Here is a 72089-nt window from a genome sequence, read left to right as displayed (position 1 = left end):
CGCATTTATACATTTTAGTCTGATACCCAGGTGCAAAATTTTTTTACTTTTAGCACCACAGTCATAGAGCTTTTGGATGACATTGCCGTGATATGTTGACAGAATATTGGTATTCACAGAATATTGGTATTCACAGAATATTTGTCTTGAGACATTCAGTAGGCCAATCACAGATAAAATGCTTAAATATACACTGAACAAAAATATACACACAACATGTTAAGTGCTGGTTCCATGTCTCATGAACAAAAAAAATCCCAGAAATGTTCCATCCGCACAAAAAGCTAATTTCTCTCAAATTTTGTGCACACATTTGTTTACATCCTTATTTGTGAGCATTTCTCCTTTGCCAAGATAATCCATCCACCTGACAGGTGTAGCATATCAAAAAGCGGATTTAACAGCATGATCATTACACAGGTGCACCTTGTGCTCAGAACAATAAAAGGCCACTTTAAAATGTGCCCTTTTGTCACACAACACAATGCCACAGATGTCTCAAGTTTTAAGGAAGTGTGCAACTGGCATGTTGATGCAGGAATGTCTACCAGAGCTGTTGCCAGAGAATTACATCTTAATTTCTCTACCATAAGCAGCCTCCAATGTCATTGTAGAGAATTTGGCAGTACTTCCAACCAGCCTCACAACCGCAAACCACATGTAACCACGCCAGCCCGGCTTCTTCACCTACGGGACATCTGATTTGGGGGTGGGGGAGTGATAAAGCCCTTTTGTGGGAAAAAACTCATTCTGATTGGCTGGGCCTGGCTCCCCAGTCGGTGGACCCCTGCCCAGTTGTGTGAAATCCATGGATTAGGGCCTAATGAATTTATTTCAATTGACTCATTTCCTTATATAAACTGTAAAAACTTTGAAATTGTTTAATGTTGTTGTTCAGTATATTTAGTGATAAAACATCATCCTTTTTACATTGTACATACATTGACATCAGATTATATTATCAATAAAAAGTTGTTATTTATTTAGTACATTTTTAAGTACAGTACCATAGCAGTCGTGCCTTGTTTTTTTGCCTCATTTGAGTTCACTGTCATCACAGTCAGGCCAAAGCATTAAGATCTGAGAAAATCTTTTGTGAATTCAGTATCACACATGCACACGCCCACACAGATGCATGCTGCACTCACGCATACACACTGTAAACAGATTCCAACATACATGTAATATTTACCTTAGTCAACTGATTCAAGGGCATGGCACTGGCTTTAAAGGGATAATACACCCCCAGTAATACAAATCATGAAGCTCCTGTCAATTTGGTGAAAGCCTATGTTCTATCAGTGGGTTTAATAACAATTTTCCCCATGATTTAACTTCTAAGTGGCCTGTCTGTGAAATGAGGAAATTGTGTAGGAACGCGTCATAGCTACATGATTCTCATCACTGGAGAAGGGGGATAACACGTTATCACATTTCCTAACATTTTTAAATCGATGACCTTCACTCCAGATCATCAAATCAGCCAATAGATGGTATGGGCATACTGGTCTAAAACACATTCATCCGTTTATATCATCAGGACAAAGTCTATATACTTTGCTTAGAGGTGCTCAATCTAGACAGTGTACCAAATTATTCAACTCAGTTTCTCCTTCAAGTACCATCTTGCAATGTGCCCTGTGTGTCTGTGGGAAACATGGAAAAGGACATTGTTGCCATAGCAACATACTCTGCACTCGCTCTGGGCAGAGGATAATTGCAAGTTGAACTCTGTGTTTAGGCAATTTAACAGCTAGCTAGCTACTTCACATGATGATGTTGACCTTGGTATTATTGTGTGTAGCTATGTTTGCTAGCTAGCTAGATAGCCAGCCAGCCCAGAGAGAGCATTGCATTGTGGGTTTTGTAGTCGACTTGAGCTACGACAGATTTCCACAACGATTTTCAAGTTGCTACCAACCTTGTTATAACAACAAAATGAAGCATTTGTTTACCTTTTTTTTATTCACATAAAAGTGTTATTTAACACTGTTAAACAATGTTAATCATAGGAATTAGTGTTTTGGGGTGGATTATCCCTTTAAGCAGCGACTGTATATTCACCGACTCTTGGTGGTTTCAGTACTCATGAGAATGCATTCTCAGTAGGCTGTATGTATAACTCAATCATATTTTTATCAGACATACATAACCTTTATTTTCATTACAAATGATTGTTACTGATTAAAGAGCCTATGTCTAGAACACGTTTGAGTGAAGGGGGGAATCAACTTGGATATAAGAGTGTTGTTATTCTTTGCTAAAGCTTCAATAATTACCCCAGCAATGTCTAAGGGAATCATTGTGGTTCGGGTAAGCAATTAGTCTGAGAGGAGAGACTAATGGAGAGAGAATCACTATGACCTTCTCCATTAGCTTCCACTTCTCCAGGAAGCTCACCCGAAGCCAATTCTTCCTATCCATTTTTTTCTTCCTCCGTCTTCAAGTCTATTCTCTTGCCCTTTTACATCTTGCACCTCCACAGACTTTTCATCAAAACTTCACTTATTTTTTGTCTCTGCCACTCTTTCTCTCTGCATCAACCCTTTCCCCTTCGCTACCCAGTTTTTCTTTCTTCTCTCATTTTCCTTTTCTCTCTCCTCTGGCAATTATATTGAAAGTGAATAGAGTGAAGTGGGAAGAGAATGTTATTTTGAACTATTGAGGTATTCTGATTGGACAGCTAACCTTTAACTGGCACATGTTGGAAGTCACTTGAGGTAGATCTCTTTTAGTCACATCGATGGTGTTAAGTGTAAAGGTAAAGATGGCTTTCGTCATAAATTCTTGATTCCTTTTTAAAATAAGAAAAAAATAAACATTTGAAGAATGCGAAAGCTTCTTCTGAAATCTGATATAAGGTCCCATTAGAATTGTGAGCTGGCAGAGGAGACAGGGAAAGTTTCAAATCAATCCCTCAATCTATCAGGGCCGTCTGTGGCAGCCTCCTGACAACTTTGACAATTACAAATTACCATATCAGCCATATCTCTGACCCAGGGATGAGGACAATCCTGAGAGCACAGGTGTTCATGATTAGCTCTCTCCTCCTAAACAGGCCATGGTGATGGCAGCCCTAGTGAGAGGGCTCTTGGCTGGAAGAGTCCTGCATGAACAGGGATCTGATAGATAGCTCACTCCTTTCTCTGGGGACTCCCATCACTCCCATATAGTCAACCAGTGAGCTGCATGCCTGGATCAGCCTCTGACCTGTAGGAGCTGTGATCTGCATCTATCTCCAAACAGCACCAACACTGGGATGGGCTGCCCTACTGGATCCTGGGAGGACTCAAAAACAGCTCATCGTGTTCAAGAGAAATAGAAGACCTGGGGGGGGGAGTGATTTGAACAGCTCTGTGTTAGAGGGATGAGTGATAAATGCTTTATAGACAATCAATCAAGCTTAGGCTGTGTGACCATCCCCACCATGAAATGTTCTTTGGCCTTCGATTCTTTTGGGATATCCATACAAAGCTTCAAGTAAATTGTTACTTTTGCCAAAGGGATTTTTGTTGTTTTTGTTGTTGATTTGACTACATAAAGGTAGACTAAGCAATATAATGTAGATGCAGAAAGTAAACAGCATAGTGGGTCAATTTCCACAACAACTAAGAGTGTTGACACGTGAGGCTCAACTTCTTTGCTGTTCCATGGCTACCACATTGAATAAGCATAAGGTGAACCCGTTCACATGCGCAGATACTGGGTGTTAACTTGCATCTTGATCATCTCAATATCTGCGGTGCTGCTCGTGGCAACGTCATTTCGCTGAATCTACCTTTAACTTGTTGGAAGTTTAAATAAACACTTTTCAATTGCCATGCTCAAAATGAGTTAACATTGTCGAAAGTTTTAACTGTGGCAGATGGTTGGGGGGTAATTGTGGGTTTGTTCTTGTGGCACTTGTTTCTTGTTCTTATGTTTTAGCACAGATAATTAAAACAGAACTATCTGCAGGTGGTTTTGGGGAGGTTGTTAAAATGGGTTCTTTGGTTGGTTCCTCTGTTGTCTGTGGATGGTCCACTAACCAGTTGTCTATTATCAGAATGGATTTGACTCCCCTCTGCTCTAAACGTAGTTGACATAAAAGTCACAGTACATTGTGTGATATGCAGTGACATATACTGACAAGTGAGAAAAAAACTTGTTAATAAAATCTTTTCATCCCAAAGGTTTTGAAATTAATGAGCGCTATACAGTATGCAAATTAGTAACACAGATTTACATTTTGTGAAATGTTTATACAAAGGATGTTTACTTCTGTTGAAATACAAATTGATTGAATCTATTCTGCAGTTATGCAGTGCTGACAATATCGAAGGGGTATGTTTTAACGGATAGGATAATTATACATAATTACAGGTTGGTTGAGGCTTTTTGTCTTCTGTATGACAAACATTTAAATGGCCTTTAGTGAACCTGTCATTCCGAACAGATGCATTTAAATGTATTTACTGTATTCTTTATCCTATTTTTATTAATTTTGCTCTAAATCAGAGGGTCATATAATAAAGGGAACAATTTATGTTGAGCAAAATTAAAGTTTGTCCCACTTGCCAAGCAAATATGTTGTGTTTAGCCCATCAAAGGTAAACTGTTTCACACTCTCATCACTCTATTATTTTTAAAATAGTATTAACCCAAGCAACAGCAATGAGTACACCTGTTAGCGAAAAAATTGTGATTGGGAAAATCATTAATTATTACTATATAGATACATGTATAATGTTTTGAATATAAAATTACTTTACTTAGTGCGCTCTAGGTTTAGGTTTTCAAAAAGATTACTGTCAGCAGAGGAGTCACTGTCAGCAGAGGAGTCATGTCCATCAAGGGCACAGGGGGAGTGCCCCCTCAGATTTGTCCCCCCCAAAATAAAATAATAATAATTATTATTATATATTTTTTCTCTGTAATGCTACTAGCCACTTGGCAATTTTATGAAGTTGGGTTTATCTAGCCCAGATAGGTTCCCAATTTCTCAACCCTATCCAGTGCATTCGGAAAGTATTCACACTCCTTCCCTTTTTCTACATTTTGTTACGTTACAGCCGTGTTCTAAAATAGATTTTTTTTAAATCATATCTACAAACAATACCCCATAATGAGAAAAACTAAAACAGGTTTTTAGAAGAAGAAAAAAAACACCCTGTTTGCTTAAGTATTCAGACCTTTTGCTATGAGACTTGAAATTGAGCTCAGATGCATCCTGTTCCCATTGATCATCCTTGAGCTATTTCTACAACTTCATTGGAGTCCACCTGAGGTAAATTCAATTGACTGTACATGATTTGGAAAGGCACACACCTGTCTATATAAGGTCCCACAGTTGAAAGTGCATGTCAGAGCAATAACCAAGCCATGATGTCAAAGAATTGTCCAAAGAGCTCCAAGACAGGATTGTGTCGAGGCACGGATCTAGGGAAGGGTACCAAAAATGTTCTGCTGCATTGAAGGTCCCCAAGAACACAGTGGCCTCAATAATTCTTAAATGGAAGAAGTTTAGAAACACCAGGACTCTTCCTAGAGCTATCCACCCAGGCAAACTGAGCAATTGGGGGAGAAGGGCCTTGATCAGGGAGGTGACCAAGAACCCGATGGTCACTCAAAGGTCCAGAGTTCCGCTGTGGAGATGGGAGAACCTTCCAGAAGGACAACCATCTCTGTAGCACTCCACCAATCAGGCATTTATGGTAGAGTGTCCAGACAGAAGCCACTCCTCAGTAAAAGGCACATGACAGCCCACTTGGAGTGTGCCAAAAGGCACCTAAAAGACTCTCAGACCATGAGAAACTAGATTCTCAGGTCTGATGAAACCAAGAGTGAACACTTTGGCCTGAATGCCAAGCATCACGTCTGGAGGAAACCTGGCACCATCCCTAAGGTGAAGCATGGTGGGGTCAGTATCATGCGGTGGGGATGTTTTTCAGCGGCAGGGACTGGGAGACTAGTCAGGATTGAGGGAAATATGAACAGATCAAAGTACAGAGTGATTCTTGATGAAAACCTGCTCCAGAGGACTCAGGACATCAGACTGGTGCAAATGTTTACCTTCCAACAGGACAACGACCCTAAGCACACAGCCAAGACAACACAGGAATGGCTTCGGGACATGTCTCTGAATGTCCTTGAGTGGCCCAGCCAGAGGCTGAAAATAGCTGTGCAGCGACGCTCCCCATCCAACCTGACAGAGCTTGAGAGGATCTGCAGAGAAGAATGGGAGCAACTCCCCAAATACAGGTGTGCCAAGCTTGCCAAGCTTGTAGCATCATACCCAAGAAGACTGGAGGCTGCCAAAGGTGTTTCAACAAAGTACTGAGTAGACGGTCTGAATAATTATGTTTTTTTTATATACTTTTGCAAAAAAAATGAAATAAATGTTTTTGCTTTGTCATTATGGGATATTGTGTGTAGTTTGATGTGGGGAAAAACTTTTTAATCAATTTTAGAATAAGGCTGTAATTTAACAAAATGTGGAATAAGTCAAGGGGTGTGAATACTTTCCGAATGCACTGTAACTACAGTAGCTACCAAGAAGCCATTTCAGGCTATCAAGTTAGAGTAGCTATTTTGTCTAACGATCTTAACTGGCATACCTGCTGGCAAGGTTAGTAGACTTTAGAAAAGCAAGCAGTAATTAATTGTACTGAATAAGACTCACATTCTTTCTTTTCAATCTTTTAACCAAATTTTTGCAGACATGCAGAGAAGCATATTTTGTTTCTTGAAAAAAGGAGGTCAGGAGGATACAGACAGCTCAAGAGGTATGCTTATATATGCAGAAAAATATACATTTTTACATAGAATTAAACATAATGATTATAGCTCTAGTTTTACCGGTACCCCCTGTATATAGCCTCATTGTTGTTATTTTATTAACTTTTTGTAACTTTTTAGTATTTTTTACTTTAGTTTATTTGGTGAATATTTTATTAACTTTTTCTTGAACTGCACTGGTGGTTATTTGCTTGGAAGTAAGCATTTCACGGTAAGGTCTACACATGTTGTATTTGGCGCATGTGACAAATACAGTTTGACTTGATATGATTTGATTTGAGATTGCATTATGTGAAGAAACCCTTGTTTTTGTGGTCTGACAGTTTTCTGAGTTACCTGGAAGGGCAAAGACACATTTTCTGAGTTTGTATGCAAGGATTAATCCACAATCACATCCCTTTACAGAGGTTTGTTCCCTATAGCTTTAGCACAAAAACACACACAGGTAGGCGTGCGCGCACACACACACACACACACACACACACACACACACACACATACACACACACACACACACACACACAGACAGTTGTATTGACTGAGAGGAGTGTTATCACTCCATTTTGTGTTATTAAAGAAAGGGCAGTGGTTTGTTGTCTTGTTCGTCATTTTCTCCTGTCACTTTGGATGTGTCCAGACATCTGTTTTAATGTATTTTTGCAGCGGCAACCGCATGTTCACAAACACACACCCTTCCAGGCATCTTTCATAGTAAACAAAGCTCCCCAAAGACTTCCTCTTGGCCTCAGGGACATGAAGTACATGTTGATAATGTGCATGTGAAAAAGAAAATAAAGATGCAATCAATAAATTTCAATAGCAATGGGAAAAGAACAGTAGTCAGTGTTTCTGCGATATGTCTTCTCTGAGCCTTACAGACAATAAACAAGAATTGCATGTGTTTCCATGGCAACACTCATCAGCAATAATTTGCCTCTGGTTTTATAAGACAACATACTGCACCCAGCATACTGTTCCTTGTTTCGGTTGCAATTGATCATTTCTATAACAACATGAGCATTACATATTATGCCATCATTTGAACAATATGAAAATGCTATTGCATTTTTGCTCATGGATCTGTTCTATTTTGATTCATGACACAAGATCAAGAAGATGTAACTTGAGGCAGGTTTCCTTCCTACGCAAAAGGATATTCTGAGACGAAAGCACTACCCTCACACCAATAACCAATATTGTAAACACTCTTTAGGATCCGCCCCTTTTTTTAAAATGTTGCCTAAAAAATGACATACCCAAATCTAACTACCTGTAGCTCAGGACCTGAAGCAAGGACAAGAATATTATTGATACAATTTGAAAGGAAACACTTTGAAGTTTGTGAAATGTGAAATTAATTTAGGAGAATAACACATTAGATCAGGTAAAAGATAATACAAAGAAAAAAAAGTGTTTTTATTTTTTTTGGCACCATCATCTTTGAAATAAAAGAGAAAGGGTCATAATGTATTGTTCCAGCCCAGAAGCACTACATGGCAGCTGTGCATGTGAACAGTGTTAGACTGATCCAATGAACCATTGCATATATTTTCAAAATTTGGCCCAGATGTGCCTAATTGGTTTATTAATAACTTTTCAAGTTCGTAACTGTGCACTCTCCTCAAACAATAGCATGGTATTATTTCACTGTAATAGTTACTGTAAATTGGACAGTGTAGTTACATTAACAAGAATTTAAGCTTTCTGCCGATATCAGATACAGTTGAACTCGGAAGTTGACATACACCTACGCCAAACACAATTAAACTCAGTTTTTCCCAATTCCTGACATTTAATCCTAGTAAAACTTCCCTGTTTTAGGACAGTTAGGCTCACCACTTTATTTTAAGAATGTGAAATGTCAGAATAATAGTAGAGAGAATGATTTATTTCAGCGTTTAATTCTTTCATCACATTGGCAGTGGGTCAGAAGTTTACATACACTCAATTAGTATTTGGTAGATCAAAGCCTTTAAATTGTTTAACTTGGGTCAAATGTTTCGGGTAGCCTTCCACAAGCTTCCCACAATAGGTTTGGTGAATTTTGGCCCATTCCTCCTGACAGAGCTGGTGTAACTGAGTCAGGTTTGTAGGCCTCCTTGCTCACACACGCTTTTTCAGTTCTACCCACAAATTTCCAATGGGATTGAGGTCAGGGCTTTGTGATGGCCACTCCAATACCTTGACTTTGTTGTCCTCAAGCCATTTTACCACAACCTTTGAAGTATGCTTGGGATCATTGTCCATTTGGAAGACCCATTTGCGACCAAGCTTTAACTTCCTGACTGATGTTGCTTCAATATATCCACATAATTTTCCTCCCTCATGATGCCATCTATTTTGTGAAGTGCAGCAGTCCCTCCTGCAGCAAAGCACCCCCACAACATGATGTTGCCACCCCATGCTTCTCGGTTGGGATGGTGTTTTTCGGGTTGCAAGCCTCCTCTTTTTTCCTCCAAACATAACGATGGTCATTATGGCCAAACATATCTATTTTTGTTTCATCAGACCAGAGGACATTTCTCCAAAAAGTACAATCTTTGTCCCCATGTGCAGTTGCAAACCGTAGTCTGGCTTTTTTTATGGCGGATTTGGAGCAGAGGCTTCTTCCTTGCTGAGCGGCCTTTCAAGGTTATGTTGATATAGGACTCGTTTTACTGTGGATATAGATACTTTTTACCTGTTTCCTCTGTCACGAACCGGCTCAGAGTTCGCAAACAAAACGGAGACAACGTGGAGACAAGGAATACCAATATATATATTTATTAACTAAAGTAAACTAAACAAAATGAACAATGGTGTGTGTAATCAGTAATCAGTAGTGTAAGTGAGTGTTTTGCATGCATAAAAATGTAATAATGCAGGGTGTTGAAGGGTGCCAAAGCAAACAACCAAAAGGCCACAAAATTACCATAACAGAAATCTATAAAGGTGTCTGCATGGAGAGAGTCTCACCAATCAATGTGGAAGAGGTCTATTTATCATGAGACACACCCAGGCCCAGGTATTTCCCATGTAGCTGACGACCCTCCCAACTCCGCCCACTGGCATCCAAATAAGGAAACAAGAACAAAGAGAGAATACGGCAGACAGAGTGGGAGGGTCGTCACACCTCCAGCATCTTCACAAGGACCTTTGCTGTTGTTCTGGGATTGATTTGCACTTCTCGCACCAAAGTACGTTCATCTCTAGAAGACAGAACGCGTCTCCTTCCTGAGCGGTATGACGGCTGCGTGATCCCGTGGTGTTTATACTTGCGTACTATTGTTTGTACTGATGAACGTGGTTCCTTCAGACATTTGGAAATTGCTCCCAAGGATGAACCAGACATGTGGAGGTCTACAATTTATTTTCTGAGGTCTTGGCTGATTTATTTTGATTTTCCCATGATGTCAAGCAAAGAGGCAATGAGTACACCTCCAATTGACTCAAATGATGTCAATTAGCCTATCAGAAGCTTCTAAAGCATTGACATCATTTTCTGGAATTTTCCAAGCTGTTTAAAAGCACAGTCAACTTAGTGTATGTAAATGTCTGACCCACTGGAATTGTGATACAGTTTATTATAAGTTAAATAATCTGTCTGTAACAAATTGTTGGAAAAATTACTTGTGTCATGCACAAAGTAGATGTCCTAACCGACTTGCCAAAACTATAGTTTGTTAACAAGAAATTTGTGGAGTGGTTGAAAAACGAGTTTTAATGACTCCAACCTAAGTGTATGTAAACTTACGACTTCAACTGTACGTCTATGTCCTGGGAAATGTTTCTGTTACCTACAATCTCATGCTAATCACATTAGCCTACGTTAGCTCAACCGTCCCACGGGGGGACCCACCGACCCTGTAGAGCAGTGGTTCCCAAACTTTTTATAGCCCCGTAGCCCTTCAAACATTCAACCTCCAGCTGCATACCCCTCTAGCACCAGGGTCAGCGCACTCTCAAATGTTGTTTTTTGCCATCAATGTAAGCCTGCCACACAAACGCTATGGGCTGGTTTCCCAGACAGATATTAAGCCTAGTCATGGACTAAAAAGCTTGTTCAATGATGAATCTCCATTTGAAGTGCTTCTTAGTTCAGAACAAGGTTTAATCTGTGTCTGAGAAACCGGCCCTATACGATACATTTATTAACCATAAGAATGAGTGTGAGTTTGTCACAACCCGGCTCGTGGGAAGTGACAAAGAGCTCTTATAGGACCAAGGCACACATAATATTATAATAATAATCAATAATTGTGCTCTTTATTTAGCCATCTTACATATAAAACCTTATTTGTTCATCGAAAATTGTGAATAACTCACCACAGGTTAATGAGAAGGGTGTGCTTGAAAGGATACACATTGCTCTGCAATGTTGGGTTGTATTGAGTCTCAGTCTTAAATCATTTTCCACATACAGTCTGTGCCTGTATTTAGCTTTCATGCTAGTGAGGGCTGAGAATTCACTCTCACATAGGTACGTGGTTGCAAAGGGCATCTGTGTCTTAACAGTGCGATTTGCCAGGGTAGGATACTCTGAGGGCAGCCCAATCCAGAAATCTTGCAGTAGCTTCTGATTAAATTCAATTTTCACAGAACCGCTTGTTGCAATTTTTGATGAGGCTGTCTTGTTCAGATATCGGTAAGTTGACTGGAGGCAGGGCATGAAAGGGATAACAAATTCAGTTGTTTGTGTCATCTGTTTCGGGAAAGCACCTGTGTAAATGCGCACCCAACTCACTCAGGTGCTTCGCAATATCGCATTTTACATTGTCCGTAAGTATGCATTAATTTGCACACAAAAAAAATCAATGATGGCAAGACCTGTGTGTTGTCCTTGTTAATACAGACAGAGAAGCGCTCCAACTTCTTAATCATAGCCTCAATTTTGTCACGCACATTAAGTATAGTTGCGGACAGTCCCTGTAATCCTAGATTCAGATCATTCAGGCGAGAAGAAACATCACCCAGATTGGCCAGTTGTGTGAGAAACTCGTCATCATGCAAGCGGTCAGACAAGTGAAAATTATGGTCAGTAAAGAAAACTTTATGTTCGTCACTGTAGTGTCCAAAACGTCTTTCAAGCTGTCAGGCATTCCGTTGGCAGCAAGAGCCTCTCCAAGATGCTGCAGTGTACTCAAGTGGCGTCGGTAGCAACTGCTTGCACGCGCGTTACCACTCTACTGTGTCTCCCTGTCATGGCTTTTGATCCATCAGTACAGATATCAACACAGCTTGACCACCAAAGTCCACTGATGTCACAAAGCTGTCCAGAACTTTAAAATATCCTCTCCTGTTGTCCTGGTTTCCAATGGTTTGCAGAAGAGGATGTCTTCCTTAATTGACCCCCCATAAACGTAACGGACATATACCAGGAGCTGTGCCAGGCCCGCCACGTCTGTTGACTCATCCAGCTGTAACGCATAGAATTCACTGTGAAGCAGGAATTGTTTCAAAACATCTCCTGCCATGTCTCTGATGCGTTGTGAAACAGTGTTGTTTGATGCAGGCATTGTCTGTATAGTTTTTTTGGCCTTTTCCCCCAGCATTGTCCAGCCAAATCTGCGGCAGAAGGAAGAATTAAGTCCTCCACAATACTATGGCGCTTGCCTGTCCTAGCCACTCGGTAGCTCAACAAATAAGACGCTTTTAGCTCCTTCTTATTAATGGTATCTGTTGCTTTTATACATGTGTTACTGCTCGAAAGCCATCTTAATTCTCGCTCAAAAAACTCCTGTGGCTTATTTTTCAGATTTCCATGTTTTCTTTCTAAATGTCTGCCCAAGAGGGAAGGTTTCATCGAGTTGTGAGATAGTACTTTTGCACATATAACACACTGTGGCTGAGGAAAAGCACCACTCCAAATTAAGTGAACCCCAAATCAATGTAGTTCTCATCATATTTGTGCCTCTTCGATTGTCCAATGTCCTTGTCTGTTGTTCTGTGCTTTCCCAGGTAAGAGGGCAGTAGCTCTTCGGCTGCACCAGATTCACAACTGTCAGTGTCCATGCTAGCTTGGCTAACAACAAATGTATAATTACTGATGGTAGCATTGGATGTGCTCGTGGAAGCAGAACAAATTGTGTCGTCGACAGGTGCAGGTGTAGTATAGCTGGTAGTAGCAGTACTACCAGCAGAGCTGGTATGTGTCTCTATGGACGCTGCCTTACTTTTTTAACCATTTATAAATTTTCGAGCAAACGGAATGAGCAGCAGCTACATTTGGTTACATACGGACCGTTAGTGGAAATCCCGCAAGGGTAACAGTTCATGTGATTGGATGTTAATTATTTGACTAGGCTACCTGTATTTGACATTGTGTTGTTATTTTGCTGAACACTAGGTTAAATTTGGTTAAATTGTATTTTTGGCAGTGAAACGAGGCTACTCAGGCGAGAAAAAAACCTCACCCAAATGTATAGCCCCGTTTGAAAATCTAAATGGACTGTTTGAAAATGTGAAAAAAAAGAATGTATAATTTTTTTATTTAAAAACAAATGTGAATCACATTTTAGTTGGCGTACCCCAGACAGCATTGCGCATACCCCCGTTTGGGAATACTGTACATTTCACAGTGTTGCAGGTTAATGACATTTCACCGTGATGCAGATATTCACCTACACATTTTTTGTTGTATCAACACTTGTCATGATGACCAGTGGACAAAACATTTTTCCAAACACAACAACAATGATTTACCATCAGCTCTTCAATGTTATCCACTTTACTTAGATGTGCGTGATTGAAAATAAGAGGTTGTTGTACGGTATAAGACTTGTGAAGTGGTGATGTGGCGCTAGTTTTAGTTCTTTATGCAGGATTAGCTCAGAGGAGTGTAATGAGTAGTTGAGTGGTTGTGCTCCTCAGGTAAATCACTCAGAGAGATTATAGTGTACCTCTAATGGATTACTGCTCCAATGAGGGGCCTGAAAACCTGAAAATGATGCTTTCAAACTAATCAGCTACAATGATGTCAGAACCCTGGCTTAGTTAGAAACTTCCACAACCCACACTAGGAAAATATGAGTTGGCATCCCTGTGATATGTACTGCACTCCTACTGAGTGTGGTTGATACTGTATGTATGAGTAGTCAAAGTAGCAACAACAAAAAAATCCCTGTAGTCAAAAACATCAAATATAAAGCAGATGCTTTTTAGTCTTTGCATTACTTGATTCGCTAAAAACATGTATTATTGTGTGTATTGTTTTCCATAAAAGTATAGAGTGAATTTACATGGCGAGATTGACTGTGGATTTATGCAAACTACTAAATAACTTAAATTATTGGTTCACCGGAGTTCACAAAACTTTGAAAAAATGAAAAACAGATGAAATATTTGTGGAATAGAACAGCAAAAAATATAAATATAAAAAGTACATTCTTTGAAAAGATTCAAATGTGTTTTTCCAGCATGGAAGCCAGATGAATATTTTAAGCAGAACTGCTTTGCTTATGCTGCGGTATAGAGAGCACTTCAGAGTTTGAACATGCTGTGTTTCTGTCCGACCGGCCCGTGGGCTCAGTGCTCGGAGCACTTTGGCTGCAGCGTGGCGGTGGGAGAATGGCTTCTGTCCAGCTGAGATAATGGAATTGGTGTGTTCTCCCTGGGCTGCGCTCCTGGCTGGAGTTAATTCTGTTAATAGCAGGAGCTTCTACTGGCATATCCCTGGCTTGGGCGGCACGCGGGGAGGAGAGAGGAGCATGGAGAGCGGTCCAGGAGGCAGGTAGTACAGACAGGGCATGAATGTATAATGAAGGGGCTGGAATCTACAGCTCATAATTGCTCTTGTAGCTGCTAATGTGTAAAAATAAAAAAGAGCCAGGCCCTCCACGCTTCATTCCAAATGGCTCGCCATACAAAGCCATCAGAAAAGGTAAAGGCACATGCCTGCATTAAATTCTTGTTAAAACCTCATCAGGATCAGACCGTTTAAAAAAAATGTTTTGCCTAAAAAGAAAATACCCAAATCAAACTGCCTGTATTTCAGGACCTGAAGCAAGGATATGCATATTCTTGATACCATTTGAAAGGAAACACTTTGAGGTTTGTGTAAATGTGAAATGAATGTAGCAGAATATAACACATTCGATCTGGTAAAAGATAATACAAAGAAAAAATCATGTTTTTTTCCCCATCATCTTTGAAATGCAAGAGAAAGGCCATAATGTACTACTCCAGGTTAGGTGCAATTTAGATTTTGGCCACTAGATGGCAACCATGTATATGCAAAGTTTTAGACTGATCCAATGAACCATTGCATTTCTGTTCAAACTTTTGTATCAAGACTGCCCAAATGCGCCTAATTGGTTTATTAATACATTTTCAAGTTCATAATTGTGCACTCTCATCAAACTATAGCATGGTATTCTGTCGCAGTAATAGCTACTGTAAATTGGACAGTGCAGTTAGATTAAGCTTTCTGCCTATATCAGATATGACTATATCCTGGGAAACATTCTTGTTACTTACAACCTCATGCTAATCACATTAGCCTACATTAGCTCAACCATCCCGCAGGGGAACACCAATCCTGTAGAGGTATTAAGACATATAGCTAGCTGGCTAGCTAGCTCAACAATGAACCATAATCCCAACTCATGACGTTACTTCCCTGCATGAATCTGCAGGTAACTAACCAACCAGGTTCCATGTTGGCTAACATTAGGCTGCAACTTGCCAAGCAAATGGCTCTGAGATACGAATAATTTTTATTTCACCTTTTTTTAACCAGGTAGGCCAGTTGAGAACAAGTTCTCATTTACAACTGCGACCTGGCCAAGATAAAGCAAAGCAGTGCAACAAAAACAACAACACAGAGTTACACATGGAATAAACAAACGTACAGTCAATAACACAATAGAAAAAAATCGATATACAGTGTGTGCAAATGAAGTAAGTTTAAGGAGGTAAGGCAATATATAGGCAATAAATAGGCCGTAGTGGCGAAGTAATTACAATTCAGCATTTAAACTGGAGTGATAGATGTGCAGAAGATGAATGTGCAAGTAAAGATACTGGGGTGCAAAGGAGCAAAAAAACAAATAACAATTTGGGGATGAGGTAGTTGGATGGGCTATTTACAGATGGGCTATGTACAGGTGCAATGATCTGTGAGCTGCTCTGACAGCTGATGCTTAAAGTTAGTGATGGAGATATGAGTCTCCAGCTTCAGTGACTTTGGCAATTCGTTCCAGTCATTGGCAGCAGAGAACTGGAAGGAAAGGCGGCCAAAGGAGGAATTGGCTTTGGGGGTGACCAGTAAAATATACCTGTTGGAGCGCGTGCTATGGGTGGGTGCTGCTATGGTGACCAGTGAGCTGAGATAAGGCGGGGATTTACCTAGCAAAGACTTATAGATGACCTGGAGCCAGTGGGTTTGGTGACGAGTATGAAGTGAGGGCCAGCCAACGAGAGCATACAGGTCGCAGTGGTGGGTAGTATATGGGGCTTTGGTGACAAAATGGGTGGCACTGTGATAGACTGCATCCAATTTGCTGAGTAGAGTGTTGGAGGCTATTTTGTAAATGACATCGCCAAAGTCAAGGATCGGTAGGATAGTCAGTTTTACGAGGGTATGTTTGGCAGCATGAGTGAAGGATGCTTTGTTGTGAAATAGGAAGCCGATTCTAGATTTAATTTTGGATTGGAGATGCTTAATGTGAGTCTGGAAGGAGAGTTTACAGTCTAACCAGACACCTAGGTATTTGTAGTTGTCCACATATTCTAAATCAGAACTGTCCAGAGTAGTGATGCTAGACGGGCGGTTAGGTGCGGGCAGCGATCGGTTGAAGGACATACATTTAGTTTTACTTGCATTTAAGAGCAGTTGGAGGCCACGGAAGGAGAGTTGTATGGAGGTTAGTTAACACAGTGTCCAAAGAAGGGCCAGAAGTATACAGAATGGTGTCGTCTGAGTAGAGGTGGATAATAAGATCTTACACATAATATTAGCTAGCAAGCCAGCCAGCTAACGCTAGCTAGTTAGCGAACAGTACACTAACTTGAAATGAAAACTACTTGGTCAAAATTAGAAACGTTTAATGTCTGAAAATGCAGCTAGCTAGACTATCTTACCCGTATACATCATGGTTGGGCACTTCTCCCTGTCACAGATGCTATGGTTTCCCTTACTTTGAAGATGTAATCTGTGTTGTTTTCTCCATCTCCTTAGCTTTCATACTCTAATTCCAATGATTTAAAAACTCATTCCTTGAGAAAGTGGAGAGCAACACTTATGCAATTCTACTAAGAAATATATATTTTTTAAAGCTCAAATAGACAGAAGCGTGCTACATGGCAGACCAATCCGACCTCATCTCAACATGTCCAGCCCACTCATTATCTCAGCCTATCATGGCTAGCGGGAAGGTTGCTAACTTTTTCTGTGGCTAAACCAACTAGGCTCATAATTAAAAAAAGTGTATTTGGATTTACAGATGGCATACACATTTGTTATTATGGCACATATTAGTTTGCATGTTCCAGAAGAGATTTAGTTCATATTGCTCTCTTGTGAAGTAGTGACCCGTGACATATGTCTAGTTTCCTGACACCGGTCACATATGGACATAGGATATTCTCCATGATGGGACAATTTCTACATGCATCCAATCTGGACCTCAGAAATCTCCCTGCTACTGTATGGGTCCAGGGAGATACCTGGACTGCCATGTCTTTGTGTCCCCACTTCGCTGCTATAACAACATCCACTCTTCTGGGAAGGCTTTCCACTACATGTTGGAACATTGCTGCAAGGACTTCCTTCCATTCAGCTTCAAGAGCTTTAGTGAGGTTGGCCGCTGATGTTGGGCTATTAGGCCTGGCTCCCAGCCGGCATTCCAATTCATTCCAAAGGTGTTCGATGACGTTGAGGTCAGGGAACTGTGCATGCCAGTCAAGTTCTTCCACACCAATCTCGACAAACCATTTCTACATGGACTTTGCTTTATGTATCGGGGCATTGTCATGCTGAAACAGGAAAGGGCCTCCCCCAAACTGTTGCCACAAACATTGGTTCCAGATGCATTTTGGAGCTCGGTAGTGAGTGTTGCAATCAAGGACAGACGATTTAAATGCCGGTCCCGTTCTGTGAGCTTGTGTGGCCTACCACACAAGCTGTTGTTGCTCTTTGACGTTTCCATTTCACAATAACAGCACTTATAGTTGACCAGCTCTAGCAGGGCAGAAATGTGATGAGCTGACTTGTTGGAAAGGTGGCATCCTATGACAGTGTCACGTTGAAAGTCACTGATACCTTCAGTGAGGCCATGGTACTGTCAGTGTTTGTCTATGGAGATTGCATGGCTGTGTGCTCAATATTATACACCTGTCAGCAACAGGTGTGGCTGAAATATACAAATTAACTAATTTAAAAGGGTTTCCACATACTTTTGTATATATATATGCATAATAGTTGCCATTGCAGCATCAACTGGAAGATAAAAATATACTTGTAGATTATTTGGGTACATTTTAGGGTTAGGAAAGTAAGTATGAATCATACAAAAATTGGTTTGGAGAGCCTTTACGCACTAAGTATATTCATGAATACAGTGGTTTGATTCTTCCTGAAAGTTGTCATATTAAATTCATGAAATATTGGAAGGTGTAAAAAAGTGAACAATAGTTCGATAAATCTACCCTAATCCTCACTAATCATGGAACTGTATGACAACGGTCCAGTCGTCTTGAACCGTGACCCCAACTCCAGGTTTAATCTGCTACGTGTAGGTCTGAGTTTCTTACAGATTTAAATATTGTCCCAAATTATTGCACAACGTTAGCCTAATATGATCAACTAATGCTAGTGAGCCTCAGGAACAACTACACAGACGTGACAGAGGAAAGAAAGGTAAACAGAATGCAATGGAATGACGTAAATTGCCAGCAAAACATTTAAGAAAACTAACACTAAAGTGACAGTCATAAATGTATGTTGGTATTACTGACTGATGGTGGTCTCGATAACGGCTAATATTTCACATGATACAAATTGTAAAATGAAATGAAGAAAAGTCCAGGCATATAATTAAAGAATTCAGCTCAGCAGGTATAGCCCTAAAGAAACCTATAGTTTGGGGCTCCAAATTTCATCCACGCAAATTATGAGGGCACACAATTAAAATATGGAATAATGGTACAGCTATTTATAGCCTACCTAGCTGTGGAAAATACATGTCATGTTGATATGATTTTGAGTTTGCTTCCATATGACTGGTTTCACATTAGTTTCCAGGGATCATAAGGGAAAATCATCTAAAACAATTGCTATGTGTATTTACAATCCCCTATCAAGAATAGCATGCTATTGTTTAAGGAGAGTGCACAATTTTGAACATGAAAAGTTATTAATAAACAAATTAGGCACATTTGGGCAGTCTTGGTACAAAAATATGAACAGAAATGCAATGGTTTATTGGATAAGTCTAAAACTTTGCATATACACTGCTGCCATCTAGTGGACAAAACCTGAATTGCACATGGGCTGGAATAATACATTATGGCCTTTCTCTTGCATTTCAAAGATGATGGTAAAAAAAATGTACAAAGAACGGTTGGTTTTTTCTTTGGATTATCTTTTACCAGCTCTATTGTGTTATATTCTCCTACATTCATTTCACATTTCCACAAACTTAAAAGTGCTTCCTTTCAAATGGTACCAAGAATATGCATATCCTTGTTTCAGGGCCTGAGCTACAGGCAGTTAAATTTGGGTATGTCATTTTAGGTGAAAATTGAAAAAAGGGGCAGATCCTTAACTCGGTCGGAATCAGCTCCATAGCCTGCTTGTTTGTCTCTCTCTTTTATAACCTTGGCAGTTGCAAGAGATTTCAACCAAGGTGCTGTGCACTTAAAAATATTCCACTATGCAGGTATCCAATTCAATAGAATGTCACTGTGACAACTGTTGATAGACATAGCTGGTAAATTCGCTCTGTCTATCTACTCCAATTTCAGACCATAGGTAAGATAGTCTAGCTAGCTACATTTTCAGATATTACACATTTCTAATTTTGACATAGTTTTTTCATTTAAAGTTAAAGTGTACTGTTAGCTAATTAGCTAACGTTAGCTGGCTGGCTCGCTAGCTAACGTTATGTGTATGATCTTATTATTCATATCTCAGAGCCATTTGCTTTGCTTGTCATAGCCTGATGTTAGCTAGCTAACATTGAACCTGGTTGGTTAGCTACCTGCAGATTCATGCAGGGTAGTAATGTCATGAGTTGTGATTATGGTTAATTGTTTAGCTAACTAGCTAAATGTCTTAACAAAAGACTCCACTATACAAGTGTCCATTTTAATAGAATATCACTGCGACATTTGTTAGCGAGTTAGATTGGGTGCTTGACTGCTGTTAGGACAGAATGCTCAGATCAACCCTTAACCCTTAAAGAGATTGGTGTAGCTAAAGCTTAAGAGGGTGTGAACCATGCTGAATGAGTAGGTACCAGTAGGTGCCAAACATTCAAAGGCCATTTTCTCAAAAGTGAGATTACTTTCAAAGCAGAATTACTTTCCCATTATTCCTCAAATGCAGTGTATGATGTACTATTTTGTAGCTCTGTGTCTGCTTTTATCCAATGTAAAAAACAGAAATTCAAATGTTGCTACACAAGACTGAATGAAGGCGGTCGGTAACATATGTGACTCACCACCTGGATTCGGTCTTATGTAGCAACATTTGAATTTCTTTTTTATGTATATTGGATAAAGACTCTTGTCTATTCCTAAACAAAAGCACCAGTGCATGAACAATTGTAAAGGATGAATGGCATAAAGAAATATTTGTGGAAATATATTCATGACAAGATTTTAAAAAATTTGTTGATTGTATCGGACACTATTTTTTTCCTTATACGTATGCCTTTAGGCATGAATCAATCTTGTCTTCGGGTCCACAGTCAGCACACAGCTTTGGGGCTTTGTGTGAGCAAGCCCCACAAACAAATTGGTTGCGCTGCACAGTTTTTATGGGCCTTCTTTCGTTTGCATCTGCCACAGTTGTCGCATAATCTCTCTGAAGTGGTTGCGTGGTATGGTCTCTCTGAAAAAGTCCACCCCATTCCTATCAGACCAAAATGAGTCTACATTCATGCTCTTTCCACCGTATGCCCCACGGATATACGAGAGTGCAATAAATGCGTTGTGTTCATCTATAGACATGTCCCACGTACGGTTTCCTTTTCAGTGCACATAATTAACAATACAATCTCTGATGTGTTGCAACATCTGCATGTCACATAAACTCGTCACTCTATTCTACACAAACCGTGCCATCCCTCCCAGATTCCTGTCTAACCGTGGCAGTTGGGATAACCATCTCAGTTGGCTCTGTTCTTGTTTTTTTGCAGCGAGGCTCAGCCATTGGAGGCTCGAAGTCAACATCAGAATCAGATGAAGACTCCATCCGACTCTACACTGTAAAAAATATTGTGCCCCTTATACTTAAAAACATGTAGGTAACTATTTGCATCAGCCTTTTAAGTAAATCCAACAAGGAGCATCATTTAAGTATAACATACTTCGCTTTTAGTGCATTACAAACTCAAATATATCAAGTGCAAACAACTAACAGGATCTCAAAAATTCATGTCATTCAGCTTCATTTTATCAGTTTCAGGACATTTTTTTTGTTTGTTTGACCTGCTTAAGCCCTTCAAGTCCCAGAACTAATGTTATAAGTTTGATATACTTTTAACGTATACTTGATATACTTACTTAACGTAATCAGATACTAACTAATAGTGTAAGTTTAATTTGCTGAATTTACTCAGTATCGTAATTGATATTCTATGTTTAATCTACAAATGTTTTTGCTCAGTTACTTATGGTACTCAGGTTAGTAACATGTATTTAAATTGGGTTCCTACTACTCAAATATATACTCACAACTATACTTAAAAAGCTGATGCAAATAGTTCTCAATATACTTGGGATAATTTACAACAACAACAAAAAATTCTAAACAAGGGAATATGCAAAAAGAATCAACAGTGTTCAACTTCAAACTTCAACACCTTAATTTTGAATAAAGGTTTCTTCAAACTTCAATCTCAAATTGCCCCTTAAACCCATCTCCTTAAGTATTTGTGGAGAGCTCATTATTTTGTAATCTGTAAACATTCTGGGTATAACTCCACTTTGCCTACTTAGGTAAAGTTACATCCAGACAGCATGCACCTGACTACAAATAATTTCAGATCTTCACAACTGCATAAAGTTTAGATGATAGTTTGGGATTAGCACTTTGACCTCACATCTTGTACATTTTGGCAAGAATTCTCTGGTGGTCTGTGTGCCCCTTAACATCAAAGCGATATTTTAACAGAAACGTAAATTAATGATTTATCTTAATAGACTTTACACTTTAGCTCAAATACAACCTCATTCAAACTGTTTTAGATTAATCAAAACATGGGTTTTCAAAACATACATTGCACATATTGTTACAAAATATATGCCGAACTGTCCCTTAATAAACATGACTCCATTTGCACTAGTGAAGCCCATACGGACATATTATTTTGACAGGTATAAGCATTCTGGGTATAACTCCACCTTGCCTCCTTAGGTAAAGTTACATCCTGATAGCTTGCACCTGACTACAAATAATCTCAGAAATCCACTAGTGCATATGAAGTTTTTAAGCAAAGCTGTTTTTTTTAACCAGGAATTGACAATGTCTCTTATGACTTCACCTGAAAAAGAGCATCAAGTAAACTGTAGCTCCTATACCACCTAGCAACTAGCTTTTCAGCTTACTGAGTAGGGTTAAGACCACACTTTGTGAGTGGCCCTTTGTGAGTTCTCATAGATATCTTTAGATATCTCTGAAAACAAGTAACTTCATCTTTAGAGCTTGGACCCGTGGGGAGGCCCTGAGATCATCAAGTTCCAAGAATACCTTTTGTAATACCTCAAAGGTATATTTCAGTTCTTTGGGGTACCTTAGAGTTAAGCCATAGATGAGGCCCAAAAGCAAGGTACATGACTATAACACTGCGAATACCAGCCAGGACCTCTGCTCCTTCGAAGCAGATCCCATGCTCTATATTCTGGTGCAGATCCTTCACAGTGAACACATTCATCACATGCTGAATGAGGTCCTCACGCATGATGGTGTCGTCATCATCTTGAGTGACGAAATTAAGAAATAACAGACTAGGCTACTACATTAACTGTGCAACTTTAGGAGGAGAGGGAAACAAATGAAGATACCTCATTTAGAGATAAATAAGGATACAAAAATAAAAACCTTTACTTTGTATTCTGTAATAAGGTATTCAACCCTCTCGCCAAGGTATATGATCAGGCCACAGAACACACTGTCTCTTCTTTCCTGGATGGTGTTGCACTGTAATATGATGTTATACAAATAATTGCATTTAATACCGGCAACTAAACACATACAGTATAACCTATATACTATTGTGAAGGTGTTACTGTGCATACCCCGTACAGAACTTCAAAGATCTTCTGCATCCCCACCTTTACAGCACCTCCTTTTGACTTAAACAAGTCCAATAGTTTTGTTGTATATTCGTCCAGCTTCTGGATAAAGGTGGACTCAAGAACAACAGTTATAATTCTTCTGAACTCTTCCTTAATCTGAGAGAGCGAGAGAGAAGTGGGAGGAAACAGCCAGAATGCTATTGGGAAACCCCTCCCAAAGCATGTGCAGAGTGAGAATGTTCAGACTAATCTTTAATGCATATATAATTGTAGATTAGAATATTAGGTCAAGACAACACAAAATATTTAAATGAATATCATTTTTTGACCTACATTGACTATTTTCATTCAGCTGTATTTTGTACCTGAGTGGGCTCAAACAGGGCTGGCCATCTTTCTTTGAAGTCCTTCACAGAAAGGGCCTGAACGACATCTTGTCTTCGATATGAGAAGGTCTTTGCCATTTTGGCACTCACAATGTTGATTGTCACTGTCATGACGTTGGCCTCTTTTGGTACAGGGAGGACAGTTGACCCCTCCCTTTTGCACACAATCCACCCTGTGTGTAAAGGGTCGTAAAAACTCTAAAATTCCAGGAGAGTCTCTGGCCACATGGCCCATAGAGAGACACAGGAAATTCTTCCAACTCATAGAATTGGAGAGCCAAGCGACATTTTGTGTTCTGGAGAAGGTATGGAAGATTGGTGAAGAATCCAGCTACGAACTGATCCGCTTGGTACAATTTTGTGATACTCAGAAGAGACAATATAGCCATATTACCATAAAACTGTTTATATAATAGACTCAGTTTAAGACTTGCATCATATGGGTGTATGGAATGTATTAATAAGGATAAAGCTTTTGTAAGACATTGAGATGCTATGTACTGATGTAATGTGATAGAATTGTATTTCTGTAACCAAATCTAACTCAGTCATAGGCACGCCCCCAGGGACCCATACAGGACCAGGCGTCATTTGACAAGTGTTCTATGTGCACTATAAAACACCCCCGGATTTACATTTCTTCAGACCAGGCCTACACTCCGTGACCACATAGGTTCTACCATCTAATTCCTCTACTGAAAGTGAACCATACCACGTGGTTAACTTTTAGACTATTGATACCGACAGAATAAGAACAAGTCTTTGATATTAATTATTAGTCTGCAGCTAAGTAAATTATATAATCGAACGCGAAGACCAACGAAACAACCATTCTATGACGACATTAATGAATGTCGCTCTGAAAGATCCATTCTAACCGAGAGAGAGAGAGAGAACGCGGACAAAACTCCCCAACAGAACTACTCTCCAACAAGAATCAGAACGACACACTGAGCGTAAATATATATTGATTGCAATTGTTCCCGAATGAGTGAGCCTTCAATTGTCAATTGTTAATATTAATGAACCCTGTGTAACTTCTCAGCCGACCTTTTATGATCCATTGTTCAACAGGCCGACCTGCCTGTTTAGCCAGTAGGGCACATTCCGATACCAATCCTTTGTGACGATAATTACTGTTTGTATGTTTTTCTGTTAATTACTTAGTGTAGTAAATACATGATTTTAAGACAATTGATGTATGGATGATTTTAGTAAAGACTGGGTTCGTGCAGATACAACAATTTACGACGTTTGGAATGAGACTGGACTAGAGGTAAATACACCATTTAAACTAGAGGATAATCGGCCTATACTATAATAGAATATAATATTATAGTACAGGAAAGTTATATTAGGAAAATTATAGCTTTGTAATCTGAATATTCTCCTTGGTGCCCCGATCTCCTAGTTAATTACAATTAAACGATTAATCAGTTTAATCGCGTGATAATAATTACAGGGAGCTAATTGATAAACATATCTTCCGTTTAATGGTACCCCCAAAGACACGACATCACGTATTTGTACTTGAATGCAGCAAAACTGGAGATCTTACATTGCATGTGTCGCCTGATACCTACGGAATTAAGATAAAATCAATAAATGTTTTGTGTATACATAAGCTTTAACATTATCACTTGTGTAACTTTTATGTAACTAGGCACGTCAGTTACGAACACATTCTTATTTACAATGACAGCCTACGGGGGAACATTGGGTTAACTGCCTAGCTGCTTGTTGGCAGAACCTTGTCAGCTCGGGGATTCGATCCAGAAACCTTTTGGTTACTGGCCCAACGCTCTAACCACTAGGCTACCTGCTGCCCCCGTATGCTTTCTCATTCTAAAATAAGGAAGACACACATTGTCAGTACCTGCCTGGGCGACAACGCATTGAGTAAAACACTAATAGGGCCCTATGAAATTATTGTTATTTTTTCCCACAAATGCTGTTTTATTTTCCGAAATTCCATGTTAACTTTTTGTTGCCTAACGTGTTCAATCCATTTGGTTGATTTAAAAATACAGTATATCTAATATCTATTATTCACACTAATGTTGGGTTACTGTAATAAAAATATCCTGTGTATCCTGTCCGAGGGGTACCTATATTCTGTTTACATTTCTGGATTCCATAGGATTCCGTCTGAGTTTTCCGCATTGTGAAAACGTGAACAACAAGAAGGTTTCTGCAAGGACAGGTGTAGTTGGATAGCTAGGTGTAGTTAGCTAGCTAGCTACGTTTTGTTCCTACCTGTCTCTTCCTGGGTAGCTTGCCTAGCAGGAAAATATTACCTTGAGGGGCACATGTGTTCAGTTCTACTGTAATGTTTGCTGACGATGCATTTTTTGGTAAGCTAGGTGTTTCTAATATGTTACATAGCTATTTAGGTTCATATAAAACGTACACAAAAATGACAAAAGTTAAACAGCACTGAGGCGATTAAATGCACTGCTAACTTACTAGCTAGTAGCATGCCCACCACTAGCTAACTATACAGACATCATGGCCGTTAACTAGCTAGCTTATCAAACATGCAAATATATAACGTACTCTGGCAATATAGCTAGCTAAAGGCTTTTCGTACTTGAAGTATATTATTTAACAAATATTTTTGACATTTCGTTGAAAATATGTGTAGAGAGATCCAAACTACATTCCAAGTTATATTTTGGTTCTTTCCTGCCGCATGGCCATTCCAGAGGAGAAAGATCAAGACGACGTCCGTTGAACTGTTCCAAGCACAGTTGACGTTCATAACTAGATCTAGCATGTCAGTTCAACACAATAATGATCATTTTAATATCATATTTTTAAGTTGTTGGTTGTTACTTAGAAATATATGTTCAAATTTAGCAGACTATTACCTTGGATTTTTATTTGCAAATGCCAGTCTTTTTCAACACATATAAATGAAGTACTATATTCAAAAATGTAAGTAAAACCAGAAACCTATTATTTTAAGTAAAAATCATTGATTTTCTTTTGCAATATTTACTAACTAAGCCCGTTGGTCATTTTTTTACAGTGTAACTCATCTAAATTCTGCAGCAATGCTGTCAGTGCGTCCATTAGTTTGGTTCAGCTTGCCATTGTGAACTACACACATTGTACTGAGTGTCTGATTTGGATCTCCAAAGGGAAATTATATACCATTTCCAGCCTTTCGGTCATGTCATGAGCGGTCATGTGCTGAATGTATGGACAGCACAGATATTCTTGGAAACAGTGAAATTTGTAAATAGAGCTGCACCTCTTGAATTGTGTGAGTTATTTGACAAAGGTAAGTGTAATAGAAACTGCAGACTTTAATAATGTTACATATCTTACATTTCTCACATCGCTTATCCCATATTACATGTATATACTGAATTGAGACCCAATCACAGGACACTTTAATAAATTGATCACTAGTCACTTTAAACATAATAACGTTTACATATCTTACATTACTCATATCACATGTATATAGTGTATTTTATACCATCTACTGCACCTTGCCTATGAGCTCATCCATATATTTATATGTGCATATTCTCATTCACCCTTTTTGATTTGTGTGTATTGGGTAGTTGTTGGGTAATTGTTAGATTATTTGTTATACAGTATATTATTGCACTGTTGGAATTAGAAGCACAAGCATTTTGCTACACTCACATTAACATCTGCTAACCATGTTTATGTGACCAATAAAATTTGATGTGATTTGATTTTGATATGCTCCTTCTGATACTATGTAGAAAATACAAAGTTTTACCTGCTTGTGACTCTGAAGGATGCTTCTTTCCCTGCATCTGTCAATTACAAGATGCGCCCATCTCTCCATGTACAATTTGACAACTGATAGGCCTAATATTGTCATTCATCAGATTAATCTTGTCTATAGGCTAAATCTTATCATGTATGAATTTTTCCTTTCTTTATTATTTTCCGCTAACCCTTCTACTTCCAGTTTATACATACTATAATAGATTTTATGGATACAATATATTTTACATTAGTTATCTTGTTTTCAGTCCCACCCTTCAGCTCCACACAACACTTGCCATCTGTCTCTTATTAATACCATCCAGTTTTGATTTCTATTTGACATATATCTTTCAACTGTGCTGTGATGTTTCACCAAAGTTCTGAACCTTTCTATTCTCAGTTTCAACGGATTGTAAATAGAGGTCGACCGATTAATCGGAATGGCCGATTACTTAGGGCCGATTTCAAGTTTTCATAACAATCGGTAATCGGTATTTTTGGCCACCGATTTGCCGATTTAAAAAAAAAAGTATTATATATATATTTTTTATATAATATTTTTAACCAGGCAAGTCAGTTATTTTCAATGAAGGCCTAGGAACGGTGGGTTAACTGCCTTGTTCAGGGGCAGAACGACAGATTTTTACCTTGTCAGCTTGGGATTCAATCTTGCAACCTTACAGTTAACTAGTCCAACGTTCTAACCACCTGCTTTACATTGCACTCCACGAGGAGCCTGCCTGTAATGCGAATGCAGTAAGAAGCCAAGGTAAGTTGCTAGCTAGCATTAAACTTGTCTTATAAAAAATCAATCAATCATAATCACTAGTTAACTACACATGGTTGATGATATTACTAGTTTATCTAGCCTGTCCTGCGTTGCATATAATCGATGCGGTGCGCATTCGTGAAAAAGGACTGTCGTTGCTCCAACGTGTACCTAACCATAAACATCAATGTCTTTCTTAAAATCAATACACAAGTATATATTTTTAAATCTGCATATTTAGTTAATATTGCCTGCTAACATGAATTTCTTTTAACTAGGGAAAATGTGTCACCTCTGCAACAGAGTCAGGGTATATGCAGCAGTTTGGGCCGCCTGGCTCGTTGCGAACTGTGTGAAGACTATTTCTTCCTAACAAAGACAGCCAACTTCGCCAAACGGGGGATGATTTAACAAAAGCGCATTTGTGAAAAAATCACAATCGTTGCACGACTGTACCTAACCATAAACATCAATGCCTTTCTTAAAATCAATACACAGAAGTATATATTTTTAAACCTGCATATTTAGCTAAAAGAAATCCAGGTTAGCAGGCAGTATTAACCAGGTGAAATTGTGTCAGTTCTCTTACGTTCATTGCACACAGAGTCAGGGTGTCACGTCCTGACCAGTATAAGGGTTATTTGTTATTGTAGTTTGGTCAGGACGTGGCAGAGGGTATTTTGTTTATGTGGTTCGGGGTGGTGTTTTATGTAGTAGGGTGTTTAATTTATTATTTCCGGGTTTTTGGGGTTATGTGGTCTCTAGTCTTTTGTATTTCTTTGTCTAGTTTATTGGGGTTGGACTCTCAATTGGAGGCAGGTGTTTTCTAGTTGCCTCTGATTGAGAGTCCTATATATGGGTATGTGTTTGGTTAAGTGTTTGTGGGAGATTGTTTCTTGTTTTGCCTGTGTGAGCATGACAAGACTGTTTTGTTGTTCGTGCGTTCTTCATTTTCTTATTTTGGTGTTCGCTTTATTTAAAATAAATAATAAGATGAGCATCCACATTCCTGCTGTGTTTTGGTCCTCTATTCCCGACGACAACCGTTACAGAATCTCCCACCACAACAAGACCAAGCAGCGGAAGAAGGAGAGGAGGAACACTGAGAAAATGGACTTTGATATGGACGATCGTGAGAAGTGGACGTGGGAGAAGATTATGGCCGGAGAAGGTCCATGGAGGAAGTGGAGCGATGACAGGGAACGCTACAGGGGAACACGACTGGTGTTTAAGCCCGAGAGGCAGCCCCAATCATTTTTTTGGGGGGGGCACATGGGTAGTTTGGCTGGGCGAGGATTGAGCCCCAGGCCAAATCTCCGTACCTTTTCTGGGCAACCAGTGACTGGACACGTCCCGTGCTTCGGGGTAATGGGTACTGTGGCGAGGCCAAGTATTTTTAGGCCGGTACGCGCAATACCAGCGCCCCGCATTTGCCAGGGGGAAGTGGGCATCCAGCCAGTAAGAGTGATGCCAGTTCTGCGCTCGAGACCGCCAGTACGCCTCTACGGTCCAGTGCGTCAGCCCTGTCCGACTCGTCCTGTTCCAGCTCCCCGCACTAGCCCTGAGGTGCGTGTTCCCAGGCTGATACCTCCAGTACCAGCACCACGCATCAGGCTTCCAGTGCGTCAGCCCAGTCCGACTCGTCCTGTTCCCGCTCCCCGCACTAACCCCTAGGTGCGTGTTCCCAGGCTGATACCTCCAGTACCAGCACCACGCTTCAGGCTTCCAGTGCGTCAGCCCAGTCTGACTCGTCCTGTTCCCGCTCTCCGCACTAGCCCTGAGGTGCGTGTTCCCAGGCTGAAACCTCCAGTACCAGCACCACGCATCAGGCTTCCAGTGCGTCAGCCCAGTCCGACTCGTCCTGTTCCCGCTCCCCGCACTAACCCCTAGGTGCGTGTTCCCAGGCTGATACCTCCAGTACCAGCACCACGCTTCAGGCTTCCAGTGCGTCAGCCCAGTCTGACTCGTCCTGTTCCCGCTCTCCGCACTAGCCCTGAGGTGCGTGTTCCCAGGCTGATACCTCCAGTACCAGCACCACGCATCAGGCTTCCAGTGCGTCAACCCAGTCCGACTCGGCCTGTGCCCGCTCCCCGCACTAGCCCTGGGGTGCGTGTCCCCAGACTGGCACATCCAGTACCAGTACCACGCATCAGGCTTCCAGTGCGTCAGCCCAGCCTCGAGAGTTCGGCAACAGTGTGCAGTCCAGAGTATCCGGCAACAGTGTGCAGTCCAGAGTATCCGGCAACAGTGTCTAGTCCGGAACCGAGGGAGTCTGCCTGCGACCCGGAACCGAGGGAGTCTGCCTGCGACCCGGAACCGAGGGAGTCTGCCTGCGACCCGGAACCGAGGGGAGTCTGCCTGCGACCCGGAACCGAGGGGGTCTGCCTGCGACCCGGAACCGAGGGGGTCTATCAGCAACCCGGAACTGAGTAAGTCTGTTGACGATCCGGAACTTAATATGATTAACTATGTATCAAATGAGTCTGCCTACAGTGTGGAACGGAAGAGGTCTGCATATGATCCGGAACGATGGGAGTCTGCCTACGGCCTAAAACTGAGCAAGTCTGTCTGCATTCTGGAGGACAGTAGGCCGGAGCCAGAACCACCTCCTGTATAGGTGGGTTGGGGAGGGGGGGTGGAGCACAAGTGCCGTCGGTGACGGCAGCCACCCTCCCTTCCCTCCCTTTAGTTTAGGGGGATTTTTTGTTGTTGTTGTTGTTTTTGTTTATTTATGAGGTGCATCCGGGGTCTGCACCTTTAGGGGGGGGTACTGTTACGTCCTGACCAGTATAAGTGTTTTTTGTTATTGTAGTTTGGTCAGGACGTGGCAGAGGGTATTTTGTTTATGTGGTTCGGGGTGGTGTTTTATGTAGTAGGGTGTTTGATTTATTATTTCCGGGTTTTTGGGGTTATGTTCTAGGTTGGTATTTCTATGTGGTCTCTAGTCTTTTGTATTTCTTTGTCTAGTTTATTGGGGTTGGACTCTCAATTGGAGGCAGGTGTTTTCTAGTTGCCTCTGATTGAGAGTCCTATATATGGGTATGTGTTTGGTTAAGTGTTTGTGGGAGATTGTTTCTTGTTTTGCTTGTGTGAGCCTGACAAGACTGTTTTGTTGTTTGTGCGTTCTTCATTTTCTTATTTTGCTGTTCGCTTTATTTAAAATAAATAATAAGATGAGCATCCACATTCCTGCTGCGTTTTGGTCCTCTATTCCTGACGACAATCGTTACACAGGATATATGCAACAGTTTGGGCCGCCTGGCTCGTTGCGAACTAATTTGCCAGAATTTTACGTAATTATGACATAACATTGAAGGTTGTGCAATGTAACAGGAATATTTAGACTTAGGGATGCCACCCGTTAGATAAAATACGGAACGGTTCCGTATTTCCCTGAAAAATAAATGTTTTGTTTTCGAGATGATAGTTTCCAGATTCAACCATGTTAATGACCTAAGGCTCGTATTTCTGTTTATTATAATTAAGTCTATGATTTGATAGAGCAGTCTGACTGAGCGGTGGTAGGCACCAGCAGGCTCGTAATCATTCATTCAAACAGCACTTTCGTGTGTTTTGCCAGCAGCCCTTCGCAATTCTTCAAGCATTGCGCTGTTTATGACTTCAAGCCTATCAACTCCCAAGATTAGGCTGGTGTAACCGATGTGAAATGGCTAGCTAGTTAGCCGGATGCGCGCTAATAGCGTTTCAAATGTCACTTGCTCTGAGACTTGTAGTTGTTCCCCTTGCTCTGCATGTGTAACGCTGCTTCGAGGGTGGCTGTTGTCGATGTGTTCCTGGTTTGAGCCCAGGTAGGAGCGAGGAGAGGGGCGGAAGCTATACTGTTACACTGGCAATACTAAAGTGCCTATAAGAACATCCAATAGCAAAGGTATATGAAATACAAATCGTATAGAGGGAAATAGTCCTATAATTCCTATATTAACTACCACCTAAAACTTCTTACCTGGGAATACTGAAGACTCATGTTAAAAGTAACCACCAGCTTTCATAAGTTCTCATGTTCTGAGCAAGTGTAACGCCCTGGCCATAGAGAGGGGTTTTTTGTTCTTTATTTTGGTTAGGCCAGGGTGTTACATTGGGTGGGCATTCTATGTTCCTTTTTCTATGTTTTTGTATTTCTTTGTTTTGGGCCGTGTGTGGCTCCCAATCAGGCACAGCTGAAGCTCGTTGTTGCTGATTGGGAGTCACACATAAGGAGCATGTTTTTCCTTTGGGTTTTGTGGGTAATTGTTTCTGTTAGTGTTTGCACCTGACAGGACTGTTGGCTGTCGGTTTTCTCTTTTCTTGTTTTTGTATAGTGTTCAAGTTGTTCAATTAAATATTAAATGATGAACACTAACTCCGCTGCACCTTGGTCCACTCTCTCTTCAGACAGCCCTTACAGCAAGGAACTTAAACGTTAGCTTTTTTACATGGCACATATTGCATTATTTAAACAAAATAAACATGTTTCATTATTTATTTGAGGCTAAATTGATAGTATTTATGTATTATATTAAGTTAAAATAAGTGTTCATTCAGTATTGTTGTAATTGTCATTATACATTTTTTTTTAAATCTGCCGATTAATCGGCAGCGGCTTTTTTGGCCCTCCTATAATCGGTATCGGTGTTGAAAAATCATAATCAGTCGACCTCTAATTGTAAATTAATTTTTTTTGCTAAAAGTATTAGTATATTATTTATTGATTGACTATGACTTTTCAAATAGCCAACGAGTGCTATTTGCAGAGTCAATTCCAGGTAAATGTTGCAATTCTTCAGCCATTCCTGAACCTATGACCAAAAACAAGCTACAGTGGACAGTGTAAAAATAAATAATCTAATTATTCTGTCTCTTCGCAGCAAGATCTGCAGAGCTGGAATGGTTGTATCCCCCCATATACATAACATTCTATTGGTTGTAAGAATTTTGTATAATAATTTAAATTTAAAAACTGTAAGTATTGAATCAGGTCTCATTTTGTATATACTTTCATAAACCATGTGCCATGGAATAAGTACATAGAAAATCTCTTCCCAACTATTTTGCAATCTATATGCCACAGCTGTCAATTTTTTGGTTCTTAAATGAAACTGGAATACTTTTTCATTTATCACAATTTTCTTTATTCAATTTTGGTATTTAATGCAGGGCCGACAGGCCAGTTCCTTCCTTTTCCCTCTTCCACTTGCCTCTTCCATTTTCATGGTAATGACGCAATTAGGTGGTTGTAATTTTGGGTAGAGTAGACATTTCCATATATTTTTGTTAACTGAATGTGTGGCATAACTCCACCAATCCTATGTATGGTATCATTTACAAAGAGTATACCTTTTTTTAAACAAAACCAAATAATAATAATGTTTTTATTTTATCAATTAGTATATTTGAGATTAACCATAATATTTGTTTTATTATTTGTTCTGTCTTTTCTGGTGGATTAAACTGAAATTTCAACCAACTTTCTATGGCTTGTTTTAAAAATAGCAATATTATGGAGATTATTTAATTTTTAGATAACTGAAAGTGAGAGGTTGTAATCTGAATAAAGGGAAAAGGCCAATCTTGAACATGGGGTAAGACATTCTTACGAATCTGCTAGAGAATCTGTTCAGATTTAAGTATAATTTTTGCATGACTGAAGCCTTTATTGAGAGGTCTAATGCTTTAAAATGTCATCATTTCTGCCCTCCGAATTCAAATTCATTATATAAATAGGCCATCAAATTTTGTCTGGTTTGCATTTCCAAATAAAATATAATATTTTTTGCTCACCAGCCCCTCCTGCAGCAAAGCACCCCCACAACATGATGCTGCCACCCTGGTGCTTCAGTTGGGATGGTGTTCTTCGGCTTGCAAGCCTCCCCTTTTTTCCTCCAAACATAACGATGGTCATTGTGGCCAAACAGTTCTATTTTTGTTTCATTAGACCAGAGGACATTTCTCCATGTGCAGTTGCAAACCGTAGTCTGGCTTTTTTATGGTGGTTTTTGAGCAGTGGCTTTTTCCGTGCTGAGCGGCATATCAGGTCATATCAATATAGGACTCGTTTTGCTGTGGATATAGATATTTTTGTACCTGTTTCCTCCATCATCTTCACAAGGTCCTTTGCTGTTGTTATGGGATTGATGTGCACTTTTCGCACCAAAGTACGTTCAATTAGCCTATCAGAAGCTTCTAACGCCATGACATAATTTTCTGGAATTTTCCAAGCTGTTTAAAGGCACAGTGAACTTAGTGTATGTAATCTTCTGACCCACTGGAATTGTGATACAGTGAATTGTAAGTGAAATAATCTGTCTGTAAACAATTGTTGGAGAAATTACTTGTGTCATGCACAAAGTAGATGTCCTAACCGACTTGCCAGCATTATAGTTTGTTAACAATAAATTTGTGGAGTGGTTGAAAAATGAGTTTTAATGACTCCAACTGTAACTTTACCCCATTGTATAAGAGATACTCCAAAATTGAAATATTCCAGGCATTTATATATAAATTCCAGTCATACTTTATCAAAAGCCTTTTTTCAAAGTCAGCTATGAATACCAGGCCTGGTTTCACAGATTGTTCATAGTGTTCTATTGTTTCCAGAACTTGTCTTTTATTTTCTCCAATGTATCATACATGTAAAAAACCTGTCTGATTAGGATGAATAATATCCGACAATATCTTTTTAATTCTATGCCCTATGCATTTTGCTCGATTTTTTTCATCACAACACTGAAGTGTAAGGGGCCTTCAATTTTTTAAATGGACTAGACCTTTATATTTCCCACTTGGATCCTGTTTCAGTAATAATGAAATCAGACCTTCTTGTTGAGTATCTGATAATGTTCCATTTTTAAAGGAGTGGTTAAAACAGGCTAATAACAGTCTCTGAGTCCTGAGTCCTCTGAGTATATTGAAAAAAGTTTGGTATACCTCAGCCATCCAGCCCTGGACTTGCATCAAGAAATTCCTCCTCTGTAATTAGGCCATAACATGTCTTTCTGTACAGCTGTTAATTTTACATTATTAACAGAAAAACATACATGCATTTATAATTAACTTCGGTTAGTGGAGATGGAGGAGACTGAAATGAAAACGTATACTTAAAGTACTTTTCTTGCTCTTTCAAAATATTGTTTGGTGAATCATGGGTGACTGTCATTTGTAAGTTTCAGTAAATCATTGTTGGTATCATTTGTATGTTGAAGATTTAAAAAAAAGCTTAATTTTTTTGTAATATATTCCACCGGATCTTTCTGAAGTAAGTTCCTCCATTTCTTTTTGTTTTTCCTCAAACTTATTCTGTGTCTCGGAGGTACAGTTTTTTATTGCTATCTATCTGTACTGTCCTATTTTCTTTGTTAATATGAACTCTTTTGACTTATAGATGAGTATTGAATTGCATGGCCTCTAAATGCACATTTAAAAGTGTCCCAAACAATAAGGGGATCTGCTGTACCTACACTACCTTTTAAAAGTTTGGGGTCACTTCAAAATGTCCTTGTTTTTGAAAGAAAAGCACGTTTTTTGTCCATTAAAATAACATCAAATTGATCCGAAATACAGTGTAGACATTTTTCATGTTGTAAATGGCTAATGTACCTGGAAACGACTGATTTGTAATGGAATATCTACATACTGTAGGCGTACAGAGGCCCATTATCAGCTACCATCACTCCTGTGTTCCAATGACACGTTGTGTTAGCTAATCCAAATGTATCATTTTAAAAGGCAAATTGATCATTACAAAACCCTTTGGCAGTTATGTCAGCACAGCTGAAAACTGTTGTTCTGATTCAAGAAGCAATAAAACTGGCCTTCTTTAGACTAGTTGAGTATCTGGAGCATCAGCATTTGTGGGTTCGATTACAGGCTCAAAATGGCTAGAAATAAAGAATTTCTTCTGAAACTCGTCTGTCTATTCTTGTTCTGAGAAATGAAGGCTATTCCATGCGAGAAATTGCCAAGAAACTGAACATCTCGTACAACGCTTTGTACTACTCCCTTCACAGAACAGCGCAAACTGGCTCTAACGAGAATAGAAAGAGGAGTGGGAGGCCCCGGTGCACAACTGAGGAAGAGGACAAGTACATTAGAGTGTCTAGTTTAAGAAACAGACGCCTCACAAGTCCTCAACTGGCAGCTTCATTAAATAGTACCCGCAAAACACCAGTCTCAATGTCAACAGTGAAGAGGCGACTCCGGGATGCTGGCCTTCTAGGCAGTGGATGTGGATGTGTTCCGTGTGATGCTTGGATGATGAAGTTCACATTTATCTTTTACAATAAAAGGTGAAATTGAGGAATAAAGTTGAAGACCTTTCAGTACAAAATATGTTTTAGATGCTTTTCAGACAATGTTGTTTGGAAGCATTTGTTTCATCATACGTTCATTTGCTACTGTTCCAATCACATCTTTGCGATGGTACGCTGCAGGGACCACTCAGCAATGATCACATATATGTGATTGTACACTTCAAAGGGTTAATATGAGCTCCAATGCTGATAAACGGGCATAACAAACTCATCATTACACTGTTGTTCTAAATTAAATCAACCTCTTCACCCCTCATCATTCAGTCAGGCCTAATTGAAATTAGATTGTGAAGTAACTTGCACAATTATCGCCCATTCCATCAATTTGTCATTCATTCAGTGGGCTGGCATTGTTTGCTTCCTAGGATATCATCAAGGATATGTTTTGCATTATTCCAAAGGCCTACTGCAACATGTAGAATGTTTTCATTTCCCTTACAATAAATTCAATCAGTAATAGAGTTAAAGTAAATAAGTCCCATAACAGCTTATTTAGTAAAAATGTAAAAGACAATTGTATCATCTCGCAAGGTGCACAGTCCAATTATTTGCTGCTGATAAATATGCAAAAGACAAACTCATCATTACTCTATCATCTTTCTAAATTAAATCAACATCTTCACCCTTCTTATCATTCAGTTAGGACTAAATTGTGAATGTGCACAAATATTGCCCATTCAGCCATTTGTCATTCATTCAGTGAGGAGAGAAAGACGCATTAGCACCTGGTTGGGTACCAACGTTCTACAGCACAATGTCTTGGCGGGTTAAGCATGTGTCCGTGTATGCTGATGATTCAACCATATACGCATCAGCAACCACAGCTAATGAAATCACTAAAAACCCTTAAGAAAGAGTAGCAGTCTGTTTTGGAATGGGTGGCAAGTAGTAAACTGGTCCTGAACATCTCTAAAACTAAGAGCATGTATTTGGTACAAATCATTCCCTAAGTTCTAGACCTCAGCTGAATCTGGTAATGAATGGTGTGGCTGTTGAACATCACTTAAAAAGCAAGTCCTGCTGGCTTTAGTTGTTACGCGTAGCAAAGCAGGTGAACCCAAGACTCAGACGAGGAGACAGGGTTAAGGTAACTAAGGCACGTATTTAGGGAGGGTAGCAGGGAACTGAGGCTGAGGATGGGGCAAGGTGAGTAGGGGCAGGTAAGCAGGTCCGGGGCAGAATCCAAGGAAGCAGTAGAGCGTGGGTCCAGGGCAGGGAAGCAGGACTGACGAGACAAGGGACTGGAGACAGGGACAAGAGTCAGAGCAGACAGAAATGTAGCAGAGAAAAAAGCAGCATCAGGCTAGGTAAAAAAAGGTAGGGATAGGATAACAAGATCTATGCAAAACAAATGGCTTGAACCGCAAACTGACTGAGCAGAGGCTACGATCTGGCAGCGTGGATGTGGCAGGAATGAGTATTTGTAAAGGTCTTGATTATGGAACAAGTTGCAGCTGGTGGGGATCTACTCTGCCTCCATCACACCTGTGTCCACTCACACAATCACATACACCCACAGAGAGAGAGAAGGGAGAGAGCACTGGGGGAGTGGTGTCAGGTTAGGGAGACACAGGATGAGAAGTAGAGGGTGTGGCAGGAGCAGATGTAACACTAGTTTTGTCTTATCTTGATTATTGTCCAGTCGTGTGGTCGAGTGCTGCAAGCAAAGACCTCGTTAAGCTGCAGCTGGCCCAGAACAGAGCGACATGTCTTGCTCTTCATTGTAATCAGAGGGCTGATATAAATACTATGCATGCCAGTCTCGCTTGGTTAAGAGTTGAAGAGAGACTGTGTCACGTTCGTTGGAATGATCGGACCAAGGCGCAGCGTGAGTAGCATTCCACATTTTTATTATATAGTGAAAATAAGCAAAATACAAAAACAATAAAGAATAAACGAAACGTGACGACAATGCAACTAGACATAAACAATATCCCATAACCCACAGGTGGAGAAACATGCTACATAAGTATGATCCCCAATTAGAGACAACGATTACCAGCTGCCTCTAATTGGGAATCATACACAATCACCAACATAGAAAAACAAACCTAGAATCCCACATAGAAATAATACTCTACCATAGAAAATAAGGACTCTCTATGGTCAGGACGTGACACTACCAAAGCTGGCGGATCCGTGGGATGAGAGGGTTCTTCGTCCCGCACCGGAGCTGCGGACTCCGGCCGCAAAACCTGAAACCAAAAAGGGAGGGTTGGGGGGGGGGGTGTCTAGTGTCGGTGGTGGCTCTGGTGCGAAGAACCCGCTCATCCCACGGATCCGCCAGCTTTGGTGGCGGCTCTGCTGTGGGCCGAAGAACCCGCTCATCCAGCGGATCCAGCCCTGGACCCAGACTGGACGCTGTGCCTAGACTGGGCACCAACGCAGAAGAAGACTCTGGCCTTGGAGCTGGAGTGTGTGTGTGATGAAAGTTCCGGAGGGATCCGTGACAGCAAGGGCTACAGTCCGTGACGGACTACAAAGGAAGACCCAGCCATGATCTGCCCAATGATGCCTCTCTACCAGATGAACTCAATGCATTTTATGCATGCTTTGACAATATCAACATCGTGCCCGGGTGTGAGGACCTCCACCAACCCAGAAGATTGGGTGATCTCGCTCTCCGAGGCTGACATGAGTAAAGTCTTTAATCCGGTCAATACCCGAAGGCCACTGTGCCCGATGCTATTCCAGGGCATGTTCTCAGAGCATGAACAGAACAGCTGGCAGGTACAATCAGTGTAATTTTCAATCTCTCCTTGTCCCTGTCTGTAATCCCCACACATTTTAAGATGACCACCATTCCTGTTCCTAAGAACTCTAAGGCTTCATGCCACAATGACTACCGCCCTGTAGCACTCACTTCTGTAATCATGAAGTACTTTGAGAGGCTGGTTACGGCACACATCAACTCCATCATCCCAGACACACTAGACCCACTCAAATTTGCATACTGCCCCAACAGATCCATAGACGACACAATCTCAATTGCACTCCACACTTCCCTCACCCACCTAGATAAGAGGAATACCTGTGTGAGAATGCTGTTCATTGACTACAGCTCAGGACCTCTTTATCGGGCGGTGTGAAAGGAAGGCCCGGAAAATCATTAAAGACTCTAACCACCCAAGCCATAGATTGACTGTTCTCTCTGCTTTCTCACAGCAACGGTACCGGGTATAAAGTCTGACACCAACAGGCTACTGAAGAGCTAACAAAATGGCTACACAAAATATCTGAGTTGACCTTAGTATTTTATTCTCATTTTTTTCTCTGTCTCTATGCACACTCACAGGGCCCTACACACTACACACACTGACACTCCAACACACATACAAACACTCATTCCATAATTTGCACTCACACACATGCAAATACATTTATGCTGACTCTACACAACCCCACTCACATACAATTGTCATATACGCTGCTGCTACTGTTTATCATACACCATCTATACAAAAGTATGTGGGAAACCTTTCAAATTTGTGAATTTGGCTATTTCAACCACACCTTTGCTGAAAGGTGTATAGAATTGAGCACACAGCCATGCAATCTCCATAGACAAACAGTGTTAGTAGTATGGCCTTACCGAAGTGACTTTCAATGTGGCACCGTCATAGGATGCCACGTCAGGAGCTTCATGAAATGGGTTTCCATGGCAGAGATCATCATGCGCAATGCCAAGCGTTGGCTGGAGTGTTGTAAAGCCATTGGACTCTGGAGCAGTGGAAATGCGTTCTCTGGAGTGATGAATCACACTTCACCATCTGGCAGTACGACGGACTAATCTGGGTTTGGCAGATGCCAGCAGAATGTTACCTGCCCCAATGCATAGTGCCAACTGTAAAGTTTGGTGAAAGAGGAATAGTGGTCAGGGGCTGTTTTTCATGGGTCAGGCTAGGCCTCTTAGTTCCAGTTAAGGGAAATCTTAACGCTACAACATACAATGACATTCTAGATGATTCTGTGCTTCCAACTTTGTGACAACAGTTTGGGGAAGATCCTTTTCTGTTTCTGCATGACAACGCCGCCGTGCACAAAGCGAGGTCCATCCAGAAATGGTTTGTAGAGATCGGTGTGGAAGAACTTGCTTGCACAGAGCCCATCGAACACCTTTGGAATGAATTGGAACACCAACTGCGAGCCAAGCCTAATCGCCCAACATCAGTGCCCGACCTCACTAATGCTTTTGTGGCTGAATGGAAGGAAGTCCCCTCATCAATATTCCAACATCTAGTGGAAAGCCTTCCCAGAAGAGTGGAGGCTATAGCAGCAAAGAGGGGACCAACTACATATTAATGCCCATGATTTTGGAATGAGATGTTCGACGAGCAGGTTATCACATACTTTTGGTCATGTAGTGTTTATGCATCAAGGGTATTAACGGATAAGCATCAACCCTGTGACATTCATCTTTTCATATTGAACGCAATGTAATGACACAAGCTTCAACCCTGTTACACCCGTCTTTTCCCATTGGCTGCAATGTATTGTGACCACTAACTTTTTGCAAAATCGCAGGATGACGTTTCCCTATGATATTATGTTGGCCGGTCATCTCAGCCTATATCTTACATCACTGAGCGACGCATGACATTACCAGGGTACAGCCAAGTCCAACATGACAGTCTCTCAACGTCCGCATTAGAAGATCTTGATCCCTTATATGATTCACGAAGGTGAGGAAGGAAAGCATGCTAATTGGTCCACGTGGAAAGCCCGGGCAACGGTCGGCTTTCCCTGTAGGATCAGTTGCTGTGTGATCGTCAAAGGGGGAGTTGCATGTGCCAGCACCAATGCTACTGCTACTCTCCCTTTCTACTTGTGTCATGTGCACATCAAACTCACACACCAGCTGTTTGACGAGCGGGTGTCCACCTAGTTTTGGTCATGTAGTGTATATCCTGATGTCTAGTTACCTTACCCCTCTATTTATCCAGTACATTGTACATATGGTCCTGGAACTGAGCCTGTATATAGTATGCTCATAGTTCTCATTTTTATATCATGCGTGCTTTTGTTCTACCTCATTATTTTTAGTATTACACGGTGTATTTAATGCATTGTTGGGGTTAGAGCTTGCAAGAATGGGATATCACTGTACTTGTGCATGTGCCATTAAAACTTGATACTTGAATCTTGATTGAAGTGGATTTAACAAGATCTTATCTATTTTTGCTAACTTTCTCTAAAAATGTTTTGGAGTGAGATCATTTCCTTCTTTTGGGATTTGCATACCGAGTATGTCCACATCTCTGTCAGACCATTTAATTGGTAAACTACATGGTAATGTAAAATTTGCATTTTTTGGTGATTCAATACGTAATATACAGTGAGGGAAAAAAGTATATGATCCCCTGCTGATTTTGTACGTTTGCCCACTGACAATGAAATGATCAGTCTATAATTTTAATGGTAGGTTTATTTGAACAGGGAGAGACTGAATAACAACCAAAGAATCCAGAAAAACGTATGTCAAAAATGTTATAAATTGATTTGCATTTTAATGAGGGAAATAAGTATTTGACCCCCTATCAATCAGAAAGATTTCTGGCTCCCAGGTGTCTTTTATACAGGTAACGAGCTGAGATTAGGATGCACACTCTTAAAGGGAGTGCTCCTAATCTCAGTTTGTTACCTGTATAAAAGACACCTGTCCACAGAAGCAATCAATCAATCAGATTCCAAACTCTCCACCATGGCCAAGACCAAAGAGCTTTCCAAGGATGTCAGGGACAAGATAGTAGACCTACACAAGGCTGGAATGGGCTACAAGACCATCGCCAAGCAGCTTGGTGAGAAGGTGACAACAGTTGGTGCGATTATTCGCAAATGGAAGAAACACAAAAGAACTGTCAATCTCCCACGGCCTGGGGCTCCATGCAAGATCTCACCTCGTGGAGTTCCAATGATCATGAGAACGGTGAGGAATCAACCCACAACTACACGGGAGGATCTTGTCAATGATCTCAAGGCAGCTGGGACCATAGTCACCAAGAAAACAATTGGTAACACACTACGCCGTGAAGGACTGAAATCCTGCAGCGCCCGCAAGGTCCCCCTGCTCAAGAAAGCACATATACATGCCCGTCTGAAGTTTGCCAATGAACATCTGAATGATTCAGAGGACAACTGGCTGAAAGTGTTGTGGTCAGATGAGACCAAAATAGAGCTCTTTGGCATCAACTCAACTCGCCGTGTTTGGAGGAGGAGGAATGCTGCCTATGACCCCAAGAACACTATCCCCACCGTCAAACATGGAGGTGGAAACATTATGCTTTGGGAGTGTTTTTCTGCTAAGGGGACAGGACAACTTCACCGCATCAAAGGGACGATGGACGGGGCCATGTACCGTCAAATCTTGGGTGAGAACCTCCTTCCCTCAGCCAGGGCATTGAAAATGGGTCGTGTATGGGTATTCCAGCATGACAGTGACCTAAAACATACGGCCAAGGCAACAAAGGAGTGGCTCAAGAAGAAGCACATTAAGGTCCTGGAGTGGCCTAGCCAGTCTCCAGACCATAATCCCATAGAAAATCTGTGGAGGGAGCTGAAGGTTCGAGTTGCCAAACGTCAGCCTGGAAACCTTAATGACTTGGAGAAGATCTGCAAAGAGGAGTGCGACAAAATCCCTCCTGAGATGTGTGTCAACCTGGTGGCCAACTACATGAAACGTCTGACCTCTGTGATTGCCAACAAGGGTTTTGCCACCAAGTACTAAGTCATGTTTTGCAGAGGGATCAAACACTTTTTACCCTCATTAAAATGCAAATCAATTTATAACATTTTTGACATGCGTTTTTCTGGATTTTTTTGTTGTTATTCTGTCTCTCACTGTTCAAATAAACCTACCATTAAAATTATAGACTGATCATTTCTTTGTCAGTGGGCAAACGTGCAAATCAGCAGGGGATCAAATACTTTTTTCCCTCACTGTAGTACACTTATCATAATTTGGTTTTAATCCAGGCAGGATAACAAAAGTATATAGATCCTCTATGAGGCCGTGGAGAGATTCTAATTGTGGTTGTAAAAGAAAACATGATTCATCAGCGTACAATGACACCTTAGTTTTTAAGACATGGATTTCTAATCCCTTAATATTATTATTTGAACTAATTTTAACAGCTAACATTTCGATGGCAATAATAAATAGATATGCCGATAGTGAACAACATTGTTTTACTCCTCTTGATAGTTTAAAACTTTCTGAGATGTAGCCATTATTTACTATTTTACACCTAGGGTTACTATGCATAACCTTAACCCATTTTATAAGAGATTCCCCAAAATTGAAATATTCTAGGCATTTATATATAAACTCCAGTCGTACTTTATCAAAAGCTTTTTCAAAATCAGCTATGAAAACCAGGCCTGGTGTCCCCGATATTTCATAGTATTCTGTTGTTTCCAGTACTTGTCTTTTATTATCTCCAATGTATTGTCCATGTAATAAACCTGTCTGATTAGGATGAATAATATCTGACAATACTTTTTAAATTCTATGCGCCAAGCATTTTGCTAGGATTTTTGCATCACAATACTGAAGCGTAAGAGGTCTCCCATTTTTTAAATGGACTGGATCTTTATATATACCACTTGGGTCCTGTTTCAGTAATACTGATATCAGACCTTCTTGTTGCATGTCTGATAATCTACCATTTATATAGGAGTGGTTAAAACATGCAAAAAATGGTCCTCTGGATATATCAAAAAAGGTTTTGTATACTTCCACTGGTATGCCATCCAGCCCTGGAGTTTTCCCAGCCTTAAATGCTTTAATTGCATCAAGAAGTTCCTCCTCTGTAATTTGGCCTTCACATGAGTCTTTCTGGTCAGATGTTAATTTTACATTATTATTAGGAAAGAAATCCATACAATTAGTTTCAGTTGGTGGAGATGGAGGAGACTGAAACTAAAATATGTTCTTAAAGTACTTTACTTCCTCTTTCAAAATATCATTCGGTGAATCACGCATGACTCCATCATTTGTAACACGTTTCAATACAGTTTTTTGTGTAGCATTTCTAATATGAAGATTGAAAATGAATTTGGTGCATTTTTCCCCATATTCCATCCAGTTCGCTTTATTTTTATAATATGTTACACTGGATCATTCTTGAATAAGTTCCTCCATTTCTTTTTGTTTTTCCTCTAACTTATTCTGTGCCTCTATGGTGCAGTTTTTATTGCTATCTAACTGTACTGTTAGTCGTTCAATTTCCTTTGTTAAAACCTGTTGGGGTGTAGGGGGCAGTATTTTCACGGCCGGATGAAAAATGTACCCAATTTAAACAGGTTACTACTCTGGCCCAGAAACTAGAATATGCATATTATAGTAGTAGATTTGGATAGAAAACACTCTGAAGTTTCTAAAACTGTTTGAATGGTGTCTGTGAGTATAACAGAACTCATATGGAAGGCAAAAACCTGAGAGAAATCCAAGCAGGAAGTGGAAAGTCTGAGAATTGTAGTTCTTCTTTTGATTCTCTATCGAAACTACAGTGTCTGTGGGGTGACATTGCACTTCCTAAGGCTTCCATTGGCTGTCAACAGCCTTCAGAAAGTGGTTTGAGCATTCTCCTGTCACTGGGCAGATAATAGGAGCTCAGTTACTGAGTAGACTGCCTGGCAACAAAGGGATTGGATATGCGCGGTCATGCGAGTGCGCCGTTCCTTCTTTTTCTTCTTGAATGAATATGCTATTGTCCGGTTGGAATATTATCGCAGTTTTACGTTAAAAATACCATAAAGATTGATTTTAAACAGCGCTTGACATGCTTCTAAGTACGGTAATGGAACATTTTGACTTTTCGTCTCTGGTTCCGTGCTCGCGTGTTATGCCTTTGGATAAGTGATCTGCACGCACGAACAAAACGGAGGTATTTGGACATAAATATGGATTATTTCGAACAAAAACAACATTTCTTGTGGAAGTAGCAGTCCTGGGAGTGCATTCTGACGAAGATCAGCAAAGGTAAGAGAATATTTCTAATACTAATTCTGAGTTTAGGTTTCCCCAAACTTGGCGGGTGTCTGTATAGCTTGCTGTGATGGCTGAGCTATGTACTCAGAATATTGAAAACTGTGCTTTCTCCGTAAAGCTATTTTAAAATCTGACACAGCGGTTGCATCCAGGAGTAGTCTATCTATAATTCTTTAAATAATTGTTATATATTTTGTCAACGTTTATGATGAGTATTTTTGTAAATTGATGTGCACATTCACCGAAGGATTGGTGGGAATACTATTTTTGGCTATGTACTCTCCTAACATAATCTAATGTTTTGCTTTCGCTGTAAAGCCTTTTTGAAATCGGACAATGTGGTTACATCAAGGAGAAGTGTATCTTTAAAATGGTGTAAAATAGTTGTATGTTTGAGAAAGTTGAATTATGACATTTTGTTGTTTTTGAATTTGCCACCCTGATATTTCACTGGCTGTGTCCCGCAAGTGGGACGCTAGCGTCCCACATAGCCCATGGAAGTTAATATGGACTCTTGATATGAATTGCTTTTGTTTTATAGATGAGTACTGAATTGCATGGCCTCTAAAGGCACACTTAAAAGTGTCCCATACAATAAGGGGATCTGCTGTACCTATGTTATGTCTGAAAAAGTCAGTTATACATTATTCTGTCCTAGTTCTAAACAATTTATCATCTAGCAGGCTTTGATTAAATTTCCAATGTCCTCGCCCACGTGGAAATTCTGTAAGAGTAATATATATGCCAATTATGTGATGATCCGACCGCATTCTGTCCCCTATCAACACTTTTTAAACTTTTGGTGCCAGAGAGAATGGCATAAGAAAGTAGTCAAGACGACTATCTTGATTAAGCCTCCGCCATGTATATCTCACTAGGTCAGGGTATTTAAGTCTCCATATATCCACTAATGCCAATATATCCATGACATTCATGATTTCTTTAAGTGCCTGAGGGTGATATTTTGTAGTGTGATTTCCTTTCCGGTCCATAGACGTATTTAAGACCGTATTAAAATCTCCCACCATAATAATAGAGTCTAGTGTTCATTGTGGAGTTCATAAATTCTTATACATATTTTCAAAGAAGATTCATTATTTGGACCGTATAGGTTAATAAGCCATATCTGTTTATTGTCCAATAACATATTTAAAATAATCCATCTACCTTGATGATCTGTTTGGACAATTTTCACATTTGGATCAAAATTACTGTTAATTAAAACCATCACCCCTTTTGAATTTCTTTGCCGATGGGAGAAATATATTTCGCCCCCGCAGTCCTTTTTCCACAAAACTTCATCTAAAATTGTTGAATGAGTTTCCTGTAAACAATAGACATTATATTCCTTCTCTTTTAGCCAGGTAAATACTGATTGTCTTTTCTTATTATCTGCTAAGCCATTACAATTGTAACTGGCTATACTTATTTCACCACTTACCATAATGAGACACAACTTTCAATTCTATTTATCATAATATATGTTTGTAAACGTACCATTAAAAAGTGACATGATGATTTAGTATCTATATAGCTGTACCATGATATTTGCATTGCTACTAAGTAAACCTCCAATTGGTCCCCACTATTCCACCCACTAAAAGCCCTCCTCATCCTGAGTTGGGTTGTCATCCCAATGCCTGGCAGACCACCCCCGATCCCTCGTATCCCATAGCCCTGAACAGACTGGGATCCATCCTTGGAAAAGAGCACACAGTGACATTTACAGACCAGAAGTAGATCAACTGCCAAATGCATTTCCATCGCCCTCACCTCAATTTGTATTATATATAGCCATCAAAAAATAAATAATATTTATATATATATATATATATATATATATGTATATATATATATATATATATATTTAAAAAATCCTGTTTCTTATTTTCCATAATTAGCTATTAATATTTGTAGTAATGTAGGCAATTTATGCAAAGGATTTTACCTCTCACCAGTCTCACCATTACAAAATTACATTATTACAAGCAATTATTATATTAGCAAACAATTATTGTGAATCATCCTATATTGTCCCTAACATCTTTTACTCCTTTGCAACAGTTGTGCGATACACACATACACCCACACACACTCATACACGCTCAACCCTTTCCCCCCACACAACCATAGGCTCACATTCTCAACAGTTGCACCATCCCAGAGCCCAACTCAAGAAAGGTCTTGATTTACGAATGCATATACAGTTGCAGCTGTATGAGAAGGCCTGCAAGACCGTGCAAAAAAAATGGGCAGAAATGGAGAGATTTTATTAACCATTGTCACGTCCTAGATGATGGAGGTCAAATGTACACATTTTCCCTGAAACACCCACAACACGGTCCCCCGTATTAACCATATTCCCACGCATCTCCATGCAGTCAGACTTATGATTTTGTACCACCAGGGCCACAATAATATACCCCCTCTCTGAATGTCCGAGTGTGACGCCCTTTCTATGGGTTACTGCAGCTAGTGTTGCCAGCAATGCCACTGCCTGGGTGGGAGCACCCCACCGGAATCCCCACCGGCCAGGTACAAGATCGTCAAGGTTCTCATTAGCAGCTTTGAGAATTTCCTTGTATAGTATGCTCTCCCTTTACGGGGCTTTGGCTTTGCAGGACCAACCCTGCCAAGCAGGCTCAGAATCTTGAGGGGGCAGTGCTGCTCTGGTCTCTGACCGCATTTTGGCTGCATATAGACCGCTTACAGCAGGCCCATAAAACAGTTAGGGACTTCTCCTTAATTTCTGGGTCATTCAGGTGGGTGTCTAGGGTATAGGGTTGTGGACCGCTCCATCAATATAGGATCATAAATGAATAAATTAGATATATCATTTATTTCAAAAATGTAAGGACAATATATAAATTAAATGTATAATTTATTTTAAAACAGTTCCACCATGATAGGACAAGAGCTAAATAAATAAGACCTATAATTCATTATAAAAAGTATATCCATCATCTGAACAACATTGCAAGCTCTTTCACACCCCCACTTACAGCAATACATTGGTGCTGGGACATGCAACCTTTTCCTTTCTCACTCAACGCCACACTTTCCCAAACATAACAAAAAAAATACAAAAAAATAAACACACACCACATCATCCACACGTACTGTGCCTTCTGTTTACTGAGTTTGTATCTTCACCATATCGAATTAGTGCTTGTGTTTTCCAATTAGTTAGCCATATTTTTTATTGTATTTTATTGTATCCATAACCGGGATAGAATTTTGTTTCATTATTTTCCTCGTCTATAAGAAATGTGTAATTTTAAAATAACCATGGAGTAGTCTTTGTGTCTTTGAACAACTGGTTATCATTATATAGTTTATAGACGACGAGAGCTACTCGTTTCCCTTTTATTCTATTTTCCTTGAAAATTGGATACAGAACTTTACGCCGTTCTGCAATTTCCTTCGGGAACTGGTCATTCATGCCAATTTTGGTCCCAGCAAGTCTTTTACCCAGGCTTTTAACCATTATTTTATCTTTAAAGGAAGCAAATTTGGCAACAATTAGGCGTTCATACCTTTGCCCTCTCTGTCCGAAGCAGTGTACACGTTCGAGTTGGATTTTGTCGATAGCTTTGTGTGGAATCTGAAGCGCTGTAAGGAGGAACTCTCTAACTACAGATTCAGGAACTTCTCATTCTTTCTCTTGGATACCTGTAAGTGCCAGATTCTCTCTCATGGATCTAGTCTGTATGTCAAGCAAGGCTTCTCTCAGAAAGATGTTCTCCTTCTTAACTTTGGTTTCAATCTTATTGACTGTCCCTTTTAGCTTGTTTGTTTCCATCTCCAATGTCACAGCTTTTTCATCACTCATCTCGAGGCTTGACTTCAACTCTTTTATATCCTTACAGATTAATTCAAGTATACCCAGTGTGTCATTTATTGATTTTAACAGATCGGTTTCGACCTTTACCACTCCCGGTGGTGAAAATATTAAATTGTCTGTGTCTATAGAAGAGTCACATTTTTGTTTTGAAATCGGTTCCCCTGTCTTACTCTCCGTCATGTTTGGGTGTTGCTAGTTTTCGTAATATTTGTTGATAAATGTCTCTAGTCTTAAGATTTGTTTTGTGTTATTATCCAGATTGAAGGTTATCACCCACCAGATTGTGTAGTGCTAATATTTAGTCTAACTTGCCGATATTGAATATTACGTTTTTATCTTGAGCTGCTCTACATAACAACGTTTAGTCCGCCATTACCTGTCTCAGTCCCGCCCTCCTACTGATGGCTGTCACATGTTAATGATTGGCCACATGTTATTATTGAAACATGTTTTCGGAACGTTACTTAATTACCTAAAAAATTACCTATAATTTCCGTTCTCAGAACATTAATTAAACCTCCCAGGAAAACGTTCAGTGAGCCAGAGTAAAATGTTCTCACAACCTCCCTGCAACCTAAAGATGTACGTTCCCAGAACCGGAAAAATGTCTCTTCCATTCTCAGAACGTTTAAAAAACATTACGTTTTACCGGTCAGGAAATGTATGGCTTCATTCCCAGAACCAATGGGAAACCTAAAACGTACTTTCCCACAACTTCCAAGGATCTAAATATGCTGGGTAGTTGTAAGGCCAGGCATGTTGCTATAGGAAGGTAGATTAATAGACAGCAGTTGTTTTGTGGCATCTGTTCTCACACACTGATCATTGGGTAAGTGCAAATCAAAATTATAATTTACAGCACTTAAGATTGTGAAGAGATACAGTATGGTAATTTAATACATGGTGATAGAATAAACAAGAGGTTATGGATTATTAAAGGATCATCATGTATATTATTTTTCTGTTTGGGAATAATCTATGATGACAGCCAACCAGAGCAGTGATGCTAATGAGTGAGAGGTGAGACTTCCAAATGAAATGTTTTGGTTCCAATAGGAGTCTATGGGGATGCTAATGAAGAATACTTACTGTTCAACAGCGCCTTGTGCCCCCAGTAGCGGGAGTGTGTTTGGTCCCTACCATCAACCTGTTGCTAGTATTCAGATTGCAAATCTCTTCGCTCTATCCCATGCCCACAAATGGAAATGCCAAGCTGATGGTGGCTGTGTGGTAAATATTGATGACAAATGCCAGCTGGATAGATTAGTGTGCATTTTTGATTGTGGTCAATCCCATTCTGCATCAGCGTGGGTAGATGATATAAATTAGGCTCATTGTCTTCTGGCTCAGTGTATGAATTCTTCATGATGCACACACTCTGGAGGAGGAATCCGGTTTAATCTTCACCTCCAGTTAATTAGACCACTGCAGACAAACAGAACGGACCGCCAGAGACTCTTTCTGCTGGCAGCCTCAAACCAGGGGAGATTTCCCCCAACCAACTGATATGATTTAAACGCAGAGCAGTCTTTTCTACAAAACAATCTGTTTGCCCTATTATCAAATTCATCCCTCTTTTTCACATGAGCTGATCAGGAAGAGAAGAGTGTGATGTTCTCACTACTTACAGCGATTATTACTCAGTGATTATCTAATAGGCACTCAAACAATTACTCTCTCCCCTCTACATATTGTTTCTGCGTCCTATCTATCTCTCTCTTTCTGTTTCTCCCTCTCTCTGCCCTCCCTTTCTCTCCTTCTCTCTCTAGATGCCATTCTCCTTTCTTTCTATCTTTCTTTCTTTCTCTCTCTCTCTCTCTCTCTCTCTCTCGCTCACTATGTGGTTATATTTAATTTTTTCCCACTCAAGTGTACGCTTATCTATGAATGTTGACACGCAGGCGAAACACAGACAGCTCACCGTGTACTGAATGCCAACTCTCTGAAACTCCAACATCTGCAGCTTCACTGGGAGCCAAGTCACTCCCGACTGGGCCCAACATGTTGATGGTGACACTCTTTATAGGCCAAATTACAAGTCTGCTGATTTAACACATGGCTGTTCTTCACTCACACACAGACAAGAGGCCTGCTGCCTGCAGTCCAAGTAACTATTGTACACCAGAGGATCATTGGACTATTTCCCTTGACAATAAATTCTTGTTCACAAAGCACGCAATACAAGCAAAATGTTTTGCTTTGGTATTTTTTGGACAGAATATGTGCAACATACCCTTTCTATATGCATACATGTGTTGTATGTCCTCTTGTTAGACTTCATATTAGAGTTAGGGAATATTTGATCAGCAAATCCTGAGGTCTAATATAAATTGGAATGGAACATACTAGAAAGTTCTATCTTGATTGTCACTGGCTCTTCTCTGGGAGAGATTTGGATGCTGATCTGAGGATGTTCACTGATGTCTCAAGCTAGGCATCTCCAGGTAGCATTGAGAGGCACGGCTGTGTTTGGAATAGAGTGTGTTGTGAACGGGCCACATTAAACATAGCCATGTGTGAGCCCCCCCCCCCACCCCCCACCACCACCACCCCCCCAACCCACCCCCCGCAGTCATTATTCTATGAAAGTGCTGACCAAAGTGATCGCACCACAGCCTGTGATCTCAAACAATGGGAAACGTAACAGTCTTTTGTGGACGAAAACAGTGACGTCTGCAAAAATAAAACCATAAAGAAAAAGTATGCTGTAGCCTATCAGAGAGAAAGGAAACATATATTGTCAGTTGTTACGTTATGTAATTATATATTTTTTAATGTAGTGATGCATTTTTCATTGAAATAATACACACCCCAAATACAGTATATTAATGCTCATGAAAAACAATATATGACACATTTTAATGTGTAATTTCCAAGGGTTGGAAGAGGTTCAGGGAACAGTACAGAAAACTGGAAAATAGCAAAAGTATTAGACAAACAGAATCTGAACCGGAAACAAAAGTGACCTATACTTTCAAGAACAGAACTGTTATTTTGGGAACAGGTTATTAATGTTCTTGTATGCCTCTGTAACTGTCTCACTCATCATTATTCACGATTCATTCATGATTATTCATAATCATGGTCATATCCACATTAATGTAGAAGTGTTCAGGAACATGTTTTTTTCTTATTTACAATAAAAGTGACTCCAAAATGACACATTATGTTTTTTATCATTCATTTCTATTGGGCAGAACATAATCTGAAACACAACTTAAACAAACTGCAAATGCATCCAACAAATTTGTAGAGTCATGAATATGGGATGAATATGAGTACCCCTGAGTCTTACCATGAATATGGGACTGAAAACTACATTTTTAATGCACATATCATTGAATTTGCCCAAATACTTATGGCACCTTCAAATGGGGGGACTAGATGCATAGCTTTTTTTCCTTCTTCTAAATAGTAAAACAGGTATGTATGAAAATACCCTAAAATTAAAGGTGACATTCTGCACTGTCGCCTCATATGAAACATCTGATCTCATATTCAAAATTCTGGAGTATAGATCCAAATTAAAAGTTTTGGCTTCACTGTTCAAATATATACGTAGGTGAGTGTATATTCCTGGACAGTGCATCTCAATATAAAAAAGTATAAATTGCTGCTGGCTTAGCACTGAAACGGAAGATTGCCTACCACTTGAAAGTCCTAACTCTGTGCACCAATGTGCCTGTTGATGGACTGTCTAATGTGAGTGCTATGGCAATGCCTGCGAGGAGTTCCTCACTCTACTCATATGGCTGCTTCATTGCATCCTGGGAAACATTTCATGAGCTCTAAGTGACTAAAACACTCTGTGAGCATTTTTTATTTGATCTTTACATTTTAATCTTCATGAGATGTTTAAAAAGTGTGAAGTTGAAAAAAATACCTTTTAGTTCTGTGCCCCATGATTCATTATGCACACTTTGGCATTCAATTTTGAGTACTATAATTTCTGCAGCCCACCATTGTTATTTTTGCATTATTAAACTCAGTAGAGACCGAGTACCCCTGAGTCTTGTCATCTTCCAGTGTCATTCCATAACGGTCTTATACAAAACGTCTCCTGACTTTGGAGTCCAGTAAATGTTTTGGTACAACAACTTTATTGGCAGACCTTGAGAAGGAACATGTGCACATTATCAGTGTGACAGGCCATAAACACCACAGGCTGTCTGATGATGGTCCACTCTGATTCTATCGTGTGATCAATCTTCAATCAGCGCAACTCTCCCAGATTTCACCTGAGACGTCCGGTGAACAGGACTCATCGATTTCTGTCCTGGATGTATATGTTTTCTTTGCTGATTTTACTGGCACTTTCAACACACACAAACAAAACCACACACAGAAACATAGATATTTGGGCCTGAGATATGAAACTGTGGTGGAAGGATGCAGGGAATCAGGAGACTAAGGGTGTGCAAACAATCAGACATTATGTTTTGATCATACATAATGCATTCCTATTCTATGCTCCAGTCATTCATTGGGTGTGATTTATACTGCTGAGAGGATAGTGTTTGTAGTCACTCACTCTCTCAAATCAAATGACTCCCTGACTAACAGCACTAGTTATCACAATGGGGTCAGTATATCAAAGTCTTTGTGAATCTCTACTAGCAGCAATAAAATTCCAGGGAAGCAATCGAAAGGTCAAAAATTGGCATACAAATTGTTGTGTCCAAACATTGGCCCGTTATCCCCTGATGTCTCAAAGTCTTTGCAAGTGAGGCTAAGATGAGAAGAAACTTGTGAATTGAGAAGAAATTGGCTGACAGGACTGGCGATGATGAGATGATTGGGACTCACCAGTGTTGGGCAACAGAGACTTTAGACTTTCATCAGTGGCAGACGCTCACACCTTGCCTGGTGTGTGAGTTTGATGTGCACATGACACAAGTAGAAAGGGAGAGTAGCAGTAGCATTGGTGCTGGCGCATGCAACTCCCCCTCTGATGATCACACAGCCACTGATCCTGCAGGGAAAGCTGACCATTGCCCGGGCTTTCCACGTGCACCAATTAGCATGCTTTCCTTCCTCACCTTCATGAATCATATAAGGGATCATGATCTTCTAATGTGGACGTTGAGAGACTGTCATGTTGGACTTGGCTGTACCCTGGTAATGTCATGCGTCGCTCAGTGATGTGAGATATAGGCTGAGATGATCGGCCAACATAACATCATAGGAAAATGTGAAGATTTTGCAAAAAGTTGACGCTTATGTCATTCCATTACATTCAATGTGAAAAGATGAGTGTCACAGATGTTTCCATAGCGACACATAACAGGGACCATGGGATTCACTTGTTAAACAGTCATGACAGAATCTGTGATCTGTTTCAGATTGAACTGTAGGTCTTGTTTAGCGATAGAAACATCACTGTGCAACTCAATACAGTACCATGCTGTATATCTGTATGCTACTGTACTGTTCATCTGATATTTCATACTGTAGGGAAGCATCAGGTTAACGCAAGTGCTGTAACCTGTCCAGCATACTGCATCTCTGCACATCTTCCTTCTCCATGCATTATGCATTGTATATCTTTCTTGTTAATGCAACTCTCTATTTCATGCACTTTCTACTTCAAAGTAGTTGAAAATATACCCAAAGTTATATGTTTGAGATATATGCATGTTGTCATGAAGACGTTATGTTCCTCACCTCCGGATGGGACTGTACATACAAGGCGGCGTGCAGACATGCAGCAGTACACACAGATGAGGAGGAGTGATTGTTGTGATGCGTTGTGATTGTGTTGTGTCTCTAGCCCTGTGCCTTCTGTGGGGAGCAGATCAGCCTGGAGCTGCCTTGACGAGCTCATCCATCAGCGCGGCGTGCTCAAGTCCCCGTCAGAGTGGCTGTGCTGCCTCGTAAAGCGGGGGAGGAGAGGTGTCACTCTTAAACAGGATATATGGCCTCGCACTGAGACACAAATTACAGAGTAAATACATTACAGTGGTGCAAGTCTCCTCCATGGTTACATCTCTATACTTCTGCCTCTGTGCTGGAAACAACGCTGCATGCCAAGTTACATTAGGAGAGCCTGCCGACATCTCATACACACTCACATTAGATTAGCCTGCACCCCATTCACGATCACATTAGAATAACCCTATGAACATCCTCAAATTAGAATAGTCAATCCATTAAAATAACCCTATGAACATCCTCAAATTAGAATAGTCAATCCATTAAAATAACCCTATGAACATCCTCAAATTAGAATAGTGAATCCATTAAAATAACCCTATGAACATCCTCAAATTAGAATAGTGAATCCGTTAAAATAACCCTATAAACATCCTCAAAGTAGAATACTCAATCCATTAAAATAACCCTATAAACATCCTCAAATTAGAATAGTCAATCCATTAAAATAACCCTATGAACATCCTCAAATTAGAATAGTCAATCCATTTCAATAGTGCATCCCTCCTAACGCAAGGGCATTAGTTAAGCCAACACCTGATACATAATTACCTCTATATATCCATTAATGTTAGGTACACGTGACATTAGAAAATACATCAACATCCTGATCCTAGTAAAATACATCAACATCCTGACCGTAGTAACACCCTGAGAAATCCAATAGTATTGACATACATGCAATTTGATGCATGCTTGTTTCACACCATGATCAAGCTATGCTCAATTAAAACCTCTTATGGCTAGGCCCTTTTTTCCCCTCAATTTCCACCTGAATGACATGGCCAAAGTAAATTGCCTGTTGCTCAGGCCCTGAAGCCAGTATATGCACATAATTGGTACCACTGGAAAGAAAACACATTGAAGTTTGTAGAAATGTTCGAATAATGTAGGAAAGTATAACCCAATAGATATGGTAGGAGAACATCCAAAGAAAAACCAACCATTTTTTTTTTAGATAGATCGTCCTCTTAGAATGGCAAGTATAAGGTCATATTGAAAATTAGCTCCATGGATGTAATTCCTATGGCTTCCACGGGGTGTCAGGAGTCAATGTTCAAGATTTCAGGCTTGTAACTTCCAAAACAAATAAGAAATATTAATTTTAGTACAGGGACACAGTCTTGGAAATTCATGTTTGCGCACGCCATGAAAACAGGACACACCTGCTAAAATCGGTTTCCAATTGAACATACTTCTTTCCGTAAGAAATATTATAGTTTGATTACATTTTAGGGTATCTGAGGAGTAAATAAAAACTTATTTTGACTTGTTGAAACACAGTTTAGGGGTAGATTTTTGGATTCCTTTCTCTGCAAGTTGAACGAGTGGATTACTCAAATCGATGGTGCCAACTAAACAGACTTTTTGGGATAAAAAGAAGGATTTTATCTAACTAAACGACACTACATGTTATAGCTAAGACCCTTTGGATGACAAATCAGAGGAAGATTTTCAAAAAGTAAGTGAATATTTAATCGCTGTTTGTGAATTTATGAAACCTGTGCATGTGGAAAAAGATTTTGATGTGGGGCGCCGTCCTCAAACAATCGCATGGCATGTTTTAGCTGTAATAGCTACTGTAAATAGGACAGTGCAGTTAGATGAACAAGAATTTAAGCTTTCAACCGATATAAGACACTTACATGTACCTAAATGTATAATATCCATACTTTTTATGATTATTTATTTGAATTACGCGCCCTCCAGCGGGACGCCTCGCCCTATTTAAACAAAACCTTTACTAAATAGGGTCTACCTCCATTCACCCAATTACTGTAAACACTTACCAGTTAACTTCAAAGAAAATCGCACCAACCCCTACCCATTATTGTAAAAGTCCATGCTTCCCACATTTTGAATTGTCCACAGCTGACAAATAGCCACATACCCTCCTTCCTGAAAAAAATCTGCTGAAGTAATATCCATCCAGGAATGACATTGACCACAACCTTACTGCATCCACAGAACTTACACCACTCCAACAAGGATGACATTGCACACAACTCCCACAGGTCGCTCAAAATGCACTAGCCTCTCCACACGCATCATCTCCAAAAATCAGTACACAATATCCCCATCCATAACAGATGATGTTTTAACTTGGGAGCTCTTTGACATGAGTAATGGAACGTTTATTTGAAACACAGCTGTAATTTTCATAACTACTCCCACAGATAATAAAGTGCCATGAAAGACTGTCTGTCAGTGTGCTGGGGGACACAGACAGATGACATCTAGCCTGTTCTACTTCCTCCGTCATTCCCCCAATGAGCTGTTTGGAGGAGTCAGAAGGCATTTCTGACTCCTCCAAATATTATCCGATAAGAATAAACCACCCAAATATAGTTATCTTTTTCCACATTAAACATGGTGGTCCTATAATGTTATCAAACAGGGAATGTTTACTAGGATTAAATGTCAGGCATTGTGAAAAACTCAGTTCAAATGTATTTGGCTAAGGTGTATGTAAACTTCTGACTTCAACTGTATACCTTAGCCAAATACATATAAAATCACTTTTTCACAATACCTGACATTTAATCCTAGTAAAAATTCCCTGTCTTAGGGCAGTTAGGATCACCACTTTATTTTAAGAATGTTAAATGTCAGAATAAGCGTAGAGAGAATTATTTATTTCAGCTTTTATTTCTTTCATCACATTCCCAGTGGGTCAGAAGTTTACATACACTCAATTAGTATTTGGTAGCATTGCCTTTAAATTGTTTAAATTGGGTCAAACGTTTCGGGTAGCCTTCCACAAGCTTCCCACAATAAGTTGGGTGAATTTTGGCCCATTCCTCCTGACAGAGCTGGTGTAACTGAGTTAGGTTTGTAGGCCTCCTTGCTCGCACACGCTTTTTCAGTTCTTCTCTATAGGATTGAGGTCAGGGCTTTGTGATGGCCACTCCAATACCTTGACTTTGTGGTCCTTAAGCCATTTTGCCACAACTTTGGAAGTATGCTTGGGGTCATTGTCCATTTGGAAGACCCATTTACGACCAAGCTTTAACTTCCTGACAGATGTCTTGAGATGTTGCTTCAATATATCCACCTAATTTTCCTCCCTCATGATGCCATCTATTTTGTGAAATGCACCAGTCCCTCCTGCAGCAAAGCACCCCCACAACATGATGCTGCCACCCCCATGCTTCACGGTTGGGATGGTGTTCTTCGGCTTGCAAGCCTCCCCCTTTTTCCTCCAAACATAACAGTGGTCATTATGGCCAAACAGTTCTATTTTTGTTTCATCAGACCAGAGGACATTCCTCCAAAAAGTATGATCTTTGTCCCCATGTGCAGTTGCAAACCGAAGTCTGGCTTTTTTATTGCAGTTTTGGAGCAGTGGCTTCTTCCTTGCTGAGCTGCCTTTCAGGTTATGTCGATATAGCACTCGTTTTACTGTGGATATAGATACATTTGCACTTGTTTCCTCCAGCATCTTCACAAGGTCCTTTGCTGTTGTTCTGGGATTGATTTGCACTTTTTGCACCAAAGTACGTTCATCTCTTGGAGACAGAAGGCGTCTCCTTCCTGAGTGGTATGACGGCTGCGTGGTCCCATGGTTTTTATACTTGCATACTATTGCTTGTACAGATGAACGTGGTACCTTCAGGCATTTGGACATTTCTCCCAAGGATGAACCAGACTTGTGGAGGTCTACAATTTTTTTATGAGGTCTTGGCTGATTTTATTTTTATTTTCCCATTATGTCAAGCAAAGATGCACTGAGTTTGAGGGTAGGCCTTGACATACATCCACAAGTACACCTCCAATTGACTCAAATGATGTCAGTTAGCCTATCAGAAGCTTCTAAAGCAATGACATCATTTTCTGTAATTTTCCAAGCTGTTTAAAGGCATGGTCAACTTAGTGTATGTTAACTTCTGACCCAATGGAATTGTGATACAGTGAATTATAAGTGAAATAATCTGTCTGTAAACAATTGTTGGAAAAATGACTTGTGTCATGCACAAAGCAGATGTCCTAACCGCCTTGCCAAAACTATACTTCCGACTTCAACTGTATACAAACAGACCATAATCTTTGAAAAGAGCAAAACACCTACACATCTACAGTTTAGTGTGTTACTGTATTTTTCCCCCTTCAACTGGTTTTGAGTGGATGGTTTGGTGTTGGGCTGCTTTTGTCTTGCTCTCAGGAAGGAGTGTTTGCTCATGAAATGAAGCTCATTTTGGCAGGACGGAAACACTGCTTTGCATGAGCGGCTGTAGCTCTCTGCTCTGCTCTCCCACCGCCGCAGGCATGCAGTTGATTTGTCACCAGCATCCAGTGAGTCATTGAAACACTGCAAAGACCGTCTGAGTAAATGTTCCTTATCTGCACGCTTTGTCACCACGGGAACAGGCTAAGGCACAACAGGGCATTAAAGTTACCTCACCATGAAGGGTGATTAGAGAAAACAAAAAATGAGATGAAAACTCTTCACATGGGAATGGACTGGACAATTCATCATCACTGTGTGATAACAACAAACACTGTCACCAAGTCCACTGAAATTCCTCCTGAAAGGAGAAGCAAAGTTAAATGGCAATATTTAATTGACTTTAGAAGTTGTATCTTTATTCATTGTAATTTCCAGGCTGAATCACAGGAACCTGACCACGCCTGTCAGATCTTCCTCACTCTTGCTGTGATGAGAGACAGAGAGAGCTAAAACGTCCTCCTCATAAGAGCTGGGAGAAAATAGAAGTTTAGTCAAGTGTGAAGGAACAACTCATTATAAAAGTGAAACATGTCAGTTCGGCGGCAACAGAAAAAAAAAGATAATTTAAAAATGAATTTTGGCTTCACATATTCTCCAACAATGGAGAACTTTGTGGATAAATAATTAGTGTTACAGAGAAAAGGGAACTCTTCAACTCTTTATGCAGACAACTTATACCCATGAGAATATGTTTCCATTCCTCCAGGAAACTGTGAAGAGGAAGTCAGAAGGTTAAGGCCCTTTTCTCTTTCACTTCCATAAAATTTTACAATTTATCCCCCGTGGATAAACCCAGAAAAATGAAGCCGTGAAGAAATTGTAATACAACAATGTCTGTGAAGCTAAAGCAGTTGAGAACCGGTTGTAAACCAACTCCAAAATTCCCAGGCCTACTAAAAACACATTTCCATCAAAACATCTCACAGCATGTGGAATATAATGGTACTGAGAGAAACACATCTAATACCCTATCGGATTAGAATTTTACTGCACAGCTTTGTGGAGCCTGCAACAGAGGCATGATGGTGTGGGTAGGTAAGTAGTTAGGTGTGATGTTTGTATCTCCCTGGTCGAACAGACTGTTTGTCTCCCTAGATGAACAGAATGCAAGACAAGTCCCAAACTGAGACCACAAAGAGAAGCCTCCCAATGGGGATCCAAGCCACCAGCAGTGGTGCAGCAAACAGATGAGACATACGGAGAGTGACAGAGAAACACATCGCAAGTTTTTATGAAAGGAAAAAGTCCAATTTCAAAAAGGCTTTTTGGAGTTCCCAAGGATAAATCCAAAAGCAAATGAACAAGCTAGGTTTAGATTGGTTGGGTGGCGAGGAGAGAGGTGTACTGTTAGGCTATTGAGACTCCTCAAAGCCCAAGGAGGTAGACAATGATCTTCAATTACCAATAGCTCTCTGTCTAATTTAGTAAGGACATGGGAAAGGAAAGAAAGAGAGGGGAAAGATGGAGTTTTATTCAGTTAGGAGCTGCAGGGAGAGGAAGAGAGTGGTGAGACCTTTACTTGCAGGGAGAGGGAGATGGACACACGGGGAGAGAGGAAGAATGAGACTTTTAATTAGACAAGATCGACATAGAGAGAAAGTGTGAGTTCTAATTAGATCTGATAGACAGCAAGAAAGTGGGTTTCATTCTGAGAGTGAGATCGCTTGACTGAGAGAGAGAGAGATTTAATCAGAAAGCAGAAGCAGAACGTTGGTAGAGTGAGAAGAGAGAAGCAGAACCTTGGTAGAGTGAGAAGAGAGAAAGAGAAGAGAGAGAAATAGAGGGAGAGAGATGAGAGAGTGTTCTTCCGTCACTGTAAAAATGACGTTATTTGGCATCTTTTCCATTGTTGACAGCTGACATTTGGGGGTAAACCTGTCATAATATAAGAAAGGGATTGTGTTTTGTTTAGTGTGTCAGCTTTATTAATACATGTGTTGGGATTCGCGTTACCATAAAGATCTTTCATGTTTTCTAGAAAGATCCTTTCTTGGAAATAACTAATTTCTCCCTGAAAAATCAGGGCACTGTTGCTCACATGAATTGGAAACTTTCACCTTTGATTCATAACAGAGAAATACAGTAGACTGAGATGCATTAATGAATAAAAAAAAGGAATGTGCCTGCATCACACAAGTAATACTTCAGTGAAGTCAAAAGAGTCTAACTTTCAACAACTTTCACAACATCAATCAAATCAAGGATGGGTGTGCACCTGTCATTTGAGAATGAATACATACACACAGGCCTGTAGAAAATAGGCTAATCTAAAGCTGCCTAACAGCCCAGGTGCATAGTCTCTCCTTTTGATTTCAGATTGGACAGAAAGAGCAGGTCCTCTGGGAACCTCCCTCAGCATTCATCTTCTAAATGAGAATCCCTTCTCCCCTCCATCATGAAGGCTATGCATCCTTCTGCAGGGGCTGCCAATTCTGCTTTCTCTGGCATTTGCAGCATCCCTAACCTAACGCGGTGCTCTCCATCTGAATCCCTCACAAACGTCTTTACAAACCCACCAACCAGACATCAACCAAGCACAGCTTTGCTGCTTGAAATACCCACCTGTCTCCATAAATACAACGTTAAGAGCTAACACGCTGCTCTTCCTCTTGTCTGAACAAACATGTCGCTAGACGAAGCTGCTGGTGTTCAAATGTTCCCCTATCCACTTCCAGAGCCCTACGATTAGAGTGCCTTAAGAAAATATTCATTCCCCTTAACTTATTCCACATGTCGTTGTGTTACAGCCTGAATTAAACATTGATTGAATATATGTTTCTATCTCACACATCTACACACACAATAACCCATAATGACAAAGTGAAAATATGTTTTTAGAAATGTTTGCAAATTTATTGAAAATTAAATAAATATTACATTTACATAAGTATTCACACCCATGCGTCAATACTTTTAAGAAGCATATTTGACAGTGATTACAGCTGTGAGTCTTTCTTGGTAAGTCTCTAAGTCTCTTCCATTACCTGGATTGTGCAACATTTGCTCATTATTCTTTTCAAAATTCTTCAAGCTCTGTCAATTTGGTTGTTGATCATTGCTAGACAACCATTTTCAGGTCTTGCCATAGATTTTCAAGTAGATTTAAGTCAAAACTGTAACTCATCCACTCAGGAACATTAATTGTCTTCTTGGTAAGCAACTGCAGTGAAGATTTGGCATTGTGCTTTAGGTGATTGTCCTGCTGAAAGGTAAATTAATCTCCCAGTGTGTCACGGGTACTTAGGGCAGGAGGAAGGAGCAGAGTCAAATGCAGGAGATATTGTCCAGTAGCTCGAAGTTTATTCACACCCAAACACTAGGTGATCAAAAAGGCACTGGGAGTGCACAATACCCAAAAAGGGAAACAGGTAATTCACAAAGGGGAAAATCACGCACGGGGCGCAGCCCGGCGAGAAAATAAATCCTCCAATAAAAACGATAGAGAAGACACGGCCACAGCGTAAAAACCCGCTGACAAACCAACAATCCCGCACAACACATAACCCCAAAGGAACAAACTAAATACCCCCCACTAATGACAGAAACAAAAACAGGTGCGGACCTAGACAGACAAAACACAATGAACACAGAAACACAGATCGGCGGCAGCTAGTAGACCGGCGACGACGACCGCCGAGCGCCGCCCGGCCGAGGAGGGGCACCATTTTCTGTGGATACTGTGACACAGTGTCTGGTGGAAAGTGTAATATTTGTGTTGTGGAGAAAATCACCAGATTGGAGACAGGAGTACAGTTTATTGTTGTTTAGTAAAAACATCTTGTGCCATATAGCCTCCGGACCAAAAGTGGACATGTGCACTTTCTATTAGGTGTCGTAACATAACACTGCCTGTAATACATAACTGCTTAGTAACAGCATAGTAACTAATATAAACAGATATAGATCACCGATATTACAGAAAGCAGACTGAACCAGGTTTCCCTCTAGGTTGTTGCCTGTGCTTAGCTCCATTCCGTTTCTTTTTTATTTTGATAAACTCCCCAGTCCTTAACGATTACAAGCATACCGATAACATAATGCAGCCTACACTATGCTTGAAAATATGGAAATTTTCCTCAAACATAACACTTTGCATTCAGGACAAAAAGTGAATTGTTTTCCCACATCATTTGCAGTGTTACTTTAGTGCCTTGTTGCAAACAGGATGCAGGTTTTGGAATATTTATCTTTATTTTGTTCAGGCTTTCTTCTTTTCACTCTGCCAATTAGGTTAGTATTGAGAAGTAACTACAATGTTGTTGATCCCTCCTAATTTTTCTCCTATCACAGCCATTAAACTTTGTAACTGTTTTAAAGTCACCATTGGCCTCAAGGTGAAATCCTGAGCAGTTTCCTTCCTCTCTGGCAACCGAGTTAAGAAAGATGCCTGTATCTTTGTAGTGACTGGCATTGGAAAACCTCCCTGGTATATGTGGTTGAATCTGTGTTTGACATTTACTGCTCGACTGAGGGACCTTACAGATAATTGTATGTGTGGGTACAGAGATATTTTAGTTGCTCAAAAATCATGTTAAACACAGAGGGGAGTAGATGCAACTTACTAAGAAAATGTTTACTCCTGAACTTATTTAGGCTTGCCATTTGTTTTACCTTTATTTAACTAGTCAAGGCAGTTAAGAACACATTCTTATTTACAATGACGGCCTACCCAGGCCAAAACCGGACGACGCTGGGCCAATTGTGCGCCGCCCAATCACAGCCTGATGTGATACAGCCTGGATTTAAACCAGGGACTGTAGTGATGTCTCTTGCACTGAGATGCAGTGCCTTAGACCGCTGCGCCACTTGGGAGCCCAATACTTAAGACATTTCAGCTTTTTGTTTTTGTATTGATTTGTAAACATTTTGAAAAACATAATTCCACTTTGACGTTATCGGGTATTGTGTGTACGCCAGTGTAAAAAAAAATCTCTATTTAATCCAGTTGTATTTACACCACTTATCTTACACACTCTTACACTATGGGCTCTATTTTCGGCTGGCAGTAAGTTGGTGCAAGTGTCAAACGCACCTTAGTTTGCAATTTCATCATGTAAAAACTGACACACTGGCATACTCCAGCAATTTACAATTCTAATATGTCAAGGGGTGGAGATGCTTGAGGTCTGTCCTTGAAAACTTACACCAATATGACAATTTCAGTGAACTCAACTAGGGATATACTGTATATATAGCGGAGGGAAGTAGTTTGGTGGTGGGGGTGATGGTAACGCAATTGGTTATAGCATTGATTTTTGCCAGCAAAGGCGAACACAGCAACCGTATGTGCATCACACATTTTTTATTACAATATCACAATCAGAAAAAGAGTAAACATATTTCACTTTTTTATTAATATACTTTAGGATATGATTTTTGTCTAGCTTCTGTAAAACAGTTGGCCTCGTTATGTGTGATGCCCAAAGGTGTCAGTGACTGTAGGAAGCCTGTTTAGGAATATTACATTTAAAAAAAATGCTTGTTTTTAAATTAGAATTCTTTCAAAAACGCATCTTCCACTTTCCTCTGTTGGACCTAACTGTCAAATTGCTGTCCGTGGTGCTGAATCTGCTTGTAGGCTATATTTTCCTGTTTGTTGGTTTACCTTTCACGTGGCACAGTCACTACGGGCCATATCAACAGCAATGGTAAGCTATAGCTATATATATATTTGGGAGCAGTAACTGTGAGTGGACATTCCCCTTTCTCTTTATATTGGATATTTTTCCAGCTCCTGTGAAAGTTTGGATGTGCATAAAACCCTCCATAGTCTATGTTGTCATAGTCCTAATAGTGTATGCCCACAGGGAGCAATTTTGATGTCTGTAACTGTATTTAGAGAGAGCCTATTTAAAACAAGTTTTTCATTTTATTAGAATTGTATTAGAATTATTCACTGTTTTTTCTAATGTCTTATCAATATTGAATTTAATCTTGCTTCTTGACAACATTTGGCATGTCCATGGCTCAGACAAAATGCATTTTACAGTAGGCCTAGGACTATATCAGTGTGAATGGTATTTCCATATTGAAGCCATGCAATTACTGTTCAAAAACAAGATCAACCTATTTAGCAAATATGGGACAGGCCTACATTTTGTTTGTGTAGACAATTTAACAAAACTAGGCTATACAGGACTAACATTTGAATTGGAGTTGAAGACAATGCAATACATGAAAGACCGTAAATACACAATCAATTCTGATTGGACAGTGAGGATCAAGCCTCGACACACCTTGAACTTGTTTATTCATCAAAAGCAAGCCCTTTCACACCACTGCAAGCTACTGCACCCATAATTCTGGTTGAGAGAATAGCCCAAAAACATCTGACACACCCCAAACCTAAAGAGCCACTGCCAGAGCTTAGATTTACCATTGAGTTAGGTTTGTTAACTTCATTGGGATAGGGAGCAGCATTGGGATGTTTGGATGAAAAGCGTGCCCAGAGTAAACTGCCTGTTTCTCAGGCCCAGAAGCTAGAATATGCATCGATTTGGATAGAAAACACTCTAAAGTTTCCAAAACTGTTAAAATAATGTCTGTGAGTATAACAGAACTCATATGGCAGGCAAAAACCTGAGACAAATCCAATCAGGAAGTGGGAAATCTGAGGTTTGTAGTTTTTCTTTTAAAGAAAAAATTTCGGGTAGCCTTCCACAAGCTTCCCACAATAAGTTGGGTGAATTTTGGCCCATTCCTCCTGACAGAGCTGGTGTAACTGAGTTAGGTTTGTAGGCCTCCTTGCTCGCACACGCTTTTTCAGTTCTTCTCTATAGGATTGAGGTCAGGGCTTTGTGATGGCCACTCCAATACCTTGACTTTGTGGTCCTTAAGCCATTTTGCCACAACTTTGGAAGTATGCTTGGGGTCATTGTCCATTTGGAAGACCCATTTACGACCAAGCTTTAACTTCCTGACAGATGTCTTGAGATGTTGCTTCAATATATCCACCTAATTTTCCTCCCTCATGATGCCATCTATTTTGTGAAATGCACCAGTCCCTCCTGCAGCAAAGCACCCCCACAACATGATGCTGCCACCCCCATGCTTCACGGTTGGGATGGTGTTCTTCGGCTTGCAAGCCTCCCCCTTTTTCCTCCAAACATAACAGTGGTCATTATGGCCAAACAGTTCTATTTTTGTTTCATCAGACCAGAGGACATTCCTCCAAAAAGTATGATCTTTGTCCCCATGTGCAGTTGCAAACCGAAGTCTGGCTTTTTTATTGCAGTTTTGGAGCAGTGGCTTCTTCCTTGCTGAGCTGCCTTTCAGGTTATGTCGATATAGCACTCGTTTTACTGTGGATATAGATACATTTGCACTTGTTTCCTCCAGCATCTTCACAAGGTCCTTTGCTGTTGTTCTGGGATTGATTTGCACTTTTTGCACCAAAGTACGTTCATCTCTTGGAGACAGAAGGCGTCTCCTTCCTGAGTGGTATGACGGCTGCGTGGTCCCATGGTTTTTATACTTGCATACTATTGCTTGTACAGATGAACGTGGTACCTTCAGGCATTTGGACATTTCTCCCAAGGATGAACCAGACTTGTGGAGGTCTACAATTTTTTTATGAGGTCTTGGCTGATTTTATTTTTATTTTCCCATTATGTCAAGCAAAGATGCACTGAGTTTGAGGGTAGGCCTTGACATACATCCACAAGTACACCTCCAATTGACTCAAATGATGTCAGTTAGCCTATCAGAAGCTTCTAAAGCAATGACATCATTTTCTGTAATTTTCCAAGCTGTTTAAAGGCATGGTCAACTTAGTGTATGTTAACTTCTGACCCAATGGAATTGTGATACAGTGAATTATAAGTGAAATAATCTGTCTGTAAACAATTGTTGGAAAAATGACTTGTGTCATGCACAAAGCAGATGTCCTAACCGCCTTGCCAAAACTATACTTCCGACTTCAACTGTATACAAACAGACCATAATCTTTGAAAAGAGCAAAACACCTACACATCTACAGTTTAGTGTGTTACTGTATTTTTCCCCCTTCAACTGGTTTTGAGTGGATGGTTTGGTGTTGGGCTGCTTTTGTCTTGCTCTCAGGAAGGAGTGTTTGCTCATGAAATGAAGCTCATTTTGGCAGGACGGAAACACTGCTTTGCATGAGCGGCTGTAGCTCTCTGCTCTGCTCTCCCACCGCCGCAGGCATGCAGTTGATTTGTCACCAGCATCCAGTGAGTCATTGAAACACTGCAAAGACCGTCTGAGTAAATGTTCCTTATCTGCACGCTTTGTCACCACGGGAACAGGCTAAGGCACAACAGGGCATTAAAGTTACCTCACCATGAAGGGTGATTAGAGAAAACAAAAAATGAGATGAAAACTCTTCACATGGGAATGGACTGGACAATTCATCATCACTGTGTGATAACAACAAACACTGTCACCAAGTCCACTGAAATTCCTCCTGAAAGGAGAAGCAAAGTTAAATGGCAATATTTAATTGACTTTAGAAGTTGTATCTTTATTCATTGTAATTTCCAGGCTGAATCACAGGAACCTGACCACGCCTGTCAGATCTTCCTCACTCTTGCTGTGATGAGAGACAGAGAGAGCTAAAACGTCCTCCTCATAAGAGCTGGGAGAAAATAGAAGTTTAGTCAAGTGTGAAGGAACAACTCATTATAAAAGTGAAACATGTCAGTTCGGCGGCAACAGAAAAAAAAAGATAATTTAAAAATGAATTTTGGCTTCACATATTCTCCAACAATGGAGAACTTTGTGGATAAATAATTAGTGTTACAGAGAAAAGGGAACTCTTCAACTCTTTATGCAGACAACTTATACCCATGAGAATATGTTTCCATTCCTCCAGGAAACTGTGAAGAGGAAGTCAGAAGGTTAAGGCCCTTTTCTCTTTCACTTCCATAAAATTTTACAATTTATCCCCCGTGGATAAACCCAGAAAAATGAAGCCGTGAAGAAATTGTAATACAACAATGTCTGTGAAGCTAAAGCAGTTGAGAACCGGTTGTAAACCAACTCCAAAATTCCCAGGCCTACTAAAAACACATTTCCATCAAAACATCTCACAGCATGTGGAATATAATGGTACTGAGAGAAACACATCTAATACCCTATCGGATTAGAATTTTACTGCACAGCTTTGTGGAGCCTGCAACAGAGGCATGATGGTGTGGGTAGGTAAGTAGTTAGGTGTGATGTTTGTATCTCCCTGGTCGAACAGACTGTTTGTCTCCCCTAGATGAACAGAATGCAAGACAAGTCCCAAACTGAGACCACAAAGAGAAGCCTCCCAATGGGGATCCAAGCCACCAGCAGTGGTGCAGCAAACAGATGAGACATACGGAGAGTGACAGAGAAACACATCGCAAGTTTTTATGAAAGGAAAAAGTCCAATTTCAAAAAGGCTTTTGGAGTTCCCAAGGATAAATCCAAAAGCAAATGAACAAGCTAGGTTTAGATTGGTTGGGTGGCGAGGAGAGAGGTGTACTGTTAGGCTATTGAGACTCCTCAAAGCCCAAGGAGGTAGACAATGATCTTCAATTACCAATAGCTCTCTGTCTAATTTAGTAAGGACATGGGAAAGGAAAGAAAGAGAGGGGAAAGATGGAGTTTTATTCAGTTAGGAGCTGCAGGGAGAGGAAGAGAGTGGTGAGACCTTTACTTGCAGGGAGAGGGAGATGGACACACGGGGAGAGAGGAAGAATGAGACTTTTAATTAGACAAGATCGACATAGAGAGAAAGTGTGAGTTCTAATTAGATCTGATAGACAGCAAGAAAGTGGGTTTCATTCTGAGAGTGAGATCGCTTGACTGAGAGAGAGAGAGATTTAATCAGAAAGCAGAAGCAGAACGTTGGTAGAGTGAGAAGAGAGAAGCAGAACCTTGGTAGAGTGAGAAGAGAGAAAGAGAAGAGAGAGAAATAGAGGGAGAGAGATGAGAGAGTGTTCTTCCGTCACTGTAAAAATGACGTTATTTGGCATCTTTTCCATTGTTGACAGCTGACATTTGGGGGTAAACCTGTCATAATATAAGAAAGGGATTGTGTTTTGTTTAGTGTGTCAGCTTTATTAATACATGTGTTGGGATTCGCGTTACCATAAAGATCTTTCATGTTTTCTAGAAAGATCCTTTCTTGGAAATAACTAATTTCTCCCTGAAAAATCAGGGCACTGTTGCTCACATGAATTGGAAACTTTCACCTTTGATTCATAACAGAGAAATACAGTAGACTGAGATGCATTAATGAATAAAAAAAAGGAATGTGCCTGCATCACACAAGTAATACTTCAGTGAAGTCAAAAGAGTCTAACTTTCAACAACTTTCACAACATCAATCAAATCAAGGATGGGTGTGCACCTGTCATTTGAGAATGAATACATACACACAGGCCTGTAGAAAATAGGCTAATCTAAAGCTGCCTAACAGCCCAGGTGCATAGTCTCTCCTTTTGATTTCAGATTGGACAGAAAGAGCAGGTCCTCTGGGAACCTCCCTCAGCATTCATCTTCTAAATGAGAATCCCTTCTCCCCTCCATCATGAAGGCTATGCATCCTTCTGCAGGGGCTGCCAATTCTGCTTTCTCTGGCATTTGCAGCATCCCTAACCTAACGCGGTGCTCTCCATCTGAATCCCTCACAAACGTCTTTACAAACCCACCAACCAGACATCAACCAAGCACAGCTTTGCTGCTTGAAATACCCACCTGTCTCCATAAATACAACGTTAAGAGCTAACACGCTGCTCTTCCTCTTGTCTGAACAAACATGTCGCTAGACGAAGCTGCTGGTGTTCAAATGTTCCCCTATCCACTTCCAGAGCCCTACGATTAGAGTGCCTTAAGAAAATATTCATTCCCCTTAACTTATTCCACATGTCGTTGTGTTACAGCCTGAATTAAACATTGATTGAATATATGTTTCTATCTCACACATCTACACACACAATAACCCATAATGACAAAGTGAAAATATGTTTTTAGAAATGTTTGCAAATTTATTGAAAATTAAATAAATATTACATTTACATAAGTATTCACACCCATGCGTCAATACTTTTAAGAAGCATATTTGACAGTGATTACAGCTGTGAGTCTTTCTTGGTAAGTCTCTAAGTCTCTTCCATTACCTGGATTGTGCAACATTTGCTCATTATTCTTTTCAAAATTCTTCAAGCTCTGTCAATTTGGTTGTTGATCATTGCTAGACAACCATTTTCAGGTCTTGCCATAGATTTTCAAGTAGATTTAAGTCAAAACTGTAACTCATCCACTCAGGAACATTAATTGTCTTCTTGGTAAGCAACTGCAGTGAAGATTTGGCATTGTGCTTTAGGTGATTGTCCTGCTGAAAGGTAAATTAATCTCCCAGTGTGTCACGGGTACTTAGGGCAGGAGGAAGGAGCAGAGTCAAATGCAGGAGATATTGTCCAGTAGCTCGAAGTTTATTCACACCCAAACACTAGGTGATCAAAAAGGCACTGGGAGTGCACAATACCCAAAAGGGAAACAGGTAATTCACAAAGGGAAAATCACGCACGGGGCGCAGCCCGGCGAGAAAATAAATCCTCCAATAAAAACGATAGAGAAGACACGGCCACAGCGTAAAAACCCGCTGACAAACCAACAATCCCGCACAACACATAACCCCAAAGGAACAAACTAAATACCCCCCCACTAATGACAGAAACAAAAACAGGTGCGGACCTAGACAGACAAAACACAATGAACACAGAAACACAGATCGGCGGCAGCTAGTAGACCGGCGACGACGACCGCCGAGCGCCGCCCGGCCGAGGAGGGGCACCATTTTCTGTGGATACTGTGACACAGTGTCTGGTGGAAAGTGTAATATTTGTGTTGTGGAGAAAATCACCAGATTGGAGACAGGAGTACAGTTTATTGTTGTTTAGTAAAAAACATCTTGTGCCATATAGCCTCCGGACCAAAAGTGGACATGTGCACTTTCTATTAGGTGTCGTAACATAACACTGCCTGTAATACATAACTGCTTAGTAACAGCATAGTAACTAATATAAACAGATATAGATCACCGATATTACAGAAAGCAGACTGAACCAGGTTTCCCTCTAGGTTGTTGCCTGTGCTTAGCTCCATTCCGTTTCTTTTTTATTTTGATAAACTCCCCAGTCCTTAACGATTACAAGCATACCGATAACATAATGCAGCCTACACTATGCTTGAAAATATGGAAATTTTCCTCAAACATAACACTTTGCATTCAGGACAAAAAGTGAATTGTTTTCCCACATCATTTGCAGTGTTACTTTAGTGCCTTGTTGCAAACAGGATGCAGGTTTTGGAATATTTATCTTTATTTTGTTCAGGCTTTCTTCTTTTCACTCTGCCAATTAGGTTAGTATTGAGAAGTAACTACAATGTTGTTGATCCCTCCTAATTTTTCTCCTATCACAGCCATTAAACTTTGTAACTGTTTTAAAGTCACCATTGGCCTCAAGGTGAAATCCCTGAGCAGTTTCCTTCCTCTCTGGCAACCGAGTTAAGAAAGATGCCTGTATCTTTGTAGTGACTGGCATTGGAAAACCTCCCTGGTATATGTGGTTGAATCTGTGTTTGACATTTACTGCTCGACTGAGGGACCTTACAGATAATTGTATGTGTGGGTACAGAGATATTTTAGTTGCTCAAAAATCATGTTAAACA

Source organism: Salmo salar, chromosome ssa04, assembly GCF_905237065.1.
Source record: "Salmo salar chromosome ssa04, Ssal_v3.1, whole genome shotgun sequence".
Lineage (NCBI taxonomy): Eukaryota > Metazoa > Chordata > Actinopteri > Salmoniformes > Salmonidae > Salmo > Salmo salar.
This window is presented reverse-complemented; position numbering follows the sequence as displayed.